At 37.6% G+C, this 72,089-nt stretch overlaps 3 protein-coding genes across 4 annotated transcripts in view; 2 read left to right on the top strand and 1 right to left on the bottom strand.

Annotated features, from left to right (window-relative positions):
• Positions 1-31,467: 31,467 nt before the first annotated feature.
• On the top strand, positions 31,468-31,839 carry LOC138885979 (uncharacterized). The gene has a single exon (XM_070166997.1). It carries the CDS (start codon positions 31,468-31,470, stop codon positions 31,837-31,839), a length of 372 nt encoding a protein of 123 aa, XP_070023098.1.
• An 11,812-nt stretch (positions 31,840-43,651) lies between these two features.
• On the top strand, positions 43,652-67,042 carry LOC104249455 (vacuolar protein sorting-associated protein 54, chloroplastic-like). 2 transcript variants are annotated; one of them, XM_009805885.2, is made up of 20 exons: positions 43,652-44,720; positions 50,798-50,860; positions 51,172-51,251; positions 51,735-51,852; positions 52,289-52,363; positions 53,290-53,446; positions 53,670-53,758; positions 54,805-55,061; positions 58,157-58,328; positions 58,419-58,502; positions 58,583-58,852; positions 58,927-59,012; positions 59,446-59,599; positions 61,453-61,534; positions 62,789-62,868; positions 63,505-63,666; positions 64,898-64,965; positions 65,528-65,608; positions 65,794-66,033; positions 66,709-67,042. In XM_009805885.2, the coding sequence occupies exons 1-19, from the start codon at positions 43,959-43,961 to the stop codon at positions 65,924-65,926; spliced, it is 2,973 nt and encodes a 990-aa protein (XP_009804187.1). In that variant the 5' UTR covers positions 43,652-43,958; the 3' UTR covers positions 65,927-66,033; positions 66,709-67,042. The 2 variants fall into 2 exon arrangements, with proteins under 2 accessions (XP_009804187.1, XP_070024441.1); XM_070168340.1 differs by having other exon boundaries at positions 65,794-66,544.
• Positions 67,043-72,021: 4,979 nt separating this feature from the next.
• LOC104217402 (subtilisin-like protease SBT2.2) overlaps positions 72,022-72,089 on the bottom strand; it is a 10,766-nt gene continuing 10,698 nt past the window's right edge. The window contains exon 10 of the mRNA XM_070168338.1: positions 72,022-72,089. This exon is cut by the window's right edge and continues 593 nt beyond it. The gene's annotated coding sequence lies outside the window, so the exon portion shown is untranslated.

Raw genomic sequence — 72,089 nt, 5'->3', positions numbered from 1 at the left:
CTCGGGTGACTCGAGGCTGTTTCGGTGCTTAATGTGAAAAGTTGTAAATTTGAGTTTAAACTTTGAAAATTTTGAGTTTTAGTGAATGGTTTTTGATTTTAGATATTAGTTTGATGATTTCAGCTTGCGAGTGAGTTGTATGATATTTTTATACTTGTGTGGATGTTCGTATTGGAGCCCGAGGGGCTCGGGTGAGTTCCGGATAGGTTACAAACTGATTTTGGCTTAACAGGTATTTGCTAGTGTAATTGCGTTGCAGGCTCACATTTGCGAGATTCTGTTCGGAAATGCGAGCCTCGCATTTGCAAAGTGCTAGCTAGCATTTGCGAACTAGGATGGGATTGGGCAACTTTGCATTTGTGACACTGGGGAGTTTGAGGCTGCTTCGCAATTGCGAATCCTGGGTCACTTTTATAGAAGGGGGCATTTGCAAATGCGAAGGTATCGGCACATTTGTGACATCTAGGGAACCAAGCACTGCTCGCTTTTGCGAACGTCGCAATTTCGAACAAGAGTTCACAATTGCGAGATATGCAGGGTGGGTATAAGTTGGGAATTTTGGGACTTAGCTCATTTTACATTATTTTTTAGACCTAGACTCCATAGAGGTGATTTTCGGAGAGTTATTTCTTCCCAACTTCATAGGTTAGTAACTTTAACTTGTTTTCATTCAATTTCCACTACCTTTTATGAATTTCATCATCAAATATAAGATAATTAGAGTAGAAATTTGGGGTTTTGGGTAGAATTTAGGGATTTTGTAAAATTGAGATTTAGACCTCAAATATAGATCAAATTTTGAAACAAATCACATATTCGGGCTAGGGGTTGAATGGGTAATCGAGATTTAGTCTTAGTTTGGGATTTCAACCGCGTGGCCCGAGTTGACTTTTTGTTAATGTTTTTTAATTATATTAAAGATTGAACCTTTTTGAATTGAGAGTTGTTTCATAAGATTGTTTTAACTTGTTTGAATAATAAATGACTAGATACGGTTGGTTTGAAGGTTTGTTCTAAAGGAAAAGCCGTGTTGGATTGTTGGTTGTATTCCGAAAAGAGGTAAGTGCCTTGGTTAACCTTGATTTGAGGGAAATAGGATATAATTGAGTCTATTTTCTATATAATCTATGTGTTAGGGGAGGTGTATATTCAAGGTAACGAGTGCATATGAAGTTACTGTGGGATAAGCATAGGGGTAGGGTTAGCTTTATTTGTGCCATATTACTTTTGTATTATTTCTTCCATGCTTTAGATAGATTGTATAATTCTTTAATTTCTCATATTCATGTTATTTCTTATGTTGGAATTATTGAGATGCTGACCATTGATATCGTTGATTGGTTGTTGGTGCTAAATTATTGGCAAATTCTCATATGAAGAGTTGTATTCAAATACTATCATTGATGTTGAATATGTTTACCACCTTGCTTGGTATTGTGTTGTATGTGATGCTTGGTGAGGAAGAGCAAAATGCAACGAAGGGTGTTGCTTTTCTTGTGATGAAGAGTGACTATGCACGAAGGGTATTTTTGTGCTTTATTCATATATTGATATCATTACACGAGGGGTGCTTTCGTGCTTGAGTGAAAGTGAGGATATGCACGAAGGGTGTTTTCGTGCTTGCTATTATATCATGATGTGAGGATGAGAGTAAAAGCACGAAGGGTGATGTCGTGTCGTTTTGTTGATTGTATTTCTCTTTACTTTGACATTTGGAATGTGGACTTGGCGGTATAGCTTCGTTACTTACTTTTGAAAGGTTGTTCAAAGTTGAGGATTACTCAGGGACATTTTACCTTACTTTCCCATTGTATGCCCCTATACTTATGTACTTGTTATCCCTTTCACTTGTTCCCATTATTATAATTGATACTTTACCTGTTATTTCTTTACTTCTTGATATATAACTGTACAGGTTTATTGTAGTTATTTTGTCTTAACCTCATGAGAGTTAGGGGTAGGCCGAAGAAGTACTAGATGAGGTAATTACGCAAGATATGCCGATTCTCCATATTATCGAGGACATGACCCTTGATATGAAGGTGTAGAGGTCGAGGATTAGAGTATAAGGTTAGGCGGTTGAGTGGTTTTTCTTGTTCTTACTAGTTGCATTAGTACGTACTCTCGTATTGATTTTAGTCTTAGGTCTCTATTATTGCTTTTATTTTGGTTATCTTACTATGTTGTTGTTTTCAATGCTCCTTTTCTATGGCTCCTCATTGTTGTATTTGACTGTCTTCTTTTTATTACTGTTGTGCTTATGCTTCACTGAGCTGAGGGTCTATTAGAAACAACCTCTTTATCTCCACAAGATAAGCGTAAGGTATACGTACATACTACCCTCCCCAGACCCCATTATGTGGGATTACACTAGATTTATTTTTGTTGCTTTGTGTTGTTGTTGTTGTCTTGTCTTTAGTCTCGTCACTACCTCATCCGGGTTAGGCTCAACACTTACTGAGTACATTGGGTCGGTTATTTTCATACAACACTTCTGCACTTCTTGTGTAGATCTGGACATTGGTACCAGCGGAGTCCTGATACGTGCTTAGCGGATACCAAGTCTTGAGAGGTGCTTAACGGATACCAATCAGGTGATTCGAGGTAGAGCCACATTCCGTTTGCTAGCCTCAAAGTCATCTTTCTATTTCTATTGTATTATTTCTACTTTTCAGATAGTATTATATTTCTTTCAAAATAATGGGTTTAGTAAACTCTAGTAGCTCATGTACTTATGACTCCATGTCTTGGGATCGTTGAATGTTAGTGTCACGCCCCAACCTTGGGAGGCGTGGCTGACACACAGCGCTGCACTGGCCCGAGTGAACCACTTTGTAACTTATTTATCCCTATTATAACTATCATGGGCCAACATGGCCACAACTCATAACGTACAATTGTAAGTGGGCAAATATTATATTAATGAACCTTTGTTCTTAAAACATGAATACATATGGGTTGTCAAGGCCTCTGACATACTGTACATAATAAACCTGTGTCTACAAAGCCTCTAAGATTATTTGACATAAAATGCTGGGTACCGACTTACCTACAAGTCGGTAGTAAAACTTTGATACGATGACTTATAGATTCGCCTGCACTCCGAATGAGGTGGAGTCTTACCGATCCTTCACTGAATGCCAATCTCGTCTACTATGAGGGCTCATTAAATTGATTATCTATACCTGCAGGCATGAATGCAGCGTCCCCAATAAAAGGACGTCAGTATGAATAATGTACCGAGTATATAAGGTGGAACTGAAACATAATAATAAGTCAACACTAATTAGGGCATGGAAGAAACATGGAGTAAAAGACTCAACTTGTAAGTCTGGATGGCTCTGTAAATAAAAATCATGAAATATCTTTAATGTCATGCATATGTATATAAATGTCAAGTAATGCATAGGTCTGTATGAACATAACATCATCAAGCCTCTGAGGGCATCCCATCATATCATTTCAGCTACTGTGGGCATCATCATCATCGTATACTAGCTGATCAAGTAGTAGTGCGTATATAATGTCGTAACCTTTTTCCCATATCCCATATACATATATTTACATATATATGCATATATAACGCCATCTGGTGCCACTGTGGGCAAAATCATCAACGTATACCAGCTGATCAAGTGGTGGTGCGTATATAGCGCCGTAACCTTTTCCCATATTCCATATACATATATAACGCCGTCTGAGTCATGGGTAAATGCACATGTAAATGAGTGCAATGCATGAGAAGTGCGTTAATAAAACTTCTCGGAACGTCAAAGGACCATTATACATATATAACTATATAAGCATATTACAGACATACCAGACTTGTGATTTTAGCTAAAGTTTATTCTGTATCTGCAGATCTTGCTTCCTCTGATCTCTTAGAACTCTCCTCAACAACTTATTTGAAGTTGTTAGAGGGAACTTTGGGAATATCTTCACAGAGCTCACTTGCAACATTTAATGCAAATAAAAGGGTTTCGAGTGGAGTTGCATCTCCGACTTGTCTTTCATAAATTTCCAGTGCAAGCACTAATTCTTCTAGACTAGGAGTCATTGAAGAGTTAAAAAGACATAACATATGGATCTTAGTGCTCTTGTACAATATACCAAATGTCCAAAATTGACAATCTCAGGAACAACCTTTAAACAATGGAAAATGGATTAAGAACCCCAATAATGAAGACTTGTAACAGAAAATGTTTTGTATCTGCATACTGTATCAATATTCTTGTAAATTTCTGAGGTCTGTTTACTTTGACAAGAAGTTATTGTTTTTTTATTGATAAAAGAGAAATGAAACTATTATCTCAAATATTCTTTTCTAGGACTAGGATAGGATAATTCTGTAATCTCTAAGTTGAATGTAACCTTATGCTTAAACCTTAGAAAGCACAAACCTTGAATAAAGGATTAAGATAGCTTTGTAACCGAAAAGATCTCTACTAGCTTAAATGCCACATGTATGAATAATGCATGAGTCACAAATTATTTTAAGGTAAAACTTGCCACGTTATATTTTTATCCAAGATATTTTGGATAATTACCAAATACCCGCATAATGAAGAGTTATCTCAACTTACTTAAAATATTACTCACTTTTAATACACTATATACATCTTATTATAATGGTCATGTGGTATCATACAAAATAAATACATACACTATTATTTCATTAAAGCATCCATGTAAAAAATGCACATATTTTCTCAATTTCCAATTTTCCTAATCTCATATGAAATTACAAATTTTTGTACGCTAAATTCTTAAAATAGTAAAAAAAAAAAAAAGATAACCTTCATTTCTTGTGAAATAAAAAAAATAAAAAAAATAATTCATATCTTTACAATAAAGAAAATCTCATAAACTTTTCTCATATTATGTGTATAATTTAAAACATATTCGAAAGTAGTAACATAAAATCATATTTCTCAAATTATTATTTTTTTACAAAAAAATGTTCCACTCAAAATACCATATTCAATGTATATAATGATGTCGAGGTTGTAAGCTTACGGGGTCTTATAATAACAATATCTTAAATCCTCTATAACCTCCTAATAGATATAATCCCTTTCGTACTCATGTGGATTTACTATGACACATCCTAATGCTAAGGTACGGGATGTAACATCCTTCCCCCTTTAGAAACATTCGTCCTCGAATGTTAACTCTTACGAAATTATAAAATTTTCACGAGGGTCTCTTCTATAAATTAAACTTAAAACCCAAACTTTATATTGGAGTATCTCGTATCTTCTTTACCTTTACCTTACTTACATTTCAATCTCTCATTGTATCTTCTGTTTCTTTCATAACCTTCTTTTGACATTACGCCTTAAAGTTTTACTGTGATACCTATACCCCTGGTGCATACAAAATCTGGCGAAAGCTTCATACAGACTTATTACGACTCACCTCTGTGGCACAATTTGGAAACAAAGAAGGGTAAAATTTTCTAAATACCCTATAACCTCTCAATTTTAAATGTGGCGTGCAACACACCCATAAGTGAGACTCAACTAGGCACGGCTTTGTAGACTCCCTAGGACACGACTCGCTCTGATACCACTTTGTCACGCCCCAACCTTGGGAGGCGTGGCTGACACCCAATGCTGCACTGGCCCGAGCGAACCACTCTGTAACTTATTTATCCCTATTATAACTATCATGGGCCAACATGTACACAACTCATAACGTACAATTGTAAGTGGGCAAATATTATATCAATGAACCATTGTTCTTAAAACATGAATACATATGGGTTGTTAAGGCCTCTGACATACTGTACATAATAAACCTGTGTCTACAAAGCCTCTAAGATTATTTGACATAAAATGCTGGGTACCGACTTACCTACAAGTCGGTAGTAAAACTTTGATACGATGACTTATAGACTCGGCTGCACTCCGAATGAGGTGGAGTCTTTCCGATCCGTCAGTGAATGTCAATCTCGTCTACTATGAGGGCTCGTTAAATTGATTATCTATACCTGCAAGCATGAATGCAGCGTCCCCAACAAAAGGACGTCAGTACGAATAATGTACCGAGTATATAAGGTGGAACTGAAACATAACAATAAGTCAACACTAATTAGGACATGGAAGAAACATGGAGTAAAAGACTCAACTTGTAAGTCTGGATGGCTTTGTAAATAAAAATCATGAAATGTCTTTAATGTCATGCATATGTATATAAATGTCAAGTAATGCATAGGTCTATATGAACATAACATCATCAAGCCTCTGAGGGCATCCCATCATATCATTTCAGCAACTGTGGGCATCATCATCATCGTATACTAGCTGATCAGGTAGTAGTGCGTATATAATGCCGTAACTTTTTTCCCATATCCCATATACATATATTTACATATATATGCATATATAACGACATCTAGTGCCACTGTGGGCAAAATCATCAACGCATACCAGCTGATCAGGTGGTGGTGCGTATATAGCGTCGTAACATTTTCCCATATTCCATATACATATATAACATCGTTTGAGTCATGGGTAAATGCACATGTAAATGAGTGCAATGCTTGAGAAGTGCGCTAATAAAAATTCTCGGAACGCCAAAGGACCATTATACATATATAACTATATAAGCATATTACAGACATACCAGACTTGTGATTTTAGCTAAAGTTTATTCTGTATCTGCAGATCTTGCTTCCTCTGGTCTCTTAGAACTCTCCTCAACAACTTATTTGAAGTTGTTCGAGGAAACTTTGGGACTATCTTCACAGAGCTCACTTGCAACATTTAATGCAAATAAAAGGGTTTCGAGTGGAGTTGCATCTCCGACTTGTCTTTCATAAATTTCCAGTGCAAGCACTAATTCTTCTAGACTAGGAGTCATTGAAGAGTTAAAAAGACATAACATATGGATCTTAGTGCTCTTATACAATATACCAAATGTCCAAAATTGATAATCTCAGGAACAACCTTTAAACAATGGAAAATGGATTAAGAACCCCAATAATGAAGACTTGTAATAGAAAAAGTTTTGTATCTGCATACTGTATCAATATTCTTGTAAATTTCTGAGGTCTGTTTACTTTGACAAGAAGTTATTGTTTTTTTTTATTGATAAAAGAGAAATGAAACTATTATCTCAAATATTCTTTTCTAGGACTAGGATAGGATAATTCTGTAATCTCTAAGTTGAATGTAACCTTATGCTTAAACCTTAGAAAGTACAAACCTTGAACAAAGGATTAAGATAGCTTTGTAACCGAAAAGATCTCTACTAGCTTAAATGCCACATGTATGAATAATGCATGAGTCACAAATTATTTTAAGGTAAAACTTGCCACGTTATATTCTTATCCAAGATATTTTGGATAATTACCAAATACCCGCATAATGAAGAGTTATCTCAACTTACTTAAAATATTACTCATTTTTAGTACACTATATACATCTTATTATAATGGTCATGTGGTATCATACAAAATAAATACATACACTATTATTTCATTAAAGCATCCATGTAAAAAATGCACATATTTTCTCAACTTCCAATTTTCCTAATCTCATATGAAATTACAAATTTTTGTACGCTAAATACTTAAAATAGTAAAAAAACAAAAAAGATAACCTTCATTTCTTGTGAAATAAAAAAAATAAAAAAATAATTCATATCTTTACAATAAAGAAAATCTCATAAATTTTTCTCATATTATGTGTATAATTTAAAACATATTCGAAAGTAGTAACATAAAATCATATTTCTCAAATTATTATTTTTTTACAAAAAAATGTTCCACTCAAAATACCATATCCAATGTATATAATGGTGTCGAGGTTGTAAACTTACGGGATCTTATAATAACAATATCTTAAATCATCTATAACCTCCTAATAGATATAATCCCTTTCGTACTCATGTGGATTTACTACGACACATCCTAATGCTAAGGTACGGGATGTAACAGTTAGTGTAGATTTTAGACTTATCTTGTACATTTTGAGTTGCTTTTACATTTTCTTATTATCTTATTATTAGTCATTATTTGCAATTCTTTCGTATCTTTATGTTATGTGTTGGCTTGCCTAGCAAGCACTGTTAGGTTCCATCACGACCCCAATTGGTTGGGATTTTGGGTCATGACATATAGTTAGCACTACAGGTCACACATGGTACTTCACGCAGCCACAGTGCTTATGGACCTCATTCCGAGCATCTAGCATATAGTGCACCTCAGATATAGAGTTACCATGGTGGTTATTTGGGTCGTCAAGGACATGTCTAGGTTCAATAGCCACGTCAGTAGAGGGCTTGCTATGTATATGGGGACTTTAGGCACGTCGCGAGGTTTTGCTCTAGGTCGCATAGCAGTATGACACAAACAAGGTACTCGTGCCATGATTCTAACACCGATTGTTCCACCACCCATTCATCCAGCTAAAGGTGGGGATCAGGTTAGAGGTGGAGACCAACTAGTTAGAGGTAGAGTTGAGTTAGTAAGAAGTCATCCTAGGGGTGGAGGATAGGTCAACGGGGCTAGCCTCGTTTTTATGCATTTTCGGGTAGGCTAGAGGCAGAGTCGTTCGAATCAGTTATTATAGGTATTATCTTAGTCTATCATAAAGATGCTTACATTTTGTTTGATCTAGGTTCTACATATTCTTATGTGTGTTCATATTTTGTGTCACGTGAGTGTGCCTCGTAATTCTCTTGATGTTCCTGTTTTGGTGTCTACACCGGTTGGAGATTCTATAGTAGTTGATCAGGTGTACCGGTCTTGTGTAGTTATTAATGGTTTAATACTATATTTGATTTTTTATTGCTGAACATGGTAGATTTCGAGGTTATTCTTAGTGTGTATTGGTTGTCCCCGTATCATGCTATCTTGGATTGTCATACCAAGGTTGTGACTTTCGCCATGTCGGGGTTGCCTAGATTATAGTGGAAAAGGACCCTCGGTCATTCCACTAGCAAGGTGGTTGTGTATTTCAAGGCTTGGCGTATGGTTGAGAAGGGGTGTCTAGTGTATTTTGCTTACATTTGGGATTCTAGTATGGAGGTTCCTCCTATGAATTTGGTACTGGTTGTGAGGGTGTTTTCTAAGGTATTTCCTGCAGATTTGCCGGGTATGCCACCCGGTATGAATATTGACCTTTGCATTGATTTGGTTCCGAGAACTTTACCTATTTCCATTCTAGCATATCGTATGGCTCCACCCGAGTTGAAGGAACTGAAGGATCAATTGTAGGAGTTGCTTGACAAGGGATTCATTAGACCAAGTGTTTCACCTTGGGGTATGCCAGTATTGTTTGTTAAGAAGAAGGACGGATCGATGAGGATGTGCATTGACTATCGACAGTTGAACAAGTTTACCATCCAGAACAAGTATCAGTTGCTTAGGATTGATGATTTATTTGACTAGCTTCAGGATGCCAAGGTATTTTCCAAGATTAATTTGAGATCTGGCTACCATCAAGTGAAGATTAGGGCATCAGATGTCTCTAAGACAACTTTTAGGACTCATTATGGTCATTACGAGTTCTTAGTGATGTCATTTGGCTTAACTAATGCTCCGGCAGCCTTCATGAATTTGATGACCGAGTGTTCAAGCCTTATTTGGATTTCTTTGTAATTGTCTTCATTGATGATATTCTGGTTTACTCTCGCATTAGAGAGGAGCATGAGCAACACCTATGGATTGTACTTCAAACTATGAAGGATCGTCAACTATATGCCAAATTTTCAAAGTGTGAGTTCTGGTTGAACTCAATTGCCTTCTTGGGTCATGTTGTGTCTTCTAATGGTATCAAAGTGGATCTTAAGATGATTGAGGTAGTTCAGAACTGGCCTAGACCTACTTCAGCTGTAGAAATTTAGAGCTTCTTGGGTTTGGCTGGCTACTACCATCGTTTATGTGGAGGGGTTTTCAACTATCGCAACCCCATTGAATAAGTTGACTTAGAAGGGCGATCTTTTCAGATGATCTGACGAGTGTGAGGAGAGCTTTCAGAAGCTCAAGGCTGTCTTGACTACAGCTCCAATATTGGTGTTGCACACAGGTCCAAGGTCTTACATTGTGTGTTCTTATACATTGCGTATTGGGCTTGGCACAGTATTGATACAGGACAGTAGGGCGATTGCCTACATGTCACATCAGTTGAAGGTCCATGAAAAGAACTACAATGTGCATAATTTGGAGTTAGCAGCCATTGTACACTCGCTTAAGATTTGGACGCATTACTTATATCGCATGCCATGTAAGGTCTATACCAATAATCGGAGTCTCCGACATTTGTTCCAGCAAAATGAACTTAGTTTGAGGTAGTGAAGATGGTTGGAGTTATTGAAAGACTATGATATCACCATATTGTATTATCAGGGGAAGCCCAATGTAATAGACGATGCCCTGAGTAGGAAGGCGGGGAGCATGGGTAGTCTGGCATTTATACCAACAGTGGAGAGGCCATTAGCCATGGATGTTCAGGCTTTGGCTAACAGGTTCGTGAGGTTGGATATTTCAGAGCCTAGTATGGTTCTTGCTTGTGTTGTGGCGCAACCATCTTTGTTGGAGCGTATCAAGGCTCGCCAATTTGATGATTCTCACTTGTTGGTGTTGAAAGACACGGTGCAGCAGGGTAGTGCTAAGAAGGTTATAGTTAGGGATGATGGTGTTATGTGGCTTCAGGGTTGGATTTGTGTTCCGAATGTTGATGGGTTAAGAGAGTTGTTCCTTGAGGAGTCTTGATGGTAGGATATAATCCCGTTTTTAGTTGCTTAAAGCACTGTAATTTACTGCACTTTAATTGAGTTTGAATTTTAATCGCTAGCGTATTGCACTAGTCGTGTGTTTTATGCCTTGTAGGAGAGTTTCCGAGTGATGTAGATGTTATGAAATGAATTTGAGTGATTTGGAGCTTTGAAGTTGAGTAAAATCCCAAGGGATTAAGCTGGGATCGCATTCGGGGGTCAAGGACTAGGCCTGAATATAAAAAAGCGAGCGAAAAATAATCACTCCGAGAAACCACCACAACCGCGGTGCGCCGTAGCTGCCCAAATTGCTGCTGCTAGTCAAAAGTCATGCTCTTTGATAAGTTCCTTTACCACCCCGCGTGGTGCGTCGCCCCATGCAGCGCGCCTGTACAAATTTTACAGAGTAAATGTCCTATTTCGCGTAGGAAAATGTATTTTCGTCTGGGTCCAACCCTACTTAGTATATATACATGTAAAAATATTATTTTGAGGACTTTTGACACATCTTAGACCTAAGGAAGCTAAGGAGGAGGTGGAGAAGCAAAATCATAAGGATTTCATCATTCAATCCTCACTCAAGATAATAGTTTAGATCGTTTTATGTTTTCCTTTGATTTAAACATATTTGTGATGAATTACTCCATATCTATAGAGTAGTTCTCTTTAGGATTTGATGAATTTGGTGTATTGATACTTGTTTGTGGATATTAACTCTAGTTTTATCTATTGAATCATTTTGGATGTTTTAATCATTGCATCTATATTCACTTGTTCATGTAATCGAGAGAGGCACAACTTGTGACATCATTGCATTCAAGTAGTCGGAAGAGGCTAGTCGAATTTTTGAATAAACCTAGTTAGGAGGATAATTGAGAGAGGTTCTCCTAAAGACCAATCCACTACGAATTCTTGCATATCTTTACGAGCTTAAGTTGGTTCATCTTGTGAGGTTGAGACTTAATCGAGAGAGGAGTTTCTACTAAACAGTTGAATTAATAACCAAGTGAATTCGAGAGACTCGCTTGAACATTAAAAGTGAATTACGAGAGTTAGATCCCAAACATTTATCTTGCACCTATCCTATCCAAACCCTATCTTCTCCCAATTGATAACCTTCTTTGCTTATTACTTGCGTCGAGTCTCATTAGCCAATAGTTTAGACTCTTAGTTAATTTTAGTTTAGTCACATAAATCTCAATTGTTGATAATCTTGGATAGCAATCTAGCTACAAATTACGATAATACTATTTAACACCAATCCATGTGGATACGATACGATATTATATTATACTATATTCGACTAGCGAGCATATTTAAGTGTGTGTTTTGCACTCGTCAAGGCTCATAGTTTACGGTATTCCATTCACATAGGTGTCACAAAGATGTATCGTGAATTGAAGCAACATTATTAGTGGTGAAAGATGAATATAGACGTTGTTGGACATGTCTCTCAGTAGTTGATTTGTCAACAAGTGAAGTATGAATATCAGAAACCCAGTGGTTTGACTTAAAAGTTGGTGATACCGGAGTGGAAGTGGGAGCGCATCACCATGGACTTTATGGTAGGCTTTACCCCTGACATTGAGGAGGTATGATGCTATTTGGATCATTGTATACTAATTGACCAAGTCCATGCATTTCATCTGGTGATGACTTTCTACTCTTCGGAGCGATTGACTCAGATTTACATCAGGGAGATTATTTGCTTGCACAATGTGCCCATTTCTATCATTTCATATCGTGGCAGGCAATTTACTTCACACTTTTGGAGAGCTATGTAGTGTGAGTTTGGCACATAGGTTGAGTTGAGTATCGCGTTTCATCCAGAGACGGACAGGCAGTCTGGGCAGACCATTCAGATTTTGGAGGATATATTGAGGGCATGCACTATTGATTTCGGAGGTCAGTGGGACTAGATTCTACCTCTAGTAGAGTTTTCCTATAATAACAACTACCAGTCAAGTATTCAAATAGCTCTTTATGAGGCCTTATATGGGAGGCGATGTCATTATCCGGTTGGATGGTTTAAGCCCGATAAGGCAAGATTGTTGGGCATAGATTTAGTTCGTGATGCCTTGGAGAAGGTGAAATTGATTCAGGAGTGGCTTACATGGAGCGTGAGAAAGTTCTTGTTCGAGTGTCGCCTATGAAGGGTGTAAAAATATCATAAAGATAGGTCACATGTTTTGGGCTTCATCACCGTGCATCTTGACGAGAAGTTGTCTTATGAGGAAGAACCGGTGGATATTTTAGATCGACAGGTTCAAAAGTTGAGATCTAAGGATATTCCTTCTGTGAAAGGGCGTTGGAGAGGTCAGCCGACTGAGGAGGCTACTTGGGAGTCCGATTAAGGCATGAGAAGTAGATACCTACATCTTTTTACCAATCCAAGTACATTTTCATGTCCGTTCGAGGACGAACGTTTCTTTTAAAGGTGGAGAACATAACGACCCGATAGGTCATTTTGAGACTAGCTCCCCATTTTTGTGTTTTGAAACCTTTTATAGCTCTAATTGATCATTTATGACTTACGTGCGTGGCCCTTGTCAATTTTCGGAAGTTTTAATTAAAAATTTTAAAATAAAATGTGATTTTTAATTTTAAAAGTGGCTAGTGTTGACCACGGTCAACGCTTTTGGTAAATGACTTTCGATCGGTATTTTGACGATTTAGATAGGTTCGTATGATATTTTTTGAACTTGTACGCATGTTTAGGTGGAGTCCCAGGTGACCCGAGGCCATTTCGGCACTTTATATAGAAAGTAGAAAATTTGAGTTTGAACTTTGAAAAAATCTTGAATTTTGGTGACCGATTCTCGATTTTAGAGGTTATTGTGATGATTTGCGCTTACAAGCGAGTCCGTTTGAAGTTAATATACTTGTGTGAATATTCAGATTGGATCCTAAGGGACTCGACTGAGTTTTGGATAGGTTGTGAACTGTTGTGGAGTAGTTGTAGAGTTGTTGGTGTTGTTGGGTTGCAAATCTCGCATTTGCGAGGATCTGTTCACAAATGTGATCTTATATTTGTGAATATGGGAAGGGACTGGGCAAATTCTCTTTTGCTAAGTGTTGGTCGCTTTTGCAAATGGCGGGGCATCGCAATTGCGAGGGTTGTATCGCAATTGCAATATTGGAGAGTTGAGGAACAACTTGGCTTTTGTAAAGCTTTGTTCGCTTTTGTGAGGGCTTGGTCCTTCGCAAATGCGAAGATTTGATCACATTTGCAACATTTGTGAGACTCAGACATTGCTCGCATTTGCGATGAGTTGTTTTCTTTTGCGAACAAGATTTCATAATTTGCGTACCTGCAGCTGGGTAAAAGATTAGGATTTCGGGACTTAGTTCATTTTTACACCATTTTTGAGACCTAGACTCCATAGAGACGATTTTTGGAGAGCAAATGCTTCCCAACTTCATAGGTTAGAAAATTTAACTTATTTTTGTTCAGTTCCCATTACTTTTTCATGAATTTCCGCTATCAAATCTAATATTTCATAAAGTAAAAATATTTTGGTAGAAATTAGGGATTTTATAAAACTGAGGTTTAGACTTCAAATTAGGGTTAGACCTCGAAATAAATTACATATTCAGACTCAAGAGGGAGGGAAGGGGGGTGATTGCCTGATTGGGTAATTGAGATTTGGTCTTAATTTCGGATTTCGACCATGTAGGGTCGGATTTACTTTTTGTTGACCTTTTAAACTATGTTAAAGATCGAACCTTTTTTTATACTAGTGTAGTTTATAAAGCTTGTTGTGACTTATTTGAGTAATAAATGACTAGATTCTGGTGGTTTGGAGGTTTTCTCCAAAGGTAAGGTCGTATTGGATTGTTGATCTTGCTCCGGAAAGAAGTAAGTGTCTTGGTTAACCTTAATTTAAGGGAATTAGGTTATAATTGATTCTATTTGCTATGCGATTTACATGTTGGGGGAAGCGTATATGCAAGGTGGCGAATATATATGAGTTGGCAGTGGGTTAAGCATGGGGGAAGTGTTAACCTTATTTGTACCATGTTTCTTTATGTATTATGTCTTTCATGCTTTAGATAGATTGTGAAACCCTTTGATTTCTCTTATCCATGTGAGTATCCATGTCGTGCTTATTAAGTTACTGGTGTTAAGACTATCGAATTGTTGGTTTGGTTATTAGAGTAAAGGTGTTGGTAAATTCTCATATGGCGAGTTATGTTCGAATATTATCTTTGATGTTGATTATGCTTCCCACCTTACTTGACATTGTGTTATAAGTGATGCTTGGTAAGAAAGAGTGAAATGTATGAAGGATGTTTATGTGCTTGTGAGGGAGTGTAGTTGTGCATGAAGGGTATTTTCGTACTTTATTCATATATCAACATCATTGTACGAGTGTTATCGTGCTTGAGAGAAAGTGAGGATAGTCACGAACGGTGCTTCCGTGCTAGCTCTTATATTATGTTGTGAGGATGAGAGCAAAAACACGAAGGGTGATATTGTGCCGTTTGTTGGTTTCATTGTTCTTTATTTTGCTATTCGGATTGAGGACTTGGCTTTGTGGCTTCGTAATTTACTTTTGAAAGGTTGGTTCAGAGTTATTATAAAAGCATGAGTTGTGGTTTACTCAATAGTACCTTCTTTTACTCTTTGTTCCATGTCCCTTTACTTATGTACTTATTATCTCTCTCACATGTTGTTATCCTATTATTATACTTGATACTTTAATTGTAATCTCATTATTTCTTGATAGTTAACTTGCACAAGTTTTTTTGTAGGTGTTTTGTCTTAGCCTCTTCACTGTCTCGTCGGGGTTAGGCTCGACACTACAATGTGATATCTCACACCGGGTAAATCCTTAACCCTTACCCCTCTTACTAAGACTACAGAATGTTCTTATAAATTATGGCCAATACTGGGTATATAAGCACACTTGGAAAGGGTAGACAATTAGCTAGAGCAGCGGGTGCTATAGCGAAATTGATTGCAAAAGAGGGGAAATCGGCCACAAAAATTACCTTCTCGGAGGTCTATCTGGCATTGGGTGTATTGGGATCTAGAAATATTTTGTGATGAACGTACATGGAAACCTTGTACGAAGTACATTGGGTCGGTTGTAATCATACTACACTTCTGCATTTCTTGTGTAGATTCGGACATTAGTACCAGCGGAGTCCCGAGAGGTGCTTAGCGGATACCAGATAGACGACTCGAGGTAGAGATGCATACGTAGGCCTTAGAGTCACTTTCCATTTCTATTGCACTACATTTACTTTTCAGACAATATTGTATTTGCTTCAAGATAATGTATTTAGTAAACTCTAGTAGCTCGTGTACTCATGATTCCACGTCTTGGGATGATTGATCATCAGTGTTGATCGTTATACTTATTATGTATGTTGTGGTGTCATTTTACCCTATATTATCATTTTATTGCTAATCGTTAGTTTCATTTTTTCCGTATTTGCTGCTATGTATAGGCTTGTCTAGCGAGAGGTGTTAGGCCATTACGATTCGTGGGTTTGAATTTTGGGTCATGACAGAGAGCATGTGGCTAGTGGAATGTTTAATAAACAAAAAAATGAGCAGAATAACAACAATAACAACAAATCCAGTATAATCCCACATGTGAGATTTGGGGAGGGTACTGTGTACGCAGACCTTACCTGTACCTGGGAATGTAGAGAAAACAAAAATGAGGAGCTTTGAAGCAGCGAAACTGCATCTTTAAAGAAAGCTGGGGAATTGTCCATGTTGCTTGAAGAATCGTTAGCCAAAAATGAAGTTGAAGCAAGTGGAGAGCTTGCTGATAGCGAGAAAGACTATGATATTCTCCCAAAAGTGATGAAATGCTCTAAATTAAATGGAGTGGGAAAAGTGGAGAAGACAAGATGGATCTTCCACCTTATCAATTTGAGAAACATGTTGATGAAAAGCCTGCATATGTCAACATCACCTTACGTTGTGAAGCTCTTAATTCTTCTAGAGTAGTAGAGAATTCAAATGGAGAACTAAAGGAATTTGTGAGCAAAGTGAAGGAAGATAATAATTTAGCAGAAAGTGAGTGTAATAAATCGAAAAACTGCTAGATTGGGGACAAAGACTTCTTTCTAGAAACAGAAGAAGAACAAGAAAAAGAATAAAAATCAAAGGCTAATAATGGCGGAGAAGTTGTGACTAGGTAAACATGTTATCTTCGAAGGAAAACCTTGAGAATGGTGGTACATATCCTACTAAACAGAAAAGTCAGAAGAAGAAAAAATATAACGACCTGACCGGTCGTTTCATGAGTTACAGTCCCGTTCTCCCCAGTTACACTTCTTTATGTGTCGTTCAGCTATATTTCATCATATCGTGTTGGTTGTCTTGTGTTCGGAATGGTCATGGAGTGAAATGAGACACTTAATCTCCTATTCAGAAGCTTAAGTTGGGAAAAGTCAACCGGATGTTGACTTATGTGTAGACGGTCTCGAAATGGAATTCTGAGAGTTGGAGTAGCTTCGTAGGGTTATTTGAGACTTGTGTGCAAAATTTGATAATATTCGGACGAGGTTTGATTGGTTTCGGAGTCATTTGTAGAATGTATGAGTTTGGAGTTCTTAGGCTTGAATCCGAGATTTGATTCGATGATTGGTGTTGTTTTGAGTGATTCGTAGATTTGACTAAGTTTGAATGATGTTATGGGATGTGTTGGTATGTTTGGTTGAGGTCCCGAGGGCCTCAGATGTGTTTTGGATAGTTATCAGAGGAGATTAGCTATTGAAAACAGGTGCTGGGTTGCTGAAGGGATTGCTGGTGTTTTGGGGGATTCTCTGAAGTTGAGAATGCGGACTGCGCCAGAAATTCACGGTCAACAGTGTAATTTCGTGGGGCGACAGAATTTCACGCTTAGCGGAGGAGGCTGGCGCGGACAGCGAAATTTGGAGGCGCGACCGCAGGAGCCGGCAGTTTCACAGCCGCGGCAGAAAATCCACAGACAGCGGAGTTAGTGGTTCGGGGGCGCTTGTTTTTGCGCGGTCAACAAATTTGGGATCCGAGAGGTGCACTATAAATACGAGTTCAATATTTTAATTTGATAATTACGTATTATTAATCATTTTAGTACCTTTAATTTATTTCCAGAAACAATTTTACTATTTTTTGTAAAATAAATAAGGGAAAATAGCTATTTAAATGTTAGCCCCGTTTATTTCAATTTTAGCCTTATCTGAACCTCCAATTGAACCCAATTTTAAACCCAATTACCCTGACCCAATCCCTGTTTGAATCGACCCAAACCCAACCCTGTTAAACCACTCCACCTACTCAATTAATCCAGGTCGTTGATCAAAATGACCAACGGCTACCAAATACCCTTTCTTTTTTAATCCCGACCTACCCCCTAACCCTTACCATTTCACAACCTCGACCGCCTCTGAAACTCTGCACTCTCTCGAGTCTTCTCAGAACCCTAGCCGCCTCTCACCGCTTCCACCCTAAAAGCCACCGGAATACATGGCTTCCAGGGCTATGGGAGTCTTATACCTACCTCCTATTGTTCTTACACACCTGATCTCTGAAGATTCAAGGCCTGGACTCGAAGGTTTTCACCCAGACCTCTGTAGATTCAAGGTTCCAGAGTCGTCGCCGGCCTTGCTCCGGCATACCATGGTGTTTTGAGCCTGGTTCTGACCTCTCCGACTCAGATCGATGACCTTTTCAAAGCCTTTCTCATTTCTAAGGTTATTCTGAAACCCTAACCCTTCGAGGTTTTCTCCGATCTCTTTATATCCGTTGTTTATCTGTGCTCTCTTTGAGTTTTCAAACGATCTCCCTAACTTTTCTTTTGAAAATTACTTTTCAAAGTCTTTCTTTTACGATTTAGGGTTTTCTGAAAATGCTTAAGTGTTTCTCTGACTTTCTTTTCCTTTTATTTTGTGTGTATTTGCCTCTACTGTGTTCTATGTTTTCCTTCTACCATGTATGTTCTTCTATTGTGCTTTCTATGTTCCGTTCTTGTATGTTCTTCTACTGTGCTTTCTATACTATGCTCGTGTATGCTTTTCTACTATGTCCTGCTATTTTCTTCTACTATGTTCTGATATGTTTCGCGTACTGTATTCTTCTACCGTGTTCTTAAGTGTTCTTACTATTTTTCTTATATTGAACTTTGTTTAAGCTTCTTTTAAAAGGATCTTCTTAAGCATGCTTTCTTCTACTGTTCTTATCAGTCTTTTCTCATCATGTTTCAAATTAGTTTCTTTACTCTGTTTGCCTTGAACCCCTCTACTGTATTTACATGCTATTCATGAGTTCTGTTGCTGGAAGAAGCATGTTAGAAGTTTTAGTTCTTTTCTGAAACCTCTAAACATGTTTCGATCCGACTACTTGCCTCCTCATCTCTGTACTTGATTCAAGGTGGAAACCCTAGAATTTTGGGGTTATGCCGAGGTTTGATTGAACTAGGGTTAATTTTAGAACCCTTAACTCTTTCATACTAACTTTGAGTCTCTAAACTGAGTTTGGACATCTTTGTTTTCATACAATGCTGAACTTTTTGCTAAACCCTTCTACACTGGATTTTTTCTACTGATTTACATGACATTCTTCTTTCATGCTCACATGCTCCTTATATATGATGAATTTTCCTCTAAATGGTTTTCAAATTTGCAATTAGTGCAAACTTCCTTCTGAATATGGCTTGATTGATTTCTTTCCATTGTTTGCTGATTCTCCCTGTTACTCGGCCTAAGTTAAAACCATTCTTCATCTTTTCTGACTCGGTTCATTCATGCAAAATCTCAGACTCTTTTGATTTACTATTTGTTAATTGATTTGCTTACCTTATTTGCACAAACCGTGTATTTCAAAACCTTGTCCTTAAATAACTTTTTATGTATTTGCCCCTGATTGCATGTTGTGCACAAAGTGCTTACTCAATTTCTTTCCATAAATGGTTTTCACCCGTTTGAATCTGAATCCCTTAATTAAGGGAAGCCTTATGTAATTGATTGACAATCAGTTCCTTAACTGTTTTTCTTGCCTTATTTCTTCCTGATTTTTACACTATAAAAGGCACGACCCTCTTCACATGCTACAACATCAGAATCCTTCTGAACTCACACTCTCTCATAATAATATTCTCTTCTTGACTGCACTGTGGGCTGTTTTACAAGACTTACTGCTTTCCTTTATTTGTTTCCATGAAAACTGGTATGTCCTAATTTAATTCTTAACACCAAAACAATGTGTAATCACTGCTTTTGTATCCATGTCCATCTGTTATTTTTGTATATCTCAGCACTTAAATTAGCATGTTGATTTCCTTATGTGTGTTTTGTTATGAACCCCCATTCCTCTATCACCTTGATGTGTTTTGAGTGCTGACTTAAGGCATGGCAATGTAAGTTGTTGTCCATGAATTAAGTTTGAACCACTGGGGTCTTGACCTCTAAGCAAACAGGCCAGAGGGTGTGCCAGTATCTCCTATTGCTGGGTATGCCCTTCAGCCCGCTTTTCTGTTGCCTCTTGTAACTTCCCATTCCCCTATACCCTTATGTATAATGATGTGAGCTGCTTCCCTTTTCCCTTTTCCCCTTTCAGAATCCTACTTCTGCACTTTCACTCTCTCTTAGTCCCTAAGTTCTGCCCCCCTCTTGTGAGCCTTGCCTTGGGACCTCGAGCTCCCTCTAAACTTGGACACCTGAGGGTTGGCCCTTCCACACTGCATTATGGCTCAATCTGTGATACATTTGGGTGTAAGCACTGCCTGGAGTTTATATGAGACTCTTAGGGAACTCTGACATACCTAAAATAAGAGAAAGGCTTTGAAATATGATCTTTTGGAGTTGATTTACTTCATACTTCAGACAGGAAGTCTGAATCAGGCTCTCCTTGGTTGTACTTTTTAATTTCTTATGTATTTTTCCTTTATTTTACTTTTTCTGGGTTGTAATAATTTTGTAATAAAGCTCTCGGGGGTGGTCAGTAAAGAGTGAGGGTAAATACAAAGGGGTAGATAACCTCCCTATAAGAGTTATGAATTTCTGCATTCTCATATAGACACCATGTCTATAGGAATCTTGCATTCGCATCTAGATATCATGTCTAGAAGAATTTCTGCATAGATACCATGTTTGTAGGAATCTTGCATTCTCATGTAGGTACCATGCATATAGTTTATTTCTGAACTTCTGCATAGTGTATAGATATCCTGCCTATAGGAATTTCTAAATTTCTGCACATCATGTAGATACCCTGCCTATAGGTTCTTTCTGAATCTTGTATATGCATTCCTCATCAGGCAAACATGTTCGTAGGTCTTAAATAATCAACTGCAATTAGATATCATGTTCATAGGCTTTAAACAAAATTTAGCATCTAGATGTCATGCCTATAAGGTTTCTGCATTTTTTACTAAGTTTATAAGAGTGTCCAAAATCGACAACACATTGAAAGCATGCCTATAGGAGCCTTAATCAAATCTGAATCGTTTCACTCGCTTATAGGTCTAAAACCAGTAACAATGACGCATGCTCTTTTGTTAAAACTCGCCTTTCTTTAATAACATATGGTTTTCTCAAATCAGTATGTATTCATGTTTGTTTCATTGTTTCTGGAATCAGTAGATATCATGCCTATAAGGGTTTTCGTCTAACACTTAGGCAAGCCATAGGGTGAAAGTTTATAAACTGAATTAGACTTTTTATCAACTACAACTAGCAGGCAGGCCTGATTCGGGCTTCTTATCTGAACTATGTAATAAATCAATTTGCCTCTACCGTTTAAGTGTTAATCAGACCCTAAACAGTACATGCAAGTCATGCTATATTATGTGCTTTCTTTGGTTTAAAGGAGGTCTGTTTGAGCCCTTTTATTTGTTTATATGCTTCCCCAAACTTGTTATGTGTGTTTTGTTTGTCGCCTTAGTATTTTACCTTTTGAAACCACAAATAAGCCCAATACCTCCTCCCTCTAGGATTAGTAGTCCCAAGTGCCTCCAGGACTGATAGGATTGGGGCGGGTAATAACATGCAATAAGTAAATGAGACCATTCTGCGCTTTAATACCTTAACGGGGTGGAAAAGGGTAGACATAGATATGATGACCACGCGATAACATCACGTGTAGCCCCTCACTGAGGAGTGATTACCGGATGTTGTGTGGGGTGATCCATATTATTAATAAACCTAGGACCCCCCTTCCCTTTGTTTTCTTTGTTTCTTTTAAATCTTTTTAAACCATATCTTTTACGAAAATCAACTCTTTTTAGTTCCTTTTTCTTACTTTTGTTTATTTGTAACCATTACATGAAAATCCCTTCTAATTTGAAGCCTTTATTTGCCTATGTGTTATTTGCACTTAAGTCACAACTATAGCTTGGTCGGGAACCACACTAGTGGATCCTGAGGGGTGCCTAACACCTTCCCCTTGGGATAATTTCAAGCCCTTACCCAATCTCTGGTTACTCAAAACAAACCCCTCTTAGTGTCCTAATGCACTTTAATCAGTTGTCTCCCAAATGTCACAAACCCGATTTTCGCGAGAAAAAAGGGGGCGCGACAGCGTGGCGACTCCGCTGGGGATATCTTTCAGGCTTCTACCATTTCAAGCTATTACTGTGACTTTACACTTCTTATGTGCCTTATTTGTTTAATACTTTTAAGAATTTAATTCCCTCTTCTACTGCAAAAAACTAACTTGACTCTTGTTTCTTTCACTGCTTTCCTTTAATGTACTCCTTTAATATTGTTTTAAATTATTGTAATTATTTCTTTATGAACGTGCAAATACATAACGACTTGTTTTAATTATTGCATATGCATGTTTCCAACATCATATTCCACTCGTGCCAAATAAATACCATAGCAACGCTTATAATGAGTGGTTGTGCTCTTCCGATATTATCACCCTTTAAATCCGGCAAAGACGTATTTATGTAAAACCAGTCGATCAACGGTGTAGTCGACGATTCCATGCCTTTCCTTCTTGAGTTGTCCGCTCAAGGGTACTAGTCTAAAACCCTGTAGAAACCTTACTCTATTTAAACTGTGCATGCATCATGGTCAAACCTAGCCGAGTCAGTTATGAGTCCGCATAATGACTCTTTAAGATAGCCTTGTCCAAAGTCCACTGGGTTTCCCAAAAACCCAAACGGACACTATCACGTTTTGTGCATTTATTTGGAGAACTAAATGCTTTTATGCCAATTATTGGTACTTAATAGTCGAGTCTGGTGGGGGTAAGGGCCTAACCCTTTTGTCTTGCAGAAACATGAGGCACGAAGTCCCCAGATTTGTCTCGGTCACAAACATCCACCCAAGGTTGCTAAGCTGGTGGGAGGATCTTCATTCCAGTAATCCGACTCTTGTCCGGAAATACCTAGGAAATCTACCTTCCTTCCTGGAGGTCCAACCCAACAACAAAATCATAGAAGCTGCTACTCTGTTCTGGGATTGTGATAGGTCTGTGTTTCGCTTTGGAGATATTGAGATGACACCCCTGCTAGAGGAAATAGGAGGATTGGCTAGTATACCATAGGAGACCCCGGGTTTGTTAATGCCGGAAAATAGCAAGTGTAGAGGTTTTCTCAAAATGATGGGCCTAAAGAAGAATCCAGACTTGACATGTTTGAAAGAGTCCTACATTCCCTTTGATTATTTGTAAGAGAGGTACGGTCACAGCAAATCCTACCATACATATCTGGATGAGTTCGCCCTTACATCGTTAGGGCATATTCAGCGAAGGGTCTTTGTCTTCATGTTCTGCTTCTTGGGGATGATAGTGTTTTCAATGAAGAAAGTAAGGATCCACACCAGGCTAGCCATGGTCACCAAAACTTTGATAGAGGGAATTGGTGGACAACCATTTAGCATAGTGCCCATGATCATCGCAGAGATATACCGAGCCTTGGAAAAGTGTCAACAAGGATACCCACACTTCGAGGGCTGCAACTTGCTACTCCAGCTCTGGCTCATGGAGCATCTTCAAAGGGGTGAATATCGGCAAGAGATTCAACGTAGATACTGGGACGATCATATAGCCTTCCATCAACCAAGGCGAATAAACTACATGCCCAACATGTTTGCTCAGCCAGAAGATTCCAAGGGGTGGATGGAGCTATTTGAAAATCTAACTGAGGATCAAATACAATGGATGTTCGAGTGGTTCCCTACTGAAAAGTTCATCGCCCGATCCAGGGACGCACCATTTCTGATACTGATCGGTTTGAGAGGAATCTACCCTTATGTCCCTCTCCGAGTTATGAGACAGGCTGGTAGGAAGCAGGTTATACCAAGGGTCGACAAGATGGGTCACTTCCGGGCTGACTTCCAAGCTGATGACAGTCCTTATAAGTGCCAAGCTCAGCATATGTGGCATTGCAAGATCATTATGGGAAGAGATACTATCGAACCAGACAGATACCATGTTGGCTGCATCCCATACTATTCAGGCTGGCTGAAGGATAATCACAATGGTCTGGGCCAACCCGGGTTTGTTCGAGGTCACGGAATCATCGATAAAAGGGTTGAAACACAGGTCAAATACAACCAACTGCGCAAGAGGATTTGGGAATGTGAAAGTGAGCACTTTGAGATTCAAGAAGCCTACCAAAAACTTATTGAAGAGTGGAAAGACATGGATGTCAGTGCCAACAAGCGATTAGGATACCTGGAATGAGGTTTAGTGGAGCTGGAAAGGAAGTTTCTCAAGAGGATCGAGGACTACCAGAATGCTGAAGGAAACGAGGGTGGACACCTGGCCAGAGCGTACCTGCTGCTGGGACTTCGCGAGCTGGTGAAGCTATTCGATGGAGCCAAAGATGCTGAGTATGGGGAAGGTATTTCTGGGACCAAATAGATAGGAGTTTTCTTTTACTTTATGAAATGTAATAAGGCCAATGGCCACTAGTGACATTTTATTCCTTGTTATTTAGTGCCGTTTTGGGATTCGTCTACTTTTTATCGATAAAATGAGGCATTTAGCATTCTAAGTTCTCCAAATCAATTTGTCGCTAGGCCTACCTCGGGCACAACGAGGCTCCCAAATTAGGACGCAATTTACATTCTTGCACTATGTGTTTAAATATCGCAACACTTTCTTATAATCCCCACTGACTTGTTACCTTTTTGTTTTTACTTTACTCCCCTCCCCAAAGGCTAGTTTGTGCACTCTGGCATCGTCATCATAGTCCACAAGATCAAAGGGCCCTTCACCCACTCCTCCTCCTAGTCCTATCAGAAGTAAGAACAAAGGAAAGATGGAGGATTTGAACAACACCAGAAAGAAAAACTCAACTGAATGGGTAGAGGTCACTTATGGTGCTCAGGTCTCCTAAGAAAGTGCATCCCAACTCGAGCAGAAACTGGTGAAATTTCAGGAGGAACTTGATCAGGTTCGGAATCTGGCAAACTTGTCAGTTTCCCTCACCACTCTAAATATCAATTTTCCAAATGCTCAGAACTTGACGCCTCCACAAAACATACCAAAACCACAAAACCATCCCGCTCCTCACCAACACTGCAATACTTGCCACACTCCACTACTCATCCCAAAACCTCTTAATTCCACAAATGACCATTTCCACCATAACACCCCATATATGTGGAAACCATGTCATCCTCCACCCAACCTGTCTCAAGCACACCCGAGTCTAATGATAAAGACTCACTCATCAGGAACCTGGTTGCGGAACTCAAGAGATTGACTAGTCGAATTCAGGGTATCGAAGGAAGTAAGGGGATTGAAGGGTCGAACTACGAAGATCTTTGCATACAACCAGATGTCAAACTGCTCGAGGGGTACAAACCTCCTAAGTTCGAGATGTTTGATGGTACAGGGGATTCGAGAGTCCACTTGAGAACATACTGTGACAAGCTGGTCGGAGTAGGGAAAGACGAAAGGATTCGCATGAAGCTTTTCACGAGGAGTCTGAAGGGAGATGCTCTGTCTTGGTACATTAGCCAAGACCCAAAGAAATGGTCGAACTGGGTAAGTATGGCATCCGACTTTATGGACAGGTTCAGGTTCAACACAGAAAATTCACCAGATGTGTTATATATCCAGAACTTAAAGAAGAAGCCCACAGAAACATTCTGCGAGAATGACACTAGCTGGAGATCAGAAGCTGCTAAGGTCAGACCTGCTTTAGAAGAAGAACAAATGAACAAGTTTTTTGTCTGGGCTCAAGACCCACAGTACTATGAAAGGCTAATGTTGATTGAGAGCCAGAAATTTTCCGACATCATCAAGCTAGGGGAAAAGATTGAGGAAAGCATCAAAAGTGATATGGTTACAAACTTTGAAGCTTTGAAAGCTACCAATAAGGCTTTATAGTCTGGTGGTGCGTCCAAGAAAAGGGATGTAGGTGCTGTAATGGTTGCACAAAGAGCCAAATCCCCTATCAAATACCAAGCCTATCTGATACCTCCACTCACATATCAGCCTACCCCGAATTACCAAGCTCCATCACCTACTTACCAATCACCCCCACCTCCTACATATCAACCTTCTTCACCCAGATATTCCCAACCTGCACATGTCTACCAAGCCTACAATGCTCAGCCATCCCACTATCAATCACCTCCCACACGTCAAAACTTTCCTAGACCTCGACTAAATTTCGACCGTAGACCTCTCAAACAGTATACCGCCATTGCTGAACCGATTGACCAGCTGTACGAAAGGCTCAAAGCTGCTGGTTATGTCACCCATATCCCTGTTATAACCCCTGAAAACCCTTCTCAGTAGGTCAATCCAAATAAATCATGTGCATACCATTCCGGCATGAAAGGACATACCATTGATGAATGCCGCTCTCTGAAAGATAAGATCCAGCCTCTGATCGATAACAAGATCATTGTAGCAAAGGAGCCTACTCTGAATGTTTGCAACAACCCTCTGTCGGACCATAAAGGTGGAGGTGTTCACATGATTGAAATAGAGGATGATTGGGATCCCAAAGGATCGATCGGTTTAATCACAGAAGGTGACGAACCAAAGAAACCGATAGTCACCCTCAATCCAATCGTAGTCCAGATTCAGCCTTCTAGGGATGCCAAGGTAAACATGTCTGTACCACTTGAATTTGAAGCACCACCCCCTACAAAGACACCAACACCAATTGAAGTCGAGTTTGGGTCTCGAGCAAACGCACCCGCACCGTTTGAAGTTGCGATTTTACCCTCCAAAATACATGTTCCGTTCAGAGTAAAGGTGCCTATCCCAATAACAATGTCGGTCGTAACATCGTTCCATACAAATGCAATACCTTGGGATTACACAGCCGAGGCGAGAAGGAAAGGGAAAGCTAAATTCGGGGAAACAGTTGCGGCACAGGGTATGACAAGAACTGGCAGGGTTTATACTCCAGAGCATTTAGCTGAGTCGAGTAATCAGGCCTCTGGTCGGTTGACCATCACTGAAACCGGTCCCGATGATCTCTGTAGAAAGATACAATCCAAGGAATACTCAGCCATTGATCAGCTGAACAAAACACCGGCAAAGATTTCTATCCTAGCTTTGCTGCAAAGTTCCGACGTACATAAGAATGCCTTGTTGAAGGTGCTGAGTGAGGCATATGTAAAAAGAAACATCACTGGAGGAGAAATGGTAAACATGGTAGGGCAGGTATTGGAAAGTCACAAGATCACTTTTCATGAAGATGAGCTGCCACTAGAAGGGTTGAGTCACAACAAAGCGTTGCACATCACCGTGCAATGCGAAGATTATTTTATCACTAGGGTCCTTATTGATGGAGGGTCCAGCCTCAATATTTGTCCATTGGTAACACTCAGAACATTGGGAAAGGGTCTGCATGAGATCAAGGATGGGGCCATCAACATCAAAGCTTTCGACGGTTCCCAAAGATTCACCATTGGGGAAATCAGCCTGTGTTTGCAAATGGGGCCTACTTGGTTCGATGTTGATTTTCAGGTTATAGACGTTCCAGCATCTTACAACTTGTTGTTGGGACGACTGTGGATTCATGCCGCTGGAGCCGTAGCATCGACACTACATCAGGCAGTGAAATTTGAGTGGAACCACCAAGAGGTGATCATTCACGGCGACGGTAGCAATCCCATATACCCATCCCAGCGATTAGAGGAAGGAGAAAGATAGGTGGGGAAACCTATCACCACATTGAGCGAGTCAACGCCGTTGACAAAGACAAATGGTGGGACAACAAAATTGAAAGAATATTAAACTAGAGCGGATATGAGCCTGGCAAGGGACTTGTCAAGAACCTCCAAGGAATCGCCAAGCCAATCAAACTGAAGAAACATGGCACTACTTTCGGTCTGGGATACGAGTATACTTGGGAGGAATTCAATAACTGGTCGCCACTGTGGCGCGGTCCATACTACCCGCTGGAGCATCCAATACCATATTTGGAGCAGACTTTCCAGCCGGCCGATGTTATCTATGGGTCGTAAGAAGAGGAAGCACTGGTAACAGTAAGGAATTTGTTCTTAAAGATGATGACATGGATTGCTGTGTCATTTTCGAGGAGGAATGGGAGGAAGGCCCTTCCATACAGGCCGTAAGCCGAGGAGCATGCCTCAACAATTGGACCATCAGAACTACCAGAGCTCGAAAAGCCTCGGGGTAGCAAGGCTAAACAAAGCACCATGCACTATCTTTTATTTTTACTATTTGATTTTCCTTTCGCATTTTTGAATTTTCGCAATAAGATCTTCCAATGTTCAAAACAGTTATGAAATTTATCAAAGCATTTCGGTTTCCTTACAAATCTTACTCTTATTATTTTCTCTCATTACTTTACTTATACAACATTACTATTACCTATCTTGATGAACCAATGGTTGTGACATCCAACGAGACAACACAACAAACGGACATAGATTTAGAGGAATATGATATACTGGAAGAGATTGTTAAAGAGTTTGAAAATTTTAAGAATAGACCTAAGTTCAATCTGGACGAGACCGAGATTGTTAACCTAGGAGATGCAGAAAATATCAAAGAAACTCGGATCAGCGTTCATTTGTCACCATCAGAAAAGGAAGAAACACAGAATTTCTGAAGGAATATGAGGACATATTTGCCTAGTCATATGATGACATGACTGTTCTAAGTACATCCATTGTGGCCCACAAACTGCCAACTGATCCGACATGTCCACCGGTAAAATAGAAGCTCAGAAAGTTTAAACCCGACATGAGTCTGAAAATCAAGGAAGAAGCCACTAAGCAGGTCAAAGCTAAGGTCCTCAGGGTAGTAGAATATCCGACATGGTTAGACAATATTGTGCCGGTGCCGAAGAAGGATGGGAAGGTCAGAGTCTGTGTCGACTACCGGGATCTCAATCGGGCCAGTCTAAAGGACGACTTCCCCTTGCCGAACATACACATCCTGATCGACAATTGTGTCAAGCATGAGTTGCAGTCATTTGTTGATTGCTTCACTGGATATCATCAGATCTGGATGGACGAAGAAGATAAATGTCGTGGGGGATGTACTGCTACAAGATGATGTCATTCGGGTTAAAGAATGTAGGGGCCACCTACATGAGGGTCATGACTACTATCTTCCATGATATGATACACAAGGAGATTGAGGTGTATGTAGATGATGTCATCATAAAGTCCAAGAAAGCCACTGACCACATGGAAGATTTGAGGAAGTTCTTCAACATACTGAGAAGATACAACCTGAAACTGAATCCCGCAAAATGTGCATTTGGGGTTCCTGCCGGAAAACTACTTGGGTTCATTGTGAGTCACCGCGGGATAGAACTGGATCCATCTAAGGTCAAAGCTATTCAAGAACTACTACCGCCAAAGAACAAGAAGGACGTAATGAGCTTCCTGGGAAGACTTAACTACATCAACTGGTTCATAGCATAATCTACGGTCATCTGTGAGCCGATCTTTAAGATGTTAAAGAAGGACACCGCTACCACATAGACTGTTTATTGCCAAAAAGTTTTTGACAGAATCAAGGAGTACCTATCAACACCACCAGTCTTAGTTCCGCCTGAGCCAGGTAGACCTCTACTACTCTACCTTGCAATATTGGATGGAGCGTTCGATTGTGTTCTGGGGCAGCATGATGAAATAGGGAGGAAGGAGCAGGCCATCTATTACCTCAGTAAGAAGTTCACCCCATAAGAGGCTCGGTATTCTCTGTTAGGGCGCACTTGTTGTGCTTTGACTTGGGTAGCTCAAAAGTTGAGGCACTACTTCTGTGCCTATACTACATATCTCATATCAAGAATGGATCCCATGAAGTATATCTTTCAGAAGCTCATGCCCACTAGAAAGCTAGCCAAGTGGCAAATCCTGTTGAGTGAATTTGATATTGTCTACGTTACTCAAAAGGCAATCAAGGGACAGGCACTAGCAGATCACCTTGCTGAAAATCCCGTAGACAGAGAATACGAACCCCTGAAAATGTATTTTTCTGACAAAGAGATATCATTCATAGGAGAAGACATTGCATAATTATATGACGGTTAGAGAATGTTTTTCGATGGAGCAGCAAATTTCAAAGGAGCTGGCATAGGAGCAGTCCTAGTATCAGAAACCGGTCAACATTATCCGGTATCTGTCAAGCTCAGGTTCCCGTGCACTAACAACATGATCGAGTACGAAGCTTGCATCTTAGGGCTCAAGATGGCCATTGACATGAACATCCAAGAGTTGCTAGTAATTGGGGATTCAGACTTGTTTATACATCAGATCCGAGAAGAATGTGCGACCAAGAACTCCAAGATACTCCCTTATCTGCATCATGTACAGGAGTTGAGAAAGAGGTTCACAAAGACAGAATTCCAGCATGTTCCCAGGGTCCAGAATGAATTTGTCGATGCACTGGCTACCCTATCATCCATGATACGGCATCCAGACAAGAATTTCATTGATCCCATTTCGGTAAAGATCCATAATCAGCCAGCTTACTGTGCTCATATCGAAGAAGAAGCAGACGGAAAGCCTTAGTTTTATGATATCAAGGAATACTTGGCAAAAGGAGAATACCCAGAGCTCGCAAACGCTATTCAGAAGTGCATGCTTCGGAGGTTATCCAACAATTTCTTTCACAACGGAGGAATCCTATACAGGAGGACTCCTGATTTGGGATTATTAAGGTGTGTCGACACAAAGGAAGCATCCAGGATATTAGAGGAAATTCATGCAGGTACCTGTGGTCCACATATGAATGGCTTTGTTTTAGCAAACAAAATACTCCGAGCTGGTTACTTTTGGATGACTATGGAAACAGACTGCATCTAGTATGTCCGAAAGTGCCACTACTGCCAGATACATGCAGACATGATAAAAGTACCTCCAAATGAGCTTAATGCAACAAGCTCGTTGTGGTCGTTCGCCGCCTGGGGAATGGATGTTATCGGACCAATCGAACCTACCGCATCAAACGGGCACAGGTTTATCCTAGTAGCAATTGATTATTTCACCAAACGGGTTGAAGCAGCATCTTACAGAGCAGTGACAAAGAAAGTCGTGGCAGATTTCGTCTGCGACCGTATCGTTTGCCGGTTCAGGATCCCGGAGTCAATTGTCATTGATAATGGTTCCAACCTCAACAGTGACCTGATAAAAGCCATGTGTGAAACCTTCAAGATCAAACACAAGAATTCTATAGCCTACAGACCTAAGATAAACGGAGCCATAGAAGCCGCCAATAAGAATATCAAGAAGATATTGAGGAAAATGATAGAGAAGCATAAACAGTGGCACGAGAAGTTATCATTTGCTTTATTGGGGTACCGCACCACAATCTGCACATCAACTGGGGCAATCCCCTATATGCTGGTTTACGGTACAGAGGTAGTCATTCCCGTCGAGGTGGAAATTTCTTCCATGAGGATTATACAGGAAGCAGAGCTCGATGACGCAAAATGGGTGAAAAGTCGTTACGAGCAGCTAGCTCTTATAGACGGAAAGAAAATGAATGCAGTTTGCCACGATCAGCTCTATCAGAACAGAATGTCCAGAGCCTTCAACAAAAAAGTCAAGCCGAGACGGTTCACACCGGGGCAGCTGATGTTAAAGAAAATCTTTCCACATCAAGATGAAGCCAAAGGGAAATTCTCTCCCAACTGGCAGGGTTCGTACATAGTTCACCGGGTTCTAACAAGAGGAGCCCTCATACTTGTAGAAATGGACGGAGAAGTCTAGCCAAAGTCGATCAATTCAAATACAGTCAAGCGATACTATGTGTAACCTTTATGTTTTCTTTTATGATGTAATTTGAACTACACCTGACCTGATTCCCGTTTAAGAGGGGATACGTAGGCAGCCCTATGGGTTCAGTCACAATTCAATAAAATTTCCATTTCCCCCGTTATTGGAAACTGGGGCAGAATTTTGAGGAGGACCCTCAAAATTCCGAAGTCGATTCCAGCCATTTATCATTAACAGCCATCAGGAGCAGCAGCCCAGTAAACTGGGGCAGAATTTTGAGGGTGTCCTCCTCAAAATTTCGGAGCAAGCGAAGTTGCAATGTCTTGAACCACGTCGCAGTCGCCGGTTCATCTAAAGAAAATTATTCTTAATTATACAATTATGTTATGCTTTTAGATCACGCATGTTTATTACTAAAATTGCCTTGTTTAGCAACGCTACCCCAGTGATACGTACAATATCACCAGATCAAAGCCGAGCAGGTTAAGCAAGGCCAGTGGGGATACGAACTAACTTTTTCCCCTTTACAAACTCACGATTTTTCTTTGGATGCAGGCACTTGAGTTGCAAAATCATCAAATATACTATACGCTCACTCACAAAGTTCAGGAATACAACTCTCCGAGCCGCTGCACTTGCTCGCAACTGCTATCCACACAACAATGTCCCTAGTAGGCACAATATCCCCAACAATCACGATACCCGCAATCCACTATCAGCTAAGAAAACTCTATTGCCATTTGCCATTTTTACTTCCTGCATAAGGCTACCATTCTGCCTTCCGAGGTTAAGATCTACCTCCATCTGCATTCTCTACATTGCATAAGGCTACCATTCTGCCTTTCGAGGTTAAGCTTTACCTCCATCTGCATTCTTTGCATTGCGTAAGGCTACCATTCTACCCTCCGAAGTTAAGCTCTACCTCCATATGCATTCTCTGCATTGCATAAGGCTACCATTCTGCCTTCCGAGGTTAAGATCTACCTCTATCTGCATTCTCTGTATTGCATAAGGCTACCATTCTGCCTTCCGAGGTTAAGCTCTACCTCCATCTGCATTCTCTGCATTGCATAAGGCTACCATTCTGCCTTCCGAGACTAAGCTTTGTCTCCATTTGCATTCTCTACATTGCATAGGACTACCATTCTACCTTCCGAGGCTAAGCTCTACCTCTATCTTGCATGGCTGAAAGATCGTCACTTCATTTACATCTTGCATGGCTGAAAGATCGACACTTTATTTACATCTTGCATCGGCTGAAAGATCGCCACTTTATTTACATCTTGCATCGGCTAAAAGATTGCCACTTTATTTACATCTTGCATGGCTGAAAGATCGCCACTTCATTTACATCTTGCATGGCTGAAAGATCTCCACTTCATTTACATCTTGCATCGGCTGAAAGATCGCCACTTCATTTACATCTTGCATGGCTGAAAGATCGCCACTTCATTTACATCTTGCATGGATGAAAGATCGCCACTTCATTTACATCTTGCATCGGTTGAAAGATCGCCACTTATTTACATCTTGCATTAGCTTAAAGATCGCCACCTACTGCATCTCATAGGCTGAAAGATCGCCAAATCATCTGAAGGCGTCATTGTTCGGAGACACCATTTTCATAGCCCGAGAACGCCATGCCATGGCCTGAGGACCCCTTTTATCTTTTGCATATAATTATTCAAATGCGTCATAATTCGGAGGCATCATTCTCATAGCCCGAGAGCACCATTTCATGGCCTGCAAATACTTATTATACGCTTCATGTCCCAAGACGTCATGGTCTGAGGATGTCATCCTAACCGTCCAAAGACAACATTTCATGGTCTGACGGGAACTTGCATCATGTTTAAATTTCCGCACAACATATGGTTCATTTGCAGGTAAACCGATAAGCAACGACCATCTTAGCAGGAGCAATCCCGCTCTTGTTCCCCCAGCCCTATTAGACTTTAACCATCCATCCTAACCCAAATATCGCGTCCGTCTTAGAAAATCTCCATCGGCATATTCCACTGACGGATCCTGGACTACATATGGCCTGATTCCTGTAAGACCAGGGATACATAGGTAGCTTAGGAACCAGAGCTCAGTCAAATTCTTCAAACCATTCCGTTCGGTCAAAATTGGCCATCATATCTTTACACGATAACTCTTTCATCCTTTTCGGATAAAGAGGGGCAGATGTTGATACCCAATTTTTTCCTGTATATTTTTATATGCAAAATACTTTCAAAATAGCAGGTATATGCATATATAAGTATGTCCCAAGGTTTTACTATTTTTCTCTTAATTTTTATAGATTCTTAAATCTATTTATTGCCCTATTTTATCAAGAAAAACCCAATAATTATCCCAAAATTATTATTTTGGGTGATTCACTTATTGGATTATTATATTTATATTAAAATATAGTTGGCATAATTTTTCATATTTTTACAAATTTGTTTAGTATTTGTAAAGCTAAATTGCGTATAATTGCGATATTAGCCTATTTTAAGATTTAATTGTTTTCATAATTATAAAATTGACTCCAGTATTTTTTATTTGATAATTACGTATTATTAATCATTTTAGTACCTTTAATTTATTTCCAGAAATTATTTTACTATTTTTTATAAAATAAATAAGGGAAAATGTCTATTTAAATGTTAGCCCCGTTTATTTCAATTTTAGCCTTATTTGAACCTCCAATTGAACCCAATTATCTTGACCCAATCCCTGTTTGAACCGATCCAAACCCAACCCTATTAAACCGCCCCACCTACTCAATTAATCCAGGCCGTTGATCAAAATGATCAACGGCCACCAAATACTCTTTCCTATTTAATCCCGACCTACCCCCTAACCCTAACCATTTCACAACCCCAGCCGCCTCTGAAACCTGCACTCTCTCAAACTCTCTTGAGTTTTCTCAGAACCCTAGCCGCCTCTCACCGCTTCCACCCTGAAATCCACCAGAATATATTGCTTCTAGGGCTATGGGAGTCTTATACCTACCTCATGTTGCTCTTACACACTTGATCTCTAAAGATTCAAGGCCTGGCCTCGAAGGTTTGCACCCAGACCTCTGCCGATTCAAGGTTCTAGAGTCATCGTCGGCCTTGCTCCGGTGTACCATGGTGTTTTGAGCCTGGTTCTGACCTCTCTGACTCAGATTGATGACCTTTTCAAAGCCTTTCTCATTTCTAGGGTTTTTCTAAAACCCTAACCCTTTAAGGTTTTCTCCGATCTCTTTAGATCCGTTGTGTATTTGTGCTCTCTTTGAGTTTTCAAACGATCTCCCTATCTTTTCTTTCGAAAATTACTTTTCAAAGTCTTTCTTTTACGATTTAAGGTTTTCTAAAAATGCTTAAGTGTTTATCTGACTTTCTTTTCCTTTTCTTTTGTGTGTATTTTCCTTTACTGTGTTCTATGTTTTCTTTCAATCATGTATGTTCTTCTACTGTGCTTTCTATGTTCTGTTCTTGTATGTTCTTCTACTGTGTTTTCTATACTATGCTCGGGTATGCTTTTCTACTACCTCCTGCTATTTTCTTCTACTATGTTCTAATATGTTTCGCCTACTGTATTCTTCTGACGTGTTCTTAAGTGCTCTTACTATTTTTCTTGTATTTAACTTTGTTTAAGTTTCTTTTAAAAGGATCTTCTTAAGCATGCTTTCTTCTACTGTTCTTATCAGTCTTTTCTCATCATGTTTCGAATTAGTTTCTTTACTCTATTTGCCTTGAACCCCTCTACTGTATTTACAAGCTATTCATGAGTTCTGTTGCTGGAAGAAGCATGTTAGAAGTTTCAGTTCTTTTCTGAAACCTCTAAACATGTTTCGATCCGACTACTTGCCTCCTCATCTCTGTACTTGATTCAAGGTGGAAACCCTAGAATTTTGGGGTTATGCCGAGGTTTGATTGAACTAGGGTTTTATTTTAGAACCCTTAACTCTTTCATACTAACTTTAAGTCTCTAAACTGAGTTTGGACATCTTTGTTTTCATACAATGCTGAACTTTTTGCTAAACCCTTCTACACTGGATTTTTTCTACTGATTTACATGACATTCTTCTTTTATGCTCACATGCTCCTTATATATGATGAATTTTCCTCTAAATGGTTTTCAAATTTGCAATTAGTGCAAACTTCCTTCTGAATATGGCTTGATTGATTTCTTTCCATTGTTTGTTGATTCTCCCTGTTACTCGGCCTAAGTTAAAACCATTCTTCATCTTTTCTGACTCGGTTCATTCATGCAAAATCTCAGACTCTTTTGATTTACTATTTGTTAATTGATTTGCTTACCTTATTTGCACAAACCGTGTATTTCAAAACCTTGTCCTTAAATAACTTTTTATGTATTTGCCCCTGATTGCATGTTGTGCACAAAGTGCTTACTCAATTTCTTTCCATAAATGGTTTTCACCCGTTTGAATCTGAATCCCTTAATTAAGGGAAGCCTTATGTAATTGATTGACAATCAGTTCCTTAACTGTTTTTCTTGCCTTATTTCTGCCTGATTTTTACACTATAAAAGGCACAACCCTCTTCACATGCTACAACATCATAATCCTTCTGAACTCACACTCTCTCATAATAATATTCTCCTATTGACTGCGTTGTGGGCTATTTTACAAGACTTACTGCTTTCCCTGAAAACTGGTATGTCCTGATTTAATTCTTAGCACCACAACAATGTGTAATCACTGCTTTTGTATCTATGTCCGTATGATATTTCTGTATATCTCAGCACTTAAATTAGCATGCTGATTTCCTTATGTGTGTTTTGTTATGAACCCCCATTCCTCTATCACCCCTATGTGTTTTGAGTGGTGACTTAAGGCATGGCAATGCAAGTTGTTGTCCATGAATTAAGTTTGAACCACTGGGGTCTTGACCTCTAAGCAAACAGGCCAGAGGGTGTGCCCGCATCTCCCATTGCTGGGTATGCCCTTCAGCCCGCTTTTCTGTTGCCTCTTGCAACTTCCCATTCCCCTATACCCTTATGTATAATGATGTGAGCTGCTTCCCTTTTCCCTTTTCCCCTTTTAGAATCCTACTTCTGCACTTGCACTCTCTCTTAGTCCCTAAGTTCTGCCCCCCTCTTGTGAGCCTTGCCTTGGGACCTCGAGCTTCCTCTGAACTTGGACACCTGAGGGTTGGCCCTTCCACACTGCACTATGGCTCAATCCGTGATACATTTGGGTGTAAGCACTGCCCGGAGTTCATATTAGACTCTTAGGGAACTCTGACACACCCCAAATAGGAGAAAGGCTTTGAAATATGATCTCTTGGAGTTGATTTACTTCATACTTTAGACAGGAAGTCTGAATCATGCTCTCCTTAGTTGTAATTTTTAATTTCTGATATATTTTTCCTTTACTTTACTTTTTCTGGGTTGTAATAATTTTGTAATAAAACTTTTGGGGGAGGTAAGTAAAGAGGGAGGGTAACTATGTATCCAAAAGGGGTAGATAACCTGCATATAGGAGTTATGAATTTCTGCATTCTCATATAGACACCATGTCTATAGGAATCTTGCATTCGCGTCTAGATACCATGTCTATAAGAATTTCTGCATAGATACCATGTTTGTAGGAATCTTGCATTCTCATATAGCTACCATGCCTATAGTTTATTTTTGAACTTCTGCATAGCATATAGATATCCTGCCTATAGGAATTTCTAAATTTCTGCACATCATGTAGATACCCTGCCTATAGGTTCTTTCTGAATCTTGCATATGCATTCCGCATCAGGCAAACATGTTCATAGGTCTTAAATAATCAACTACAATTAGATATCATGTTCATAGGCTTTAAACAAAATTCAGCATCTAGATGTCATGCCTATAAGGTTTCTGCATTTTTTACTACGTTTATAAGAGTGTCCAAAATCGACAACACATAGAAAGCATGCCTATAGGAGCCTTAATCGAATTTGAATCGTTTCACTCGCTTATAGGTCTAAAACCAGTAACAATGACGCATGCTCTTTTGTTAAAACTTGCCTTTCTTTAATAACAGACGATTTTCTCAAATTAGTATGTATTCATGTTTATTTCATTGTTTTTGGAATCAGTAGATATCATGCCTATAGAGGTCTTCGTCTAACACTTAGGCAAGCCATAGGGTGAAAGTTTATAAAGACTTTTTATCAGCTACAACCAGCAGACAGGCCTGATTCGGGCTTCTTATATGAACTATGTAATAAATCAATCTGCCTCTACCGTTTAAGTTTTAATCAGACCCTAAACAATACATGCAAGTCATGCTACATTATGTGCTTTCTTTGGTTTAAAAGAGGTATGTTTGAGCCCTTTTATTTGTTTATATGCTTCCCCAAACTTGTTATGTGTTTTTTTTTGTCGCCTTAGTATTTTACCTTTTGAAACCACAAATAATCCCAATACCTCCTCCCTCTAGGATTAGTAGTCCCAAGTGCCTCCGGGACTGATAGGATTGGGGCGGGTAATAACATGCAATAAGTAAATGAGACCATTCTGCGCTTTAATACCTTAACGGGGTGGAAAAGGGTAGACATAGATATGATGACCACGCGATAACATCACGTGTAGCCCCTCACTGAGGAGTGATTACCGGATGTTGTGTGGGGTGATCCATATTATTAATAAACCTAGGACCCCCTTCCCTTTGTTTTCTTTGTTTCTTTTAAATCTTTTTAAACCATATCTTTTACGAAAATCAACTCTTTTTAGTTCATTTTTCTTACTTTTGTTTATTTGTAACCATTACATGAAAATCCCTTCTTATTTGAAGCCTTTATTTGCCTATATGTTATTTGCACTTAAGTCACAACTATAGCTTGGCCGGGAACCACACTTGTGGATCCTGAGGGGTGCCTAACACCTTCCCCTTGGGATAATTTCAAGCCCTTACCCAATCTCTGGTTACTCAAAACAAACCCCTCCTAGTGTCCTAATTCACTTTAATCATTAGGTGGCGTCTCTTCAATTCAAAACCCAATTCTCGAAAGGAAATGAGTTGTTTCCCAAATGTCACAAACATGATTTTTGCGAGAAAAAAAGGGGCGCGACAGGCCCGTCTTTTGAGTTAACTTTTTGACTTTTGGTTTTAAGCTTAGCATTTTCTTATGGGATAAATTCATTTAGCCCCTGTTGATTGTATAGAATTGTTTATGGCTAGATTCGGCGCATCCAGAGTTCGATTAGAGGGGCAAAGGCATCGCGAAGTAGGATTTTGGCTTGGTCGAGATAAGTAACGATTGTAAATCTAGACCTGAGGGTATGAAACCCCAGAATTTCGTACTGTTTTTATAAATGAGGTGACGCACATGCTAGGTGACGGGCGTATGAGCATGCACCGATAGGGATTATGACTTGGTCCGTCCTGTGACAACTGTAGAGTTGCATATTTTGATAAACCCTATTTGAAATCTCTGTGTTTAGAAATAATTTTGTTAACTTGGGCTAAATGCCATGTTTGGGGCCTTGTGTCGTACTGTTTGAACCCTCAAGGGTATTTTACTACAATCCTCTCGTTGTTTTGATTTGAAAGTATATCTTCAGTCATGATTTTTACTTGTTTATTGTTTGATTCAGTTTAATTACTCTACTTTTAAATATATGAAAACTATTTGGGCTGAGTTCCCTGATTTTTCACTGAAATGCCCGAGTGGCTGTGAGGTTGATGACTAAGAGAGGCCAAGGGCCTGATGGTAAGGATTATATATTTATGGATTGGGCTGCACACCACAGCTATATATATATATATATATGAGGTATCTCATAATAATAACTGTTGCACACCTCTAGTGAGCGCAGTTGACTATATATATGTGTACGGATCGGGCTGCACGCCGCAACAATTATTATTATGAGATATCTATTAAGCGGGAGTGTTGAGTGTGAGCACTGATTGATGAAAGTTGAGTCATGAGTGACTAAGAGGCTTGCCCGAAGGGCTAAATATATGAGTGATACTTTGCCCGAGGGACTTCTTTAATGAAATTATGGTTTTCACTCTTCTTTCATACCGAGCCTTTATTGAAAAATGCTAAAAAAAAATTAAATAACTTTCATCGAAATTGGAGTTTTTATGAGATGTTCGGAAATTGATTTACTGATTTGACTTTGTTATTTTCATTGAGATTCTATGTTATGAAATGTATATGATTTTAAATGCTCGGCACTACACTCATCCTTTATTTATAATGGTTACTTACTGAGTTGGCGTACTTACGTTACTCCCTGCACCTTGTGTGCGGATCCAGGTGCCAGAGCATCCGAGTGAGAGATGTTCCTTATCTTCAGAGCATTCCGGAGTTAGCAAGGTAGTTGCTCAACGTCCGCTGCCTTGCTTTTCTCCTTCTATCTTTTAGTATTTGTATCTATCAGACTCATCTTGTATTGAGTAGACAATATCAGATTGTACTTTAGTAGCTCATGACTAGTGATACCGGGATCGACCAGTGGTTGATGTTTTGCAAAATTGTTCCGCTTGTTTTGAAATGTCTAAACAAAAGATTTATGATAATATATGATTAGTAAATGAAATAAGGAAAAGACATGTTTATGTTATAAATGTCGAATCGGTTGCCTAGTACTGCGATAGGCACCATTACAGCCGGGGTGATTTAGGGTCGTGACAAAAAAAACCTTTGTTACATAAATTAGGAATCATAGTGAAGAAGAAAAGCACCATAGCTAGAAGTAACTTTCAGTTATTAACTGCTTTGTACATGACATGTAGAGAAGTATACTAATAATAATCAATAAACATTTGGACTGAAATATGTTTGCTTGAAATTCTTTCCTTTCCCATTTCATATTTTTAATATTTCAAATAAGGACTTACATTAGGTAAAAACTTTTATCATCTTTATTGATGGTGAGGAAGAGGCGTGGACCTGGGTCGGACAGTGATGGTGAGAAAGAGGAGTGGATCTGGGTCGGGTCGGGTCGGTTTTTAATTAGAAAATGGGATGGGTTTTTTATATTGAATCAGGTCTTGCCACATGGATTTTTAAAAGTTCAAAAGAAGTATTTAAAGGGTGGGTGAAAAATATGGTCCAAAAGTATGATGGTAGGATAATTATACTTAATTTCATTAAGATGTGATCATCCATATTCATTATTAACTGTTGCCTACTATTATCAACTATCACCATATCGCCACCATCATCCTCAATCATAGTCATCGCCATTATCTACTACACCACCCATCATCCTCACCACTCTTACCACCATCATTCTCAACCACAACCAACACTCATTCACCTTAACTAACCACCCGATCACCGTCAACAACCATAGTCGACACTGCTCATCATTATAAACTACCACCACCTTCCTCAATCGCAACTACCACCACCACTTGCCATTATTAACTATCACCATCCACCACCACTATCCTCAATTCTTGCCATCACTACTAATCACCACTAGCTACTATCCTGAACCACCACTATTGACCAAAATTACCACCAACCACTGTCTCTAGTCGGCATTCACAAGCACCATTATTAGCCATTACTATCAACAAATACCATATTTTTAAAAAATTATATATTTTATTGATAGAATATTAGATTAATTAGTATTTCATTTGAATTTTATGTTTATTAATTTCATATAAAAATAATTTTATACATTCAGATGTTAAAAATCAAACATTCTTAATCATTTAGTATTCAGATCTTAATACACATTTTAATATTCAGATGTGTATTCAGATTTCAGACGTCTTACTCTTAAAAAAACAAATGAGGCCTTGAAGTTTCTGTTGTAGATCTTAATCATACATGCCTATTCAGACCCATTAAGTGATTGTATAGTAAAAAAAAATAAACACACTTAAAGATTAAGATATGAATAAATAAGATTCGGACTTCAAAAATAAATGCACTTAATATATGAGATTTGAATGATTAAGATTTAGACCTCCGTTAAGTGCAAATAAATGAGACCTAATTTCATTAAGATGTGGATGTTGAGTACAAGGTGAATATTAGCTAAGCTTCCTCTATCATCCATATTCATTATTAGTTGCCGCCTACCTTTATCAACTACCACTATGCCAACACCACTACCACCATCCCCACCGTTCTCACCATCATCATTCTCAACCACAACCAACACTTATTCACCTTAACTACCACAACTAACTACTCCATCACCATCAACAACCATAAGCGACACTGCCCATCATTATAAACTATCACTACCCTCCACCACCTTCCTCAATCACAACTACCACCACCACATGCCATTATTATCTATCACCATTCACCGCCACTATCATCAATCATAATCGCCACCAATACTAATCACCACTAGCTATACCTTGAATCACCACATTAATCAAAACTACCAACAACCACTGCCTCTAGTCGGCATTCACAAGCACCACTGTTAGCCATAACCACTAGCAAGTGCCATATTTAAAAAAAATATATTTTATTAATAGAATATTAGATTAATTAGTATTTCATTTGAATTTTATGTTTATTATTTTTATATAAAGATAATTTTATATATTCAGATGTTAAAAATCAAACAGTCTTAATCATTTAGTATTCAGATCTTAATACACATCTTAATATTCAATTGTATATTCAGATTCATATGTCTAGTCTTAATACATATCTTGATATTCAGATGTGTATTTAGATTCATACGTCTTAATTTTAAATAAAACAAATGAGGTGGGCCTTATTTGTTTGTACTTAATGGAGATCTAAATCTTAATCATTCAGATCTCAGATATTAAGTGCGTTTGTTTTTAAGGTCCAAATCATTACCGTTTAGATCTTAATCATTAAGTATGTTTGTTTTTATACTTTAGAACCACTTAATGAGTCTGGATAGATATGTATGATTAAGATCTATAACAAAGCCTTAATTTTATTAAGATGCTATCATCCCCATTCATTACGTGTTGCCGCCACCGCCTACCATTATCAACTACTACCACCGCCACCGCCACCGCCATCTTCAATCATAGCCGCCGCCACTACCACCATCCACCACCCCCACCACCATCATCCTTAACAATAACTACATACCCACCCACCTTAACTACCACAACCAACTACCCCATCACCATCAATCACCATAGCTAGCATTGTCCACCATTATAAACTTCCGCCACCTATCATCACCTTCCTCAATCACAACCACAAACACCACCCACCATTATTAACTATCACCATCCACCACCATCCTCAATCATAATCGCTATCGCTACCAATCACCACTAGCTACTACCTAGAACAACCATCATTAGATTAATTAGTATTTTATTTAAACTTTATATTTATTAATTTTTAAATAAATATAAATTTCATATATTCAGATGTTAAAAAACAAACGGTCTTAATCATTTAGTATTCAAACCTTAATACACAGCTTAATATTTAGATGTGTATTCAGATTCAGATGTCTTAATCTTAATACACATCTTCACATTCAGATATGTATTCAGATTCAGACGTCTTAATCTTAAGAAAACAAATGAGGCCTAAGTCTGTGTTATAGATCTTAATCATACATGCCTATTCAGACCTATTAAGTGGTTGTAAAGTAAAAAAAACACTTAAAGATTAAGATCTCAATAAGTAAGATTCAGACTTTAAAAAATACACTTAATATTTGAGATCAGAATGATTTAGACATTCATTAAATGCAAACCAATGAGACCTAACAAATTAAATCAAAGGGTAACTATAGCTTATTTTTCATAGTAGAGGAATAAATATGACTTTCCGTAAAATCAATCCGTGTGTCAAAACCATCTATAGTAAAGTTATTTTCTTACTTGTAGTCTTGTATTTGCAATGCAACTCTTCCTTGTTACAATGGAATAGAGTCTTGAACTGGCGGGTCCAAAATCAAACCAGCCAGGTCCCGTTTGCCACCAACGTTTTCCCAAATACATCACTCCTCCTTACCCGCCTACTGGGTGGCGCTCTCCTTCTCACTCCTCCTTTCCTATGCAGAGCGCAGATCCACCTCACCATTCAGCTCCCTCTCTCCATTCGTTTGATCCAAAACCGGTAACGACAATTCTTCATAATCCACACTGCTTATCAGAATTTCAGATCTGCTCACATTCTTGAATTAGATCACATACAAAAAAAATGGATTTAAGGCCTTCCCCATCATCGGGAAGGTACGAAAGTAGTAGCAGTACCAAAAAACCATATTTATCCAAATCAGTATCCGATGCCAATAGCCACAACCAAAGTTTAGCATCCATTCTTAACAATCCACACGCCGGTAAATCAGATGGATGGTGGTGGCCCACTTCCTCATCCCTTCCCGTCGTTCCTGAATTCGCACCACTAAACCCACTTCCTAAACCCGGATCTGATTTAACCCGAACCGATTTCACCCCTTACATTGCCTCCTTTTCCGACCCTTTTACCCGTTTTCACGATATCCAAACCCACACTAAATCCACCCTCCTCCTGGACGATCAAAATGGCGAAAATGCTCTCGTAGCGTGCCTTCGCGAAGTGCCCTCTTTGTACTTCAAGGAAGATTTCCAGTTAGAGGATGGCGCCACGTTTAAATCCGTGACGGCCGAGAATTTGGTTGTGCAAGAGAAGTTGTCGCAGTATTTGGATGTAGTGGAATTGCACTTGGTCAGGGAGATTTCGTTGCGTTCGAGCTCATTTTTTGAGGCGCAGGGGCAACTGGAGGATCTGAATTCAAAGATCGTTGAAGGGTGTAAGAGAATCAGGGAATTGAAAGAGACAATAAGGCTGCTGGATACTAATTTGGTGGGGCCTGCTAGAAAGTTGCAGGAGTTGAATTTAAAGAGGAGTGATTTGGTTGCTCTTCAGAACAAGCTCAACCTCATTATATACGTTAATCAAGCTTTATCAACTCTCAATTTGGTATGTTTGATTTCAAAGAACATTTATATCCGTTTCCTAATTCTGCGAACAATCTGCGTTTGTGCTTACGTCTAAGTACTATTATTGATAATGGCACTAATTGGAAGAATGATAGTAGAGAAACGTTTATTTATGATCTTCTTTGGTAGAGGAAAGAAGTTGCACTTATGTATCTCCTCGTTTATAACACAAGCCACGGTTTGTTGAAGGTTTTGGAGGACACCCTCTTTTGTGATGCTGCTGGAATAATGTTAGTGAAATGTACTCTCTAGTTGACAGTATTAATAGCATTAATATTTATGAGAAAAAACATGAATATATTAGGATTCAAAATTTCTTATTAGGTGTAGCTTGAGGATACATTATAAGATTATGATAATAAGACTCTTAGCTTTTAGGAATCTTGGGATTTTTTGTTAACTTGAATCTGAGTGGTTTATTTGGTATGCTGTGGTAGTTAAACTTGAGGTTAGATATAAAAGAGTGAGTAGAGGTCTTCTGTGGAAGAGTTACCGTAAAAAAGGTTAATAAAAGAAAATTTCCTACAAATACAATCTTGCACTTAGAAATTGACCCGATGATGCACTAAAGTAAAGTGACCGAAGATACGTAGAACTTTGTTGGTGTCTTGAAAACATTGACTTCAGTAATAGAAAAGCTTTTGGAGCTTTTGGTGGAGATGCTAAACAATTCTCCCTCAGTTTCAATTTATATGACGTAGTTTGACTCGGCACGAAGTTTAAGAAAAAAGTAGACTTTTGAAACCTCTAGTCTTAAACATGCCATAATATTACTATAAGATGTTTGAAACTTATGGTTTTAAGCATTTATAACATTTGTGTAGCTATATAAGCTTCTCATTAATGGTAAATGGAAAGTTTAAAGTTGAATTATTTTCAGATATAAAGATGTCATTCTTTTGGAATAGATTAATATGGAAAATGTGTCACATAAACTGGAGCGGAGGGAGTATACGATTATAATTTTTTTGATATCGGATAAATCCCCTAGTGACTTTTAGCCCGAGTCCAATTGGCGTAACGGCTCAAAATTTCAAGGAGTATATACTCGCCACTCTACCCTCCTCCCAACTCAAAAACCAACTTTGTTCACAGTAGTCCTCGAATTCGTGAGTGCACCTAATCCACATATTCACGTGCTGCATCTTTATTATTGAACCAAAGCCCGGGGGAGGGGGAGGGGGGGCAAGGGACCCTGGATTATAACTAGGGGACTAAATTGTAACTCGATTCTTACTTTGGGGTGGAGGTCTTCCATGGAAGAGAGGTAAAAATGAAAAGTCTCAGGTATCCCTATATTGCTTGTACCAAAAGTTAGGGACGCAAGAGGGAAATCAAAAGTGTATAGCAGAATGATTGAGAGAGAAGATGGGTAAAGACTTAAATCAGGTCAAGTGTAAGACTACCACTAACAAGTCTTTCATAGGAGTTAGAGAGATCAGAGACAGACAAAAATGCTATTATTGAGCTTTAATCATGAAGAAAACATACCAATATCTTTGTACATATGCACAAGAGAGAAATTTCAGCTATATTCTTAAAATTAGGTTTACAGGAGTAAAGAAATCATGAAAATATAAGGTTTAGAAAAGCATGCGTCCAAATAGTATTCCCTATAGAGGTCTGGAAGTGCCTTAAGGCTTAGAGAAATTGGAGTAATACGTCTTACAGAAGCTATTCGTTGATAAATGAAGGAAAGGAAAGATACCAAATGAGTGTCAAAGAGTACCTTGATTTCGATATATATGAGCAAAGGATATAAGTAGAGTTGTACAAGCTATATGTGTAGAAGATTGTCTTTCCTAGAAAACCATATCTTTTTGTAAGGTTATTCTACCTTTTAGTATACTTCTTGTATACGAGCACGTTTTGCTCTTCTTTTAATGAAATTTGTTACTTTATCAGAAGAAAATAGAGTTGTACCAACGATAGACACTAATTGTATGATTCATAGAAGAAACTTTGAAAAGAGTAATAGAGCACAGACTATAAGGGTGAAAGAATTAGTTTTATGCATCATACATCTACAAATGGAGACTATATTTTTCCTAAGAAGATTGATGAAAATGTAGAGAGACAGAATGATCTAGACAAGATATTCCTTGACGTAGATAAAGCATAAGATAAAATTGCATAAGACAAAATTTCAATAAAAGTCCTCTGGTTAGTGTTGGAGAAGACATGTATACCCAAATATACAAATTCCACAAGAATACGTGCAAACTAACCATTACAAGTATGAGAATCATGGTACGATATGCAAGGGAGTTTCCAATAACTGCGGATCTACACTAGGGGTCGTACTTGTTTATCTTAGTATAATGAGCTAACTTATAGTATAAATGATGATGTTAATGATGTATGCTATTTGAAGATGTATTCTGTTAATTGATGAAATTATCGAGGGAGTCAACCAAAAGCTTGATGAGAAGCAATTTAGTGAGGGTTTCAGTAGAAGTAAAACAAAATATATGCACGACAAGTATAGCTATAATAAGAATGAAGATGAGATGAGATTGGACGGGATTACAGTATCTAAATACAAATAACTCAAATATGAGCTCATCGTTTTAGGGAATGGTATGATGGGTGAATTTGTAACGCAAAAAATTAGAAAAAAGTGACTGAAATAGAGAAGTTCTATAGGAGTTATATGCAATAGCAATATATTTACCAAAGTGAAAGACAAGTTATATAGAACGGTGGTACGATCAGCAATGTTATATGGTAATAAATATTGGGTATTCAAGCTAATATATCCTCAAGTTGACGAATGTCAAAAATGCATGACGGTCATTTAAGATTAGACAAGATCTAAAATGACCATATCAATATTAATAGTACACAGGATAAAATAAGAGATGACTTTGGTCATGTCCAAGTTAGACTTTCAAATGCAGCGGTCCATAAGTTTGACATTGTTATGATTGAAGAAATGTGTTCAATGGGTTAGACATAAAATTACATGGATATAGGTCGTCTATCTTTAATATCCGTGCAAACTTAGAATATAATAGATGAAAAGATCTATATAGGTGATACCAACTAGTTGGGATTAGAACTTGATCATGTTTGATAAACTTACATTAGATTTAGTGATTGTTAGAATATTTTTTAGTTTGTTTAGAGATAGTCTACATTGGGAGAAATTTAGAGAACCTCTAGTCTTATTACACTATCTTATTGGGTATTGGACTGGAACAAGTCCAAATGGAGCGAAATGAATATTTGAGGATTCTTATATCAAACACAACTAGCTCGGAATGAGGCGTAATTATAGTATGCAATTTGACCTAGTTGAGATATAGAATGGTTATTGAACTCTAATAGTCAAAAGTAAGAAATGATATGGTACCCTTATGTTATTGACTTTTAAAAAAAAACAAAAGACGTTCTTATATTATTTCACTTGAAGAGTGTAACAACTTTACCTTTTTATTTCTTTTCCTTGATTAAGTGAAAAGTTGTATTGGTGTGATGGGGAGATATCCTGCAATCCTACAAGTATGAATGGTCCTCTACAAATAAGATCAGACTATCAAACTTACCCTCAGGCCATTGGTCTAGTGGTAAAACCGTAGCTATTGATGTGTGATTAGACGTATGTGACGATATTAAATCATGCGGTAGACTAAAGCCTGATATTTAAGTGGAGAAGACTCGAGGGCGGGCCTAATCCGCATATCACGTGCTACGCTTTTACCAAAAAAAGAGGGGTGAGCCCATTACCCACCGAGTTTTGAACTGTGTGCCACTAGCTCTTAGGGATTTCAGAATTATAAAGAAGGTCTTCGGTCTAGTGGTAAAAGTGTTGCACGTGATATGTGGGTTAGGCGTGCCACGAGTTTGAAGTTTGAACCCTACCTTAGACAAAACCTTGGTGTTTAAATAGAGAAGAGTAGAGGAGTGAGCCCAATACTCGCCGAGTTTCGAACCCTATGCCACTAGCTCTCGGAGATTTCTCGATTATAAAAAAAGAGATCCGACTGTCAAAGTCACTAAAATTTAAACTCCAAAACTTAACAAAAAATAAGAAAGTTCCACTTATGGCACACAAACATCTTCAACTTCCTCGAATGCTCTTTTGTTTCTTTCTTTATGTGTTGTCCAAAAGAGCACCCAAGTGACTGAAGTGCACCGAAATGATTGGAAGTGTATGGCGTCGCTAAAGAATGTGATGACCATTTAATGTAGTTGATCATGAAAGTTGTGCGGGATTAATGTACTACTTCCTACGTTCCATTTTTGTATGATACTCTTAGGGGTCTTTTGGTAGGATGCACTAGATAAGCTAATGCATGCATTGACTTTGTGTATTAATAATACATTGTTTGGTAGACATTTTGAGCATATGCATTAGTTATACATCCTATTTGGTATTATCCTATGCATAACTAATGCATAGAAAACAATGGTATTAGCAATGCAATGGATTTTAATGCATGCATTAGCTTAGTTAAAGACAAAATTGTCCTTCAAAATTTATGCTTGATTAAAATATGCTAGTTAGTATATTAATGCAAGTTCAAAATAATCCAAATAGTGAGAAATAGAATTATATCCCTAATAAATAAATAAATACTTAGCATATTTCCTTTTTTATAAATAAATATTTAATTTTATTTTACAATATAGGTAGACAAATAAAATAATTTTTTTTAAACTTTTTCATATAAAAACATTTCTCAACATATGTTTCTTTTAAAAAATTAGAGTGTGGACTAGTTTTGAGGGCATTTTTGTAAACAAACAATTCTTTTAGAAATTGTGCAATACTTTAATACATCAAACCAAACAATGGATAAGAAATATGTCAGCATAACTAATACCAGCATAACTAATGCAAGCATAACTAATACCAGCATTACTAATACACCCTATTCAGCATTATTCTTATGCACCCTACCAAACGACCCCTTAGTGTTATGGTTCGTTCCAAAAGATTGGCAACTTTTTATATTTGAAAACTCTTTAGTTTTAACTTTCCCATTTTTCTCGTAATGACAAAATAGGAACAATATGATATGTTAAACACCACAAGTTTTTAAAAGTGCTTTTGGTATGTTAGAAATACCTAGTTTATGAGTCTAAGTTTTTCCTGAAACGCAGTGTCCTGTCACACTGTCATAAGGAATAAAATGAGAGAGCACACGTTTATCCTGCGTAAAGAAAAGATATCACATGAAAGATATCTTTGTAATTGTTCCCTCTTTTCACTTTTTGGTTAGGGCAATTTGCAGAGGTAAGAAAGAACGTGAGAAGGAAAAATGAAATACGGTAGTACAGTAATACTAACCATTCAGCCATGGATGCTTAGCGGGGATCCTCGTACATATACTCAGAGCATTACTTTTAGGTACATCTTATCAGAAGAATGAGAAACCATGGTCTGAGAAAGGGAGAAGGATGTTCACTGGGATATGGAAACATTCAGTTATTCAAAAGATTATATTGTATTCAAATTGGAAAAAAACTGGTTGTCACCTTTTGTTTCTCGAGTGGTCAACTGAGGAGGTTCTGCTTGTGAACTAAATGTCTGTGTTTTGGGTCTTGAATAATAAGTAAAAAGAACTCAGGAGACTTGAAGGAAGAGGAGGTCTTGGAGCAGGGGAATTATCTTATTATGGAACTGAAGAAGAGGGTTTTTTTTCTAAGCCAACTGAACATTCACTAAGGTTATTCCATTTGGATGGCGTAATGCGAGGTTGAAAATTTTCTCTTCATTTCTCGCCCTATATCATTCTGTTCTACAATATTTTCCCTTCTCTTTTCATGCTTGCATGGTCAAACAGTCATCAATCTTTACATGTCACTGTTTGACAGCCTTTTGAATTTCGCTTGAGTAGTTTTAATGGCTTTCAGCATGAGAAAGTCTGGGATGCTACTCCATTTGTCTATTGACAGCATGCCAGAATGATTACTACTTAGTATTCTTCCATTTTGATTTGCCTTTTCATTAAGCAGAGTCAGTTTTTCATCTGTGTTCAGACTTTATCCTTCATCTATTGAAAAACAATATTTTACTGCATGTATTAGTCTAACCGCTATTTTATACAGCTTGTTGCATCTGCAGATTGTGCTGGAGCTTTAGATGTCACAGATGATTTGCAACATTTATTGGTACGTTACAGCTCATGTAATTTTGTGTTCATTTCCATTCCTAGCCTTCCCTGTTTTTTGACTATCGCACTAGTTTCTTCTCGGATTTTGTTGCAGCTGCAACCTCTTCTCTATCACTATCTTATTCTACAATTCGATGTAGAAATACGTCAAACTTTTTGAATTTCAGTTGGGTTATATAATGCTTGAGTTTTATTCTTGGCTTAAAATGCTAAATTAAACTAAAAGTTCTTTGTTGTTGTGGATTTTGGACATTGCAAATGTTTATGATGGAAAATGTTCTATTTGTCAAATGATTTACTGCTTGATAGGATGGAGATGAACTGGCTGGTCTACATTGCTTTCGACACCTTCGTGATGAATTGGCCACTTCAATTGATTCTATCAACAGGTTAGTCTATTCGAGTTAGCTTTTTATTCTGTTTCTTGGATTTGCTGACTTCATTTTATTAAGGTAGTCTAATTTTATATGTTGGATAAACAAAAGTTTAAAGCAAAGTCTGTATATGCCACAGTAAAATTTTGGTGAGTTTATCTTCTGCATATATTCTTATTGAGGTTCTTGTGCTGCCAAGGTACCAACAATTAAACTAAGTTTAGGGCACAGCCACCTATTGCATAATATATTTGCCTAGCTATTTCTACTCTTAATTGCAATTTGTGCCTACTTCGTTTCTAATTTCCCCAAGCACTTCTTTTTGGCGAAGTATCTATTATGCTAGTATGCCCTTGAAGAAACCTTTTAGCATACTTTTCCTTATAGAAAAGGTACGTTTTAGCATATTTTGGTATTGTTATTTACCAGATCCCATCTTATAGCATTCTTTCAGTTTGCATACTTTGTTATTGTTACTTACCAGATCCAATATTGTAGCATTCTTTCAGCAGAATTTATGCGTATAACTATACAAGAAGCTGGCAACATGGATGTGGCAATTACATCAAAATTTAAAGCGCGGGCAACCATTGCCATTAATGGAGAAGGCCATGAAGTAAGCATGATTTGTTATTTTGTACTTTGATGTTATTGTTGCAGATTGTTTTCATTCTGTTTTAGACGGGAAAAGTCCCACTTTTGGAAAAAGATCCAGTACCCAATAGTTTACATAAAGAACAGCTCTTGATTCTCTATGAAACTGTAGCTGGAAGATGAAGAAATCCTACTCAGCAACTGTTCAAAACTTGCTCCATGCTTGATTCTAGATGTAGTTTATGCATCTGCTGCTGCCCAATTTTCCAATTTTTTGTGCGTGTGTTGGGGGGAGGGGGGGGGGGTTACATCTGTCCTTTTTGTATCATCCTGCATTCAATATATCTATCAGTGAGATAGTTGTGGTATGAATGCCTGCTGTTGCAGTGTACTATGTGTCTGTGCCTTTAGGTAACTTGGCAACAGGTCATACTAAATTGATGTTGATAATATTGCAGGCTAAATTGGATGAAGAAGAAACCTCAAATTTCCGAGACCGGCTTCTTCCATTTGTTATTGGATTACTAAGAACTGTGAGTTTTCTCTATGGTTAATCTGTGACATCATTGCTTATACAAGTTGTCAAGTTCTGGGTGGATCACGATTTCCTTGAAGTGGTGACTTCATGATCTAGGTCACAACTCAATCTCTTCGAACTACGCAAACACACCACTTCTCAGAAATGCACTACTCTTCTCTCTCTCAGAATCTGGGTGAGGAATAAGTTTTTAATGAAGCAAAAATGTGTACATAATAAAACTATAAATCTGGATCAGGTCATGCTGAAAAGAGTGAAACTGTTAAAACGGCATGTTAAGTGAAGTAGCGGGATATATAGGTCACAAGGTAAAATGTAGGATTTGGATGTCAAGGAGCTCTGAAAGTATAGAATATTAGAAAAAAGAACAGTTTCTGGACAGATGGTGATCAATATTTGAATCTGTCCCAAACACTTCAATTTTTTTTTGTTGTTAAAAGAAAACTAATTTAAAAGGAACTTACAACAGTGATAAAAATGCTAGACTAAAAGATTTGGGGTTTGTGGGGGGGGGGGGATTTTTGGCTTACATATTTATCAGTTCGACGATTGCATGTGAAGCGTAACTTTGTTTAGTTACCAAAATTAGAAGTAAGTTGGCATAAGAGTGAAGGCCGAAGACTGGTAACTCGGAAGAAATAGTGAATAGAGGTTATGTATCCCGTCGTCCTCTTTCGTCCAAATTTGTTCCATAGCTTTCTCCCCGCCTGCGTGTGTATGTGATTATTGATTGTTAACTCGACTCATTAACACGCGAGCCGTCACGTTGCATTATATGCGAACTAGAAGATGATATAATCTGGTCCCCTTTAATGGGTATAATTTTTGGATCTATTTTCATGAATGTTTTTTGAGCATCTGGAGTTACACAAAGTGATTTTTGTTCTAAAGCATTTCTCATATTTGACTCTTTAATTTCAGGCAAAGCTCCCTGCTGTGTTGAGAATATACCGTGACACTCTTACAGCTGATATGAAAACTGCCATTAAGACATCAGTTGAAGAGCTGCTTCGTGTTCTGTGTGCCCAACCTTTGGATTCAGATTTTGTTGCAGGCGAGCGAGTGGTTGATACAGATGGTAAGTTAACAATTTAATGTATCACGGCTGCTTGACTTTGATGAGAAGAGCTTTGGTAGAAAAGTAAATTGTCAATAGGCAAAAGGGTTTATTTTCCTTTTCTTTTAATTTGAAACCAAAGGGTGCTCTCAGAGGTGGGAAGGGCTGATTCATTTTGGTCTACACAGGGAGGGGGAAGGGAGGTTGATACCTGGTTTCTGATTTCATGTATCTGCTGACTTAGGTGGAAGCTCGTCTCTTGCCAGTAGATTAAGAAGCCTGCCACCAGAAAGTTTTGTTCAACTTTTGAAGGCTATTTTCATGATAGTGCAGGTAATGTGTACTTGGTCATACTGTGAAACAAACCTTGCAATCAAACAAATAAAGTTCATTATCATGCAATATCATGCAATATCTGTTCCCACAAGGATTCTATTGCAATGTTAATGCCACTGCTAAGATCCCATGATCTTTTAAATCAATGCTTGTGTTATTAATTAATTCTACGTGATGATAACTGATAAGTACCTGAGATCCTTCATCAGGTTCAGTTGGACTCTTTAATTGTTAATTGATTTGGGGCCGATGGCTGCATACACTGATTAGACCTAGATAAGTTGATTTCTCCATGAGAAATCAGTTTTCTGTTTTATAGCTCCGCTGCATGCCTTATTGCGTCTAGGCTTTTTTATGATGTTTTAATGTTTGTTGCAATTTCATTTGTTTAAAAATAGTTCTTTTAAAGCTTCCTTTCTTGGGGCACAAAATTGATCCCATTTAAGGTGTGTAGTTATCTTGAATTCTGGAAATGAAACAAAAATCTTTTACACCAATGGGAACAACTAATGCCATTTATAGTAAAGTGGAGAAGGGTAGAGGGCGGGCCCATTATTGCTGAATTTCGAACGGCCGTGTGCCAGTGGTGCTCGGGGATTTCTTGGTTATAAAAAAAATATATTATAGGTAGAAGTCATTTTTGACTATGACTCACTTCATCAGCAATCCATCTGACTGTTGAATACTCGTTTTGTCATCCACCAATGGTCCACTACCACCTCACACCTCACCTGGCACTACCTCTTCACTGCGGCCATAGCTGCCACCATTTACTAGAGTTTGAAGTAAACTAAAGACCTAATTGATTAAGATGGTTGTTCGCGTAAAGCATTTCATTTCAAAGAATTTTCTCTTAAAAATGTTATACGCTCGACCTAAGGACCCTAACTTTGCAGTGGACTTTGTTGTTGGTGTTTAAGTTGGTAATTTTACCCTTTGAATTAGTCTGGGTAATTGCTTCTTGCAGAAATCCTTGCCGTGTTCTTTTTTCAAATTTAATTTTGGTATGATGTAACTTGATATTTTTCTTTTAGTGAATGCAGGCCCACTTAGCCCAGGCTTCTGAAGTTAAGAAAACAATTGAGTGGATTATCTGCCATCTTGATGATCATTATGCTGCTGACTCAGTTGCTGCTGCAATTGCACTTGGGGCAGCAGCTGCAGAAACTGCTAGTGAAGCTGATGGTCAGATCACCACCTTTTCACAGTTTTCTCCCTCAAGCAACTTTTCCAGGGGTTTTTCAATCCACGAGAAGGGCAATGATGTGACAACTATGTCACATTTATCGAGAAATTTCAGGTTTACAAACATTAATTTGCTGTTATTCTTAGACGTTTGTTCTGTTATGTTGTCTTTATTATCAAAACTTTTATTGAGGGAAAATTAATTTCTCGTCATTATTTATTTGTTGAAAATATTTCCATCAAACTGCGGGATGCATGTTTATTTGTTTGATAGATAATTGCTCATCTGGTCATTCTTCCATTGAAAGTTTTCGAAATTGGTTCTCATAATATCCAAGTAGCACATTAACTCTCATTTAATATTATGTGTTTTTTGGTCTCTCTACCAATTTTTTTTTTTTTTTTTTTTTTTTTTTTTTGCAAAAAAAGTTACGATAAATTAATGGATTGTTAGCTTCTAAAACCATGTATCATCCTTGTGTTATGCTAGTGCAGGTTATTTTGGTGGTTGCAGAATTTTAAAAATCATAACAGTATAACATGTTCTCTCCAAAAAAAAAAGGAGTAACAAAAAGAATTTTTTTCCTTAAAGTTGCACTTTGCAGTCACATGCTCCAATTTACACTTATAGGAATTTGTCTGTGGAGGTCAACAACAACACATTTCTATTAATAAAAGGTTTAATGTGTGTAGTCGGACTTCATTTTTTTTTTGTTGAGAAGGTAACATATCTGTATATTAAATATATAGACTACACAAAAAGCTGTATAGTCACCCATAATTACAAAGAAAGCAGAAAAGCTCCTAATCCTTGGTCTTCTCACAAGGAATCTAAAACGCCAAAAATAGACTCATGATCTTCTAAGTACATTCCTTTACACTAAAAATAGAACAAGATTAGACACTTCATTTTCATCTTCTGAATATGACTGGATTTATCTTCAAAGCATCTTTGATTTCTTTCTTCCCAAATTGTCCACCAGATGCAAGCTGGACAAGCCTCCATCTCTCTTTCTGACTAGAAAGATTTCCTTCTCTGTTCCAGCATCTGTTCCAGCATGCTAGAACTTCTGGTTTTCGTTTTGGCATAGCCCACATGATAGCCCTTAAGCTGATGAAAATCCTCCATAACTGTATTGTCAATTACAGTGCAAAAAAGATGATTGATTGTCTCTGCCTCCTCTCTACATAAGTAACATCTTGAACATAAATGGTGACCTCTCTTGATTAGATTATCCTGTGTCAGAACTGCCTCTTGCCAAAAGCCATGTAAAGTAAGCAACTTTGTAAGGAATTTTAACTATCCAAATCAACTTCCATGGCCAGCAACCTGTCTGATTATTTGAAAAGTTTAAATCCTTATAGGCTGATTTAATAGAAAACTCCCGGCCAAGTCAAATAATCTTCAGAAGTACTGATCTCCTTAAATTGTTCCAAAGTGCTATAAAACTTTGTTATCCTGTCAATCTCCCAGTATTTTACGATCTTCTGAAAGGTTGGAACCTTCATTGGCCCATACTTCTCCTATTGTTGCTTCTTGCTTCTGATTCAGAGTGTAAATGTCAGGAAAAATTTGTTTCAGAGAACCTTGGCCTAACTAATTATCCTCCCAAAAAGATATATTCAATCCATTTCTTACTCTGAATTTGGACGATTCATGAGTTTAGGCCATAGGTTCCTAATGGACTTCCATAGACTAACCCCATAAAGTCCATTCACAGATTTTGTTATCCATTTTCCTTTTATACCATACTTCTCCCTGACTACCTCTCTTCACAGTGACATGAAGACCAAGACTAGACTTTTGGCCTGAGAAACCAAGACCACAGTTACCCCCTTCCTATTTGTGTGACACATTTCCCTTTCAGGACATCCCGTTTTTTTTTGATAAGGTAAATTGTATTAATCAAAAGGGAGAGAACTCCCGTATACAGGAAGTATACCAAAAAGTAGAGAATTTACATCAGAACATGATTCTCTACAAAAGATGGCCCAATCTTCTATACAAGTAGGGGCTATATGAGTGCACCAAAAAGCGATCAAAGATAAAAGACTATTCTTAAGATGTGAAAAAGGAGACTCAATCCCCTCAAAAGCTCTCCTATTCTCTCCCCCCAAACTATCCACATGAGAGCTAAATGATATCCATTATTATTAGCTCTACAAATAATGATTGGCGCATTATTTGTTTGGCGCATTTATACAAATAATGATATCCATCTTTTTCTTTATTAAAAGATTACTCTAGCCATCTCCTACTTATTGCAGAAATTCAAATTCATTTAAACAAAGATGTAATGTTATTTCAATGGCTAATCAACTGCTACTTCATAATCCTCCCACTCTTACCAGTTTAATTTTACACTTAAGTTACTTTATTAAACTCCAGTCAAGTGAACCATGTCACATAAGATTGGACGGCGAATGTACCATATTTTTTGCCAGAGTATTGTTTTCATTCTGAAGCATTCTGTGTTGGTGAAGCACTTAACTAATCTGAAAAGCATGTTAACTGGTTGCTGAGATTTTTTCAGCATTTTTCTCTTTCTTGTATTATTTATTCTTTTTTGCCCCCTTAATTAGGGGGCTAGTGTTGGAAATGGGTGTTTCAATATCTGTGCTACTGAAGATTTCTGTTATGTTTGTTTCATAACTAGTAACTAGGGCTTTAAATGAGTGGATTTGTTGCAAAATAAGCTTGAGTTATTTTTTAGCTCTCCGAATTAATCTTGAATGAGAAATTGTACTAGTTTAGTAATCGAGCCAAACTTAGTTCGCCACATGTGATACAATGATTGCGAATGACTTATATGAGTATGCTATATTACATTAAATATTAAATACTCGAGTTTTAAGCTTGAAATTTGCTTTTTGATGTGATTTTTATTTATCTCGAGCTGTGTGCAACTTGTGAACCCAGATTAGGTCAAACTCGATCATAGAATGTTGCTTGATTATTCAACAAGCCAAGCTAGTATATAGTATGCTTGAATTTGATTCAGCTTGATTATAGGCCTTCTAGTAATTCAGCTACTCTCTAAACATGTTTGGTCTCTGTTATTGAAGTCTGCTTTATAATTGAATTGTTAAGCTTGTCACATTAAATTAGGCATTTATTATGTGCTTTAAATTGGCGGCTTACTTTCGGGGACTACTTAAATTACAGATAGATTTGCCAGATACTTATGCAGCTGTTTTTTTCTTTGATAGAGCTGATATACTGAGAGAGAATACAGAAGCTGTATTTGCAGCTTGTGACGCTGCTCATGGAAGATGGGCCAAGATCCTTGGAGTACGTGCTCCTATCCACCCTAAGTTGAGGTTGCAGGAGTTCCTAAACATATATAACATCACTCAGGAATTTATTACTGCCACTGAGAAGGTAAAACTTTATTTTTATATGAAGTATAAAATTTACTAATTGTAATTTGGTTATTATGTTTATAATTCTCTGTTATTCAAATATGAACAGATTGGTGGAAGGTTGGGGTATAGTATCCGTGGAACCATACAATCACAGGCCAAGGCATTTGTTGATTTTCAACATGATTCTCGAGTTCGTTTCTCTTCCAGCTGAATTTATGTGGTTCCGCTGTCTCTTTCCTGGATTATTAAATGTTTTGTTGTTTAATTCAGATGGCAAAGCTGAAGGCTATACTTGACCAGGAAAACTGGGCTGAGATTGATGTCCCCGATGAGTTTCAGACCATCGTCACATCACTGTTCTGTCCCAAGTCTGGGACCACTGGACATGGTGATGACGATTCTGCTGTCACTGCAACAAGCCAGACTGAAGTGGTCCAAAGCAGCAGTGATCCTTCCATGGTGGATGCTGGAGTTCCAAATATGTCTCATAATACGGAGCAGAGTGATTCTACTTCAACACACCTAGATAGTACAGCACAGGTTAGTCTTTCAAAATTGAGCTGGAGAACTAACTCTAAGGACTGCAGTGCTGATTTTAGACTATTTTAATTCAGAGTAATGACACGAACTCAAGAGACCGCGGAAGATCTAATCCTAGAATGCTTTCCTTTGGGGGTGTTTCATATCACATGGTAAACTGGTCAGTGATTCTCTCTTATTCTGATAAATTCTTCTGTATTTTGAGTTAAAATTGCAGTTTCTTTTTCCAGTTTTCATTTCTTTGTCATAATTTTGTTCGTCTCAAATGCTTCGCTTCTTGTTCCTTGCTTCTTTAATACTTGATGCAGCCTGTACTTAGCTACAATTAATATGAAAATTACTTCCTTCCTCTTATTTTTGACTTAAAATTGCAGTAGGGGTAAGGTCTACGTACACACTACCCTCCCCAGACCCCACTTGTGGGATTACACTGGTTTTTTTATTGTTGTTGTTGTTGCTGTTGTTACTTCCTCTTATTGCTACTGTTTCCTGGTCATTTGGTATAACATCTGATTTATTCTCTGCATGTTTTCATTTTTCTTCTTAAATTAAAGATGGAACCTGCAAAATAACATCGTACTGTTGCTTTTCAGTGGCTTGATTTTGGTGAAGATGTTGTCAGAATATATTGACATGAATAATAGTTTAACCGGCCTATCATCAGAAATCATTCACCGTGTTGTTGATATCTTGAAGTTTTTCAATACGAGAACTTGTCAACTTGTCCTTGGAGCTGGAGCCATGCAGGTATACTCTTGCATTCTAAATGTGTGTGGCTCATGGGTCATTCCTTGGATATGCCAGACAATTTCGTGCGCTCCGCAAGCCCATCATCCCTTCCACTTCCAGTCCCATTCTTCAATCATATTTTATAGTGCCTTTTAGAATAAAATAAACAGAGTGGAACAAGCATAGAGGATTCATATAGCAGGCTCCAACTAGTTTGGGAGTGAGGATAGTTGATGATTTTTTTATTTTTTATTTTTTTAATACACAAAGTAAATGATTCATTACTGTAAACAACAATACAAAAAGAGTGCTAACTGAAAAAATTTATGTACTAAAGCAGGCTGAGCGTGTAGGGAAATTAAAAAATCTATCAGACTATCTATAGCATATACATCTAGAGTTTGCACCAAAAAGCTAATTGCTGCAAAGATATATATATCTTTTAATCTATGTATAGATTGAGTTATCCCTTCAAAATATCTTCTATTTCTATAATATTTCTTGATTGTCTTTTTTAGTTCTTTACAGTTTGCACCCTTAACGTATGTAATCTTTTCTGATTTACACCTCATCTTTTTAAAAAAAAATTGTTTTACGCCCTAATCTCTGTAGTTCCTTGCAGAACCATAAAAAGTTCCTTTTCTCAATGATTTACAAGGAAAACCGGAAAGTAAAATTAACTAAACAAAAAAAATGACTTAAATTAAAAAAACAAAATCAATATTGAATAACAGACATTCCTTTATGCATATTCTGGAACATTTAGCTCGAGAGGAACAGAAGGTGCTTTGAGGGGAAGGAAGAGAACATTTCGCTGCTGAAGAATAGATGCATCCATAGTTTACAAATTTGGTGTAATGCTGATTTTTCTAATGATCTTGATGTGATGCTGGATTGTCTGGAATCCTGCAGCTTTAGAGGAGAATTCTATCTAGCTTTTGTACTTTGTTTCAGTACCAGCTTGGTGCTGAGTTTATATTAATAATAATATCTTTACTCGTCAAAAAAATATTGAATAACAGACATTTGCTCGTTCCTCTTCATTCAAAGAAACGCACTCCAAAACTATCAGAGTCACTTCTTGTAGGCTCTTCCCTCAAGACACACTCAAGGACTTTTCAGACCTTTCTAGGGAGAGGGAGAGATGGCACTATACTATGATGAATTAGAAACCCAGAAAGACGTAGTGCAAGTCCATTATCGGTGTTGAGTTCATTTCGTCATCAGAATTCATCAATTTGCTCTCAACTTCTACAATTTAATGTTATATACAGATCTCTACTCTCTCCCTCTCCCTAGAAAGGTTATGGCCATGCTTTTTTTCATTCTGATGCCAGTTGTAGTAGATGGGTACACCATCAAAGCTCTTTCAGTGCATTGTAACTTGACTCAAATTATTCCTGTTCTCGAGGAGTTCATATCAATCTTCAGCAGCTAGTCCCTGTTTAATGGCCTTCAAAAGATTTCTTCTTGCACTGAAGAAGCGTAGTCTCTTTTGTCATTTAACCACATTGACTATTGACTCTGATTGTTGTTATATCCCACTTAACAGATCTTGGGTTTATGTTAGTGAGCACGTATTTCTGGTCTGGGACTTGTTTCTGGCGGTTGTTAAGTTGTCTAAGGTCTCAATGCCAGTAAATGTATTATATTGATGTTTTGGTTTTTGAAGTATTCTTCTGGAAATCATTATCAAAGTGTAAAAACTTTCTGCTTTTATAGTTTGCCTGTAACTTGAATTAGAGTTTTTGACCTAATTTGCGTTTCATCTCTACTGAGTGTTTTTTTCACAATTTCTTCTCTTTAAGCATTTTCTCAGTTCTATCTTGTATATGCAATATTGGTGTTGTTAATTTGAGAAAATTTTGCAGGTTTCAGGTTTGAAGTCTATTACTTCTAAGCACTTGGCTTTGACAAGCCAAGTCATCAGTTTCACATACACTATAATTCCTGGTAGGCAATGATGAATAGAACTGTTCACTGATGGAGTTCTTATTTGTTTCTTGCTTGTCTAATTCCTTGTCCACTATTGCATTCATGGTTGATCTTTACTTTAAGATATATCAATGTGGTTGGACCATTAATAATAGCATGCCAAGGTTACCTTTCATTTAATTTGCTACCTGAATTCAGGTTGGAATTTAAAGTGGAACATATGCTGGTTATGTACATTGTTATCTTTCTACCTCTGTCAGTGTATAGTCGAAATTCATGAAAATTTGGTGGTCCATTGCCTATTATACAAAATGTAACGCATTGACATTTTTTTACTTGAGTGTCTGAATGAGTATCCAGAGGAAACCAGCCATTCAGGTTTTCCATAGAGTTAATCTCTCTTCATCTGCGAATTCGTCCTGCGTTGGGTGTTTTTGCATTACACATGATCACCTCTGTCAGTTGGCAACTCTGAAAAAGTTCCATTAAGTCTTAATAGTTGCATGATTCCTTTTTCTTATTGAAAACTCCCGGTTTGCCACAATCATGTCAAATAATTGCTGATATTCTTACTTGAACCTGGTATCTTCAAGTGTAGTGTCTCACCTATCTCATCACACATTTTAGCTTCCTTTCATCTCTCTCTGTCTCATATGCATAGTCATTTTAACCTGAAGCTCCCATGCTCATTTTCTCCTGTTCTTCACCCTTTCGTCATCAGACTATTTAATGCTACTGCTACATCTCTTTTGTTCACCCTTTCTTCGTTAGTGTACTCAGTGCTACATCTGTTTTCTTCACCTCTCTAAATGAGTCTAATACGTGCTACATCTCTTTATAGAAATATACTACTTTCTTTAGGCTATAAATGATTCATTTTCCTGACATTAGAGTTGTCATTTTGTCCTGCTCCCAGAGATAAATTAGTAAGGGAAACCCAAGACACACCTTATCAAAAAAAGGGGACACCCAAGAGGCAAAAGTTTTTCATTTCATGGGCCTTATACTCAGATGAAAGTTTATCTGAAAAAGGAGCAGAGGACCAAGTTTGTCTAACTAAATTTGTTGACTAAGGGCATATGTTGGAAATCATCTTGTGTAATGGCTTTTATCTACTATTAGATGATATGATTCTGGAATTTAAGCTTCAAATGCCCTCAATTGCAAAAAAAAAGGCGTAGAAGTATTTTTCACGCTTTAATAACTTTCCAGAGTTTCTTTGATACCTATTATGTAACCCATATTCATTTTGCATATTTTGTATGTTTGAAGAAATCAAGAGGATACTGTTTCTGAAAGTGCCTGAGACACACAAGGGATTGCTAATGCTGGAGGTTGATCGAGTAGCACAGGTAAGGAAGATATTTGCTTATGTTCTTTAGCTACTTATGGAATGAACATTTCTGCTTCTTGGTCAACCTTCAAGGTTTTTTATGATGTATCATTTTCTTTTGTGAAATTTCCTTGGGTATTTTTCATTTTTGTGTTCACTCTGCTAGTGTAATTCAGGTTATCTTTTTCACCTTTTTTGGGGGTTGGGCCGGTGGGGGTGGGGTGGGGTGGGAGTGTAACTTCAAGGCTTTTATTCTTTCTTCTCTTCTTAAGCTTGTACTTTTGCACCTTGTTCGTGCCTGTTACTATATGCTTTTTTAACTCATTAAAGAGAGTGAGTACCCTATTTAATCTTACCATATACAAGTACGAGATCACCAGGAAGTAAATAAAAGAATTAAGGGCATCTTATTAGATGTTACCATTATTTATGCAAGTATGGACCATGTCGAGCTATACCTGACCATACACTATTTTTTGTATTTATTTTTATTTATTTGCTTTACTTGCTTATCAAAATATAAACGCAACTGCTTTTATGTTTTACCGTGCCCTAGTCAAATATTTTTCTATGCTGAGATCATCGTACTTTTAAAGCATCATAATCCAAGATATTGGCTGGAAATCCTTGACTCTAAATCTCTTTCTGTGATTAGGACTACAAAGTTCATCGTGATGAAATACATTCCAAGTTGGTACAGATAATGCGGGAAAGATTGCTGGTACACCTTCGGAGTTTGCCACAAATTGTTGAGAGTTGGAATAGGCAAGAAGATACTGACTCACAGCCAAGTCAGTATGCTCGTTCAATCACAAAGGTAGAAGCTTGTTTGTGATATGTCTTGACTGTTTTTTCACCTCAGTTCTTGCCCTTTTTTAAGTAAAGGTTTTGTGAAATTTCTGCAATTAACAATACATTCTAGCTTATCAACATGACATTTGTGCAAAGGTGATGTGAGAAGAAAAATTGAGTTGAAGAAGAGAAACTATTGAAGTGTGATTACTACCTTCCACGTTGGAATATTGATGAACCAATCTGTGAATCCGAACATTGCCATGTTGACTTGATATATTGATGATTAACGAGTTCACTCACCTCTTGGAATATTTACCTTCTAACTAGATTAGCTAAGATTTTTGACTCATTCTCGAAATAAAATTGATCTGATGTTACAATGATTTTTGGTCGTCTTTCTTGTCCTCCTATCTTCAGTTATCTCTTAGGGGTCGTTTGGTAAGGTGCATAAGAATAATGCTTAATAGGGTGTATTAGTAATGCTGGTATTAGTTATGCTTGCATTAGTTATGCTGGTATTAGTTATGCTGACATATTTCTTATCCATTGTTTGGTTTGATGTATTAAAGCATTGCACAGTTTCTAAAAGAATTGTTTGTTTACAAAAATGCCCTCAAAACTAGTCCAAACCATAACTTTTTAAAAGAAACATATGTTGAGAAATGTTTTTATATGAAAAAGTTTAAAAAAAATTATTTTATTTGTTATATTGTAAAATAAAATTAAATATTTATTTATAAAAAAGGAAATATGTTAAGTATTTATTTATTTACTAGGAATATAATTTTATTTCTCACTATTTGGATTATTTTGAACTTGCATTAATATACTAACTAGCATATTTTAATCAAGCATAAATTTTGAAGGACAATTTTGTCTTTAACTAAGCTAATGCATGCATTAAAACCCATTGCATTGCTAATACCATTGTTTTCTATGCATTAGTTATGCATAGGATAATACCAAATAGGATGTATAACTAATGCTAGCATAACTAATGCATAGGTTCAAAATGTCTACCAAACAATGTATTATTAATACACAAAGTTAATGCATGCATTAGCTTATCCAATGCATCCTACCAAACGACCCCTTAATGTTTCTGCAATCTTGCTAGTGAGTTCACTGTCTTGCATAGTTTCTGCGTTTAGTTCTTACATGCTTGTTACTTCTGTTTTTTGTTGTTTCCTTAGGTTCTCTTTGTTTTATCAGAAGTTTCATTAACTCATTTTACTTTTCTCATTTGTTTGAAGGAAGTCGGCCTTCTTCAACGTGTGTTATCTCGAACTCTGCATGAGGTAGATGTTCAAGCTATTTTCAGGTGAGGATTTGAAAATTTGAGGTTCTCTTCCCTGAAATGTCCATGAGCTAGAAGAGAAGATTTTTCCTTTTTCTTTTTCCTTTGGTGGGTTGTTGTGGGGGGGGGGGGGCTCGGTTTTTCTTGCGCCAGCAGTGATGCCCTTTCTTTTGATTCCCTTAAAAAAGTAATCCGTCCTTACACTTCTGTCGGAAAAAAAGGGGGGAAAAAGAGTAACATCCATGCTTACTTTACAAGAGAGCTATCTAGAAGATTAGCTTCACATAGGCAGTGAATATAACTCTTGTTGATATAAACATCCTCAAGTATGGCTTTCCCTAGCTACTCCCCCAGTTATATTTATTGATTAAACTAATTTATACCCTGGATGCTGGCTTTGAAAACTGGAAGAATTGTTCTCTCTCGTCGTCCCTTGCTTCAAAGAGGACTTTAGGTATTTGTGACCAAATATGTTTATACCAATGATTATCATTACTAATAATGAGTGTGGGATACTAAGCATAAGTACGTCTTGAATTAGTCCTTGCTTGCAGAAGATGGTTACTAAAAGATCTGATACTTGCAGGCAAGTGGTTATCATCTTTCACTCACAAATTTCCGAAGCATTCTCACGATTGGATTTTAGCAGTCAACAAGCTAGACAAAGGTACTGTCTAGTGTCTGTATAATGAGAAATTTTATTCATACGAGACATAATTTAGTGATTAATACTATTTGATATTCTTTGAATGATACAATTTCTAATTTTTACTAACCTTCCCTGGGAGTTCTTTATTTATTCCTTTATCTGTTACCTCCTATAACTAATTAACTTGTTTTTTCTTGTAACAGAACGTATCGTGATGTTCAGCATCTTCTTGGATGTATCAGATCGTTGCCTTCTGATAGTAAATCCAATCCCCCTAATTGGGGGCAACTTGATGAGTTTCTGGCACAAAATTTCTGTGCAGAAGCTAGTCAATAGATTCCTTGTAAAGTAGTCTACATCTCAAAAACATCGGATAGGCATGATTGGAGCAATCAAGAGGACACGTGAAGACTATGCATCAATATTGTACAATTAATTTGAAGGTAAATATGGTGTTACTGGGCTCTTATGTGAATAGATAATAAGAGACACTGTAATGAATCGGAGGTCAGGGATAAGCTGTGTGAGAGATAAAAGAGATGGAAAAAGAGTAATAAAGAAAAGCATTTGAGATTACTGTCTTTCACCCGCATTCTTTTATATGTGCGATACTGTTGTACTCACTTTTATACAACGTATCTAAACAAGCAGCATGCTATAATATCCTATATTTGTGCATGGGTTGCATCTCCTACTGCTCCATTGTTGAAGATGCCTTTGTTCATCTAATCAGTTACATTTAACTCATATCGTCGCGATTAAGTGGATGTGTGGTTGTGTTTAGTAATTAACAAGGGGGAGAGTGTCTTGATGAATCGTAGAGAAATGTGAAATATCACAGCGAGATGAGAGCTTGCTTAGAGATGTGGAAAATGTGCCAGAGTTTATAGTAACAAGTATGGAAGAAGTGCACTGCAGAAGGATAGTAACTTTTGTTTCATCTTAATGTCTCATGTGAGTTTCATTGCTAACTGATTCTGAGTAATATCATCTTATTTTCTGTAGTCAAATCATTGGATTTTCTCAAATTATGTCATTGACTACTATCGCATTTATGTACAAATTTGTAAAATAGTTATTGTTGGAAAATTCTCTTCATAACTCTGCAATTTCCCCAGATGCGCAGTCTTCTAACTGGATGTCTTATTACCAAATGGAGTTTTGAGGGGAGAAAGAGTCCTTTAACAGCAATTTTGGAGTTGTCATACACAGTAATGATTTGTCAGATGAATGATTTTTTTTTTAATGATTGTATTCTTTTGGCCTGGACTGTAGATTTTTTCTTCTCTTGAATTTGGAGAAAAGAAAGAGACATGAGCTGACAGTGGAAGCTGAATAATTTTCATAGAGTGCAGTTGTAGTGTATACTAGTGAAAATAATTGTATGTATCGGTTCCTTGCTTTATTCAAGCATGTTTTCTCCTGTATCAATATCAAAGATCCTCCTAAGAACTATCCTTGTACTACTATACTAATATTGGCCGTATGATGATGGCATTGTGGATCTCATTTGTTTTTTTAGACAAAGTTGTCACAAATAACCCAAGCAGAATGGTCAAGCCTATTTGAATTTGTTATTGGAGAATGAGGAGGAAGACATGTCTCATAGAGAGGCAATCCTCAAATACGTACTTTGACTTGACTGTCAGAAATAGCTGCATTCCATTGCAGGCTACTATAGAGGCCCATCCTGTATCCCTGACTTGCGAGCTTGAACCTTGCTCAAGGCTAACCCTTCCACACTCAGGGTCAGGAACGGGAAAAGCATAATGAGTAGGACGGTCTTGAGGTCATTCTTTCTTTTAGGAGAGATCCCAACCCCTTCTTTAGCACAGAGTAGGCATTTAGGGAATAAATCATTAACACGAGTAGTAGATCATATTTGATGAAAGGAAAATAAAATAAAATGGGATCCATAGTGTTTGTATTGTAAGAATAAACTTGAAATGAGGTATAGCAGTTGTTGATTGTATTATAACACTAAAAACAATCTATCCTGGTGTCTTGATAATGTTTGTAATACGATCTCACCCGTGGAAGCGTGGTTTGCTTTGTCAAATATCGAGTTATTAAGCTGGACTGTCTGTTGTTTTGAATTGTTTCATTCACGTAATGAATTGCTATTTGAAAGCACTTTCTATTAGTATTCACTTTATCTTATGTCTGGCGTTAAAATGTGTGGGCCGCCTTCCAACTTTGTCCTAGGAAGTTTTGAATCTGAATTGTGTTGTTGGCTCAAGATCAATTTATTTGTGGAAAGGATCATCTCTTTAAGTTTCCAACAACTCATCTGACACCCACAATTATTCTGACTTACAGCTTCAAACTCATGCTAAATAGTATGAATCCAATAAAGGAGCAAATCATTTGCCCTTATCGTGAGGTGAAATTCAAAAATAGCCAGATTTACAAATGACAAATTAAATATAGCCACTGTTTAAAAAGTAATCGAAATTTAGCTTTCATGTAAAGATAAATCTGAACGAAAACACTATTCAAAATCCGGAAAATATTCAGCATAATATATTGGACTTTCAGTGCTCCAATCTCCACTATATTATGCTGGAACTTTCCGTGTGTTGGAGTTCCAGCATAATATGCTGGAAATTCATACACAGGTGCACCAATCTCCAGTATATTAGGTTGGAACTTTTCGTGTTGCAGCAAAACAACGGCTATTTTTCAATGACTTTGCAAATGTTGGCAATGTTTTAATTACCATTCCGAAAACTAGATAGCCCGTGCTATTTTAACCTTATCCATTAATGAACTCCATTACGATACAAAGGGTTTCTTTTATTCATTCTCCTGGCCCTGTTTATCCTAGTCTTGATTTAGAAACATCAAATCTATGGGTGTTTAACGGGTGGACCGGGCTGGGCTGGGTAGGAAATTTTAGTATCCGTACGGGTTATGGTCCGGGCTAGTTACGGGTTGGGGCCTACCGGATTTAACGGGTTCGGGTTCATCCGGGTAAAAATTGAACCGTAAGGGTTACGGGTTGATGGGGTCGGGTCGGGCTGGGTTTAGTGTTATTTTTTTGTATTTTATATAATTATTGTAAGTTATATTAATACAAAGTAAAAATATAAAGAATACAAGGAAGATGGGAAAATATTGCACTTATAAATTGCAAGTGCTACATTTATTTCAAAATTTAAACTTACAAATTGAAAGATTTACATTTAACAACAAATAAATTAAACAAAAAAGAGTAAATTCAAAGGTTTTATGTTGCCTTAGTAAGTTCTTCATAATCAATATGAACTGAGTGATCTTCTTCTGGAGTGTTAAATTCGGATGGGTTACCATGTGTTAATATATCTCCAAGTTCCATGTCTTCTGGGATATCAACATCTTCACGTCCTTGATTTCTTCGTTCCGATCTAATCCAATCTCTGAAACATACTAAAACTTCCAAAGCATTGCTTCCCAATAAGTGACGGGTGTCTCCAAGTTGTTGTCTTGCTTGGCTAAATGCACTCTCTGATGCAACAGTTGAAATTGGCACATTCAACACGTCCCGAGCCATAGTGAAAAGAATAGGAAATTGCTTTCCATTCTCATGCCACTATCCCAACGGTGAAAATTCCTTTGTGCGAGGCTCTTTTTACTTCTGCAAGTAGAATTGAAGTTCATCAATGTTCCTGCTACTGGTTTGAGTTTTAGAAAATGTAGAAAAAATATTAAAACTATCAAGGCCTTCTTCATCATCCACAGTAGCAGAAGTGGTACAATGCATAGTGGGATTAACATTGCCTACACTAAGAGCAACATCATCAATTATATTTGCATAATAATTATATAATTGTTGTAAATATTCATTTAGCTTTGTTCATACAAGTATATAAATTTGGGGTTTCAGTTGGTAACAAACTCCATATAAGTATATAAAACATTCATTAATTGGTGACAATCAGACATCTTAATAGAAGGATTTAAAACAACACCAATTACGTAAATCGGAGGAATTGGAAAGAAATATTTTTTGAATTTTGCTTGCATTTTTTCAATAACATCCCTATATTTTTCTTTCTTCTTAAATTCAAAGAGTAGAAAAGAAATTTCAGCTATATGTACTAAAGCCATAGTAACAGTAGGGTAATATGCTCTAGAAAACTCAACAATAGCTGTATAAAATTTATGTAAAAATTTAACAATATCATTAATGACCTCCCAAGTAGTAGTTGTTAACATACGGTTTGGATCAGTACAATGCGCATTAGCAACTTCAGTTATTGGGAATCTATATTTGTAGCAACATTTTAAAAATATATATGTATAATTCCATCTAGTAACAATTTCGTCTGACATGAATCTGGGTTTAAGGTTATACTGGACACACTTATTCTTAAATTCCTTTATTCTAGATTGTCTATTATTTCCTTGAATAACACCAACTGCTCTTCTAACATGAGTAATCTCAGTTGAAAATAAATCAAGGTCACTTTAACAATTAAATTATAAACATGACACGCACACCTAACATGAAAATTTTCATCAAGAGGTGGTTTCAAATGCAATTTTAATATTGAAATTGCGGCATTATCAAAAGACATACACAATACTTTTTGCTTGAGATTATAAAATTCAACAACTTCACAAATAATACTACTTATAAATGCAGCAGTATGACTCTGATCTTCATCATATTTAAAAGCGATAATACGTTTTTGCATACAAGTAGTATCATCTATCCAATGACATGTAATTGTCAAATAATCATTTCCATTAACAGCATGGCCAATATCAGAAGTTAGAGAAACTCTACAAGGAAGGTGGCTAAACAAATAACGTATGTATGTTTGATATTGTCCATGAAGTCTAAAGATATCATATCTACAAGTACTTCTAGGGATACCTTTAAATAAAGGATTGTAATCCTTTGAATATACATAATAAGATATGATGAAGAAGCAAAAGAAAAAGGTAGACAACCCAAAACAATCATTTTTGCTAACTCCTCACGATCTTTCATTTTATCATATTTCACAAGACCTCCAGTAGTCGGGTTTAAAGTTGATTGATTTCCATCTCCATCAGATCCCCATTCTATAGGATGCTCAATTCTCATATGTCTACTAAGTGTCTCAGTCCCCCTAATTGTCCTCCAGTCTTATGTTTAAAAGTATCATTATAAAGTTTGCATTTAACTCTATCACTATTCGGTATGTCTTCAAAAAATTTCCAAACCTTACTTCTTTTTCTACGATTACTAGTCGGGGCCATTTCTTTAAGTGGTATCTCATCTTCCATTTCTAATTCATTATCTTCTATACCAAAATCATCCTGGAATTGTTCATAATCTATATTATTATCAGGTAATATTTCAGGAATATTTGAAGAGATATTTAAATTACTACCAGATGCTAAAGCTGAAGTACTACATCTTTTTTTATTTCCCCGATTAGTAACCTTGTTACAAACTCTTTTTGCAGCATTAAGCATATTGTAAAAATTTAACTGCTAGCAACAAATAAATATGCAAATAAAATAGTAAATAAGAGAAAGAGCTGGAGGGAGTGCACCGAATTCGGCAATAAATTGAGAACTTGATGATTTCACAACTCCAATGTTACCACGAAGAAACGACAATCGTTCCAATTTTGAAGTTCAATTGTTCAAACTTCAAATAATAAATACTACGATAAATTAAATTCCAAAAAATAAAATAGCCAAATAATTGATTGCACTTTAATAGGTGAAGAATGAAGATTGAAGAATGAGAGAATATGAGAATTGAGATTGAGAATTGAGAGATGAGTGAAGAAATGAGGAAGGGGGGAGGGGGGTATTTATAGTTGTTCAAAGGGGGGTTAATTTATAAAAAAAAAATAAAAAAAATTGGGTTATTTGTGCAATTCAGCCGTTGAGCAAATGCCAACGATCAGAAATCTGGGTCCAGTTTTTCTTTTTAAAAAAATTACCGTTAAAGTGGTTTTGGCCGGGCCGGTTAACCGGTTGAAGAACACTATTCATTGACCGGGATTGACCGGTCCGGGTAACCGATAGTTCAAAGGTAAACGACGCAAACCGCCCTACACCCTTAACCCAGCCCCCTTCTACCGGTCCGGGCCGGTTCCGGTTTTAACCGGTCTGGGCCGGTCCGGAACCGGGCTGAGTTTAACACCCTTAATCAAATCTCAGGAAGATTTCCTATCTCTTCAACTAGCTTCACATTCAGCTTGAGCATTGAACTTGTTCTTTTCAAGTAGAAAAAGATAAGCGTGAAATACTTTTTCCTTGTTTCTCCCTTCTAGCACAAAAATTACATAATGGGAGAGAGTGTGTTCAAGAGTGACCATGAAATGAAGGATGACAAAGAGCTAATATGATATGACATAAGACTTTTCACTTGTAGATGAAATTGAGTTCTGGATTCCATGACTAAAGGCAAAAAGGAAACAATAACAGGAACTTGAGTCTCAGGCTTATTTTTACAATTTTTTACTACTACGTTGTTGAGTTGATCATGTCATCGGATATGTTGAACAAACCC

This window comes from Nicotiana sylvestris, chromosome 2, assembly GCF_000393655.2.
Source record: "Nicotiana sylvestris chromosome 2, ASM39365v2, whole genome shotgun sequence".
Classification (NCBI taxonomy): Eukaryota; Viridiplantae; Streptophyta; class Magnoliopsida; order Solanales; family Solanaceae; genus Nicotiana; species Nicotiana sylvestris.
Note: the sequence above shows the minus strand (reverse complement) of the source record. Positions and strands in the feature narration are given on the sequence as shown.

Excerpts from the sequence above, each read along its gene's own strand:
- LOC138885979 (XM_070166997.1), top strand. The coding sequence starts at position 31,468 with ATGCTGGTTTACGGTACAGAGGTAGTCATTCCCGTCGAGGTGGAAATT.
- LOC104249455 (XM_009805885.2), top strand. The coding sequence starts at position 43,959 with ATGGATTTAAGGCCTTCCCCATCATCGGGAAGGTACGAAAGTAGTAGC. Across the intron at positions 53,759-54,804 it reads CTATTTTCATGATAGTGCAG|GCCCACTTAGCCCAGGCTTC; the intron begins GTAATGTGTACT and ends TAGTGAATGCAG. Across the intron at positions 58,853-58,926 it reads ACCTAGATAGTACAGCACAG|AGTAATGACACGAACTCAAG; the intron begins GTTAGTCTTTCA and ends ATTTTAATTCAG.